Here is a 72,089-nt window from a genome sequence, read left to right on the forward strand (position 1 = left end):
TCTAGATAAGTCAAAGTGTTGACTTATGTTGTAAATGTACTCTCTCTCTTTTCTCTGCTGAACTTTGAAGATAAAAGAAGATTTGATCAAAGGGTTTCCCCACACATTGTGGGGTTTGTCCCTGGCTCGTGCCACATCTTGTGTCCTCTTGTCTTGGCTTGTCTTCTGCGTTTTATATTTATGTTCTATCTGCAGTTTATCTTAATGCTGATGTGATTGCTAACTGTGAAAATTTAAATAAATTGCTCTAGCATAGAACATGCCAAAACTTAATAAAGCCCACTCCCCAAGCGTATCTAAATTTAGTTCTTCCCTCTGCACTTTTGACTACTCCACCTGCTCCGGAAATACCAGGATTGCCTTTTACTGCCCCGTAAAAAAATAGAGCATTTCTTGCCTTCTTGATGCAAAACTCAAATAATTCTACAACCTTAAGGCGAATTTTCCAGTGTTTTAGAGGAGAGGGATGCCTGGCTATATCAATGAAGTGGAGATCAAGAGAAGCGCCCCATTCAGCGTCTTGTTCACTAAGATCTGCCCCGTCTAGCTGATCTCCCAAACAGTCTTTTAGATGGCTTTTAATTTTTACCCAAGTAATCTTGGGATCGCTCTTCTTGTCTCTGAATATCCTTTGATTTCTTTCCAGCCATATATGCCAGCAGATTAATTTGGGAAGGGCGAGCCAGGCTTCTTTGATATGAGCATTCTGAGGAGTGCCACTCGGGTACATTAGCTTCCAGTTTGAGAACAAATCAGAGCAGCGATTAGGGGGGCGAAGTCAATGCTCCATGGGCTTAAGGCCTCTTTCCAAAGTTCAACAGCAAAATTATAGAAGAGCATCAGATGGGAGGCGTTTTCTTCGTCTTCCCCACATAGAGAGCAACGAGAGGGCCCCATATAGCCTCTTTTCTGAAGCCTATCATTAGTCAAAATTCTCTGATGACAAAGAAGCCAGCAAAACGAGTCAATTTTAGGGATCGTTGTCTGAGACCAGATCCCCTACCAGGGCTTCGGATCAGGAGGAACATGAGGATGCAGAGAGATCTGCCTATAACCCTGCGAAACAGAGTAGCGCCCAGGGGTCGAACCCCATCCCCGAGTGTCTGATTTTCTGTTGTTCATTGGAGCTTTGCCTTTTAAGAGGGATAGAAAGATAGCGTAATCTTTGGAAAGGTTCTTAGGCACCTCTAACTTTTCCCAACTCTGCCAATCGCCATTCTCCCAATGTGATATGTCCCACAAAGTTTTAAAACCAGCTATGTCCATCCAATCTTTCAACAGAACCAGGGAGCGATCATCAGCTAGGGGATCACAACCCATGATACGATCATCCCAGATTTTAATGCGCTTGCCATTTCTAGGGATCCAGTGCGCATGGAGATTAATTAAGGAGGAAGCTTTTGCGCACAGTTTGTGGATCATCGTTCCGGAGATTGTATTGGGATTGTCTAGACAACATGTTCTCTGCCCACGGAAATATTTTTTCCACAACGCTAGCTGAGCCCAACCCGGATTTGGGGCAATTATCCTCCATAACAGTTTTGCACCCAATGCGATATTTTGCTTACTAATGTTCTTGAAGTTCAGGCCACCTTCCATTCTAGGCAAGGAGATTATGTCCCAGCTTAATAGAGGAATTTTCTTCTCGTTTGCTTTGCCCCCTTTCCAAAAGAAATTCCTTATATAATCCTCCATTTTCCTCATGATGCCAATAGGAGCCATCATAACTGCAGACTGGTAAATGGGAAGGCTATTCAAGACAGCTTTTATAAGCACTGTCTTGCCAGCCAGATTGAGCCAATTGAAGCCCCAGGAGTGGATTTTGGACTTAAATTTTTCCAACAGAGGCAACCAGTCTCTGCTGAGAGCCCTTTTTTGGAAAACAGGAAGCCCCAAATACTTGAAAGATGACCATGAAGAGGAGGCTGTGAAGCCGAAATAGCTGGAGATAGCTTGGAGCGATCTGGTAGTAGAGTTCCAGCAGTAGATGTGACATTTGCCTTTATTGAGGTTGCTTCCAGAGTCTTCACAATAGGCATCCACCACATCTTTAAAGTTTTTAGCCGTGGGCAAGGAGGCTGCACCCAGCAAGAGAGAGTCATCCGCAAATAGCGCATGGTTTATGTTTTTGACACCTCTTGCGATGTTCAATCCCATTATTTCTTGATCAGTCTGCTTTTTATTCAAAAGGAAGCTGAGAACATAAGCTTGGAGGACAAAGAGCAAGGGGGAGAGAGGACACCCTTGCCTCAGCCCTCTAGAGGCTTTGAAGAAATCAGTAGCCCTCCCATTCACCAAAGGGGCAATCCAGGGCTCACTAATACATGCCTTGATCCAGTTGATAAATTTGAGGCCAAAACCAAATTTGTGCAAGACATCCAACAAAAATCTATGTCTCACCCTGTCAAAAGCGCTTTCAAGATCTAACTTGATAACCATTCCTTTCTCTTTCCGGGTCAAGCTTGAGTGAATCGCCTCTTGGACCAGGATAAAATTGTCCACAATCTGTCTTCCCTGAATAAAACCTCCCTGATTCTCAGGAATAATGTCTGGTAGGATGATTTTCAGTCTGTTTGCGATCACTTTTGTTATCAGCTTGTAGCCTATATTGCAAAGGGAGATAGGACGAAATCTGGTGAAGGAATTGGCGCCTTTTTCCTTAGGAATAAGGGCCAGGAAAGCCAAATTGGTGCTTCCCCCAATTTTCTGACAAGCTTGAGATTTCCGGACCATTCTGCATAAATCTTTTTCCACAATCTTCCAACAATTCTGCAAGAATCTGGCAGTAAATCCATCTGGTCCCGGGGCCTTATCTGGCTCCATTGCAAAGAGGGCGATTTTTATTTCATTATTAGTGACTTCTGCTTCCAAAAACTGATTCTTTCTGGTAGTAATCAAAGAGGGCACCTCATTCACTAAAGTTGATGTGTGCCCCAGCCCCTCTTTTTCACTATACAAATTTTTGAAGTGAAGGAAAGCAACGTTTTTTATACTTTGTATATCTCTATGATTGATGTTCTCTTCCTTGATTTCTGAGATGGAATTGAAACTTTTCCGGGCTTGGGCTTGCTTGTGAAAGAAGGATGAGTTCCTATCTCCTACCTTGAGCCAAAGCCTACGAGATTTAATCCTCCAATACTCTTCCTCGGCCAAGCTTGCCTTGAGAAATTTTTGCTGAAGTTCAGCCTCCTTGTCTAGAGTTTCTTTTGTGATCTCTTCATTTTCCGATTTCAGATGATGAATCTCGAGACATTCTTGGATCTTTTTCCTTTCCACTACTGGGTTAGGAAGGGATTTTACCCAAGTTTTCATTGCAGCTTTCACTCTCCTGAGTTTTTCCTCCCAAACAAAGAAGGCAGAGCCGTTGACTGGTTGCTTCCAAGTATCTTTTACTAATTGCATAAAGGATTGTTCCTTAACCCAAAGGGGACTGAATTTAAAAGGGATAGGACCTTGATCCATATGGGCCAGAAGATCAAGTTTGATGGGTCTGTGATCGGAGACACTACAAGGGAGAATATGCATTCTAGACTCTAAACCAAGAAGAAGAAAAGTACTTTGAACAAGAAATCTATCTAACCTTGCAGCGATGTGTCCCAGATCGAGTCTTTTATTGGACCAAGTGTACTTGCCTGACGAAGGTTTCATGTCGATCATGTCCCAATCCTGAAGCAGGTCCTCAACCCATTCTCACGCTGGATCCCTTACAATGCTTCCTCCACGCTTTTCAGCCAAAGATAAGGTGAGATTTAGGTCCCCTGCAATGATGATGTTCACTAAATCTTCAGAATCTGCCAAACTTCTAATGGAATCCCAACAGATCTTTTTCTCTCCTACGCTGACTAGAGCATACACGTTGAAGAGACAGAGGGTCTCATCTGAATCAATGTGTTGCAGCTTAGAGAACAGCCAATGGGTGTTGGCGACCTCTTTGATCTTTGAGAATTTGTTTGCGTTCCAAAGGGTGCCCCGGCCTCCTGAGGCTCCACGAGTTGAAACAGCTTGCCCTTCACTTATCTTCCACAATTTTTTGCCGATATGGAGGAAGGCCTTGTCCTCCATTTTAGTCTCCTGGATGAGGAGTATATCAGGAGATTCAGATCTTATCAGGCTTTTGATGGCTTCTTCTTTTATTCTGCTCCCCATACCCCTATAATTCCAGGAGACAATATTCATCACTTGCTTTTTGAATGGAGAGCTCCTTTAGAGCTTTGGGATTGATTTATGGTCGTCTTCGGAGTTTTTGCCAAGAGTTTCTCGAGGGTTGGTTGGTTTCCTCGAAGTTTGTCTTTATAAGTCTTTTGTTCTCTTTTTTCACAGGAAGATTTTCGGCCTCTCAATGATCTTCTAGCCGAGGTTTGTGAATCCCCTATTTCACCTTCTTCTTCTGAGTCCTCCGAACCTTGTACTTCCTTAGCCTCTTCTATGGGTATCTCTTTCAGTCTGTCTGCATTACTTTCGACTTGCTTTGGTCCCGAGGGGGGCTCTTTGTGGGGCAATCCTTCTTTCTGCATCTCTATTTCTTGGGTGTCTTCTGTTGCTGAGCTTAACAATGTATATTTGTTTCCTTGTTCTTCCATGAGAGGTGTTTGAATCCCAGAGCCTGCCTGGGGGACTTTGCCATTTATATTACCAGTTCTAGGGGCTTTGTGAGCGGTTTTGGTCCTTTTGACCTGAGTCCATCCTTCCTCCTTGCCTTTCTCCACTTCACTATTCTTTGGACAACCTCTAGCAAAATGGCCATAGACATGGCATTTCCTGCACTTGAACGGAAGCTGCTCATAGTCCAGCTTTTGAACATGCGTCCAACTTCCAACCCTAATCTTTATTGCCTCGGGCAAACCGACCTCAAGATCAACTTCAACACAGATTCTAGCACAGTCGTATTGGTCTTTACTGTTTGCTCGATCAATGAATTTGCCCAAGGTGTTTCCGATGTGCTTAAGAGACTCCCAATTCCAACAATGCACTGGCAGGTTGGGCAACCTAACCCACACAGGGACGGCTGTGGGGATGTCAACTGCTGGGTCAAAATCGGGCGTCCACTTATTGAGATACAGCCCCTGGGGGCCCATGAAATAGGGACCGTTGCAGAATATCAGATCCTTATCATCCTTTTCAGAGAATTCAAATAGAAAGAATCCCTTCCCTAGAAAATACGAAGTGACTCTGCTTTTAATCAGCGGTGCTCAGTTCCTTGCGACCCAGGTCTCTGTGGTTTTAGGGGAGGGCCAGAGTCCAGTGAACTGTCCAACCAAAGCACACCCAGCCAAAGAAAGGGCGACCTGTATCGGACCCTCGGGAGGGAGCTCAATCTCAGGGATGTCATCCAAATGCTTCACAAACTTCGCAGCCTCGGTTGCTTTCTTCTTTGGGAGAGAATCCAACAGTTTAAGAAAAGCCTCAGCATCAGAGAGGGGAGGCGGCGGTGGCTCCATTGAAGCGACGCCTTAGCTCAATCGAAGCGAGTGCACACAAATCCCAGTGTACATAATCCTTCAAGCCAACCCAGAAAAGGTACCCCTGTAAGGCTAGATCAGAGGGCTAAAGCGTCGCGCAGAATGGGAGCGCCACGCAGGATGGGAGCGTCGCGCAGGATGGGGGCACCGCGCAGGATCAAAGTGCTGCGCAGGAAACCCTCCGAAGCGGCCACAGGGCCGAGGCAACGACCATAATCGCAGAGGATCAGTTGCAGAGCAAAAATATTGATTTTAATATTATTTTACATTTTATAATGATTAAAATTTATATAAATTTCATAATTTATTTTTAAATTAATTATTTTTTTTAATAAGATAACAAATTCTCATAATAAATTAAATAAACATCTAAATTTATTTGAAAAAAATATATTATTATTTATTCATTTATTTTAAAATATAAACATAAAAATTACCATTAATATTAAAATTAAAATACTAATACAAATATTAAAATTTAAATTTAAATTACTATAAATATAAATATAAATATTAAAATAAATAAATAAATAATTGTTTAATATAGTTAATTAATTAATAGTATACTTATTTGTTTAATTAAATATAGTTAATTTATTAATTAAATATAATTAATTAATTCTAGTTTTATGTTAATTGATCATTTTAAAATAATAATAATAATTTTGATAAAATTTAGTATGGATCACAAAAGTCTAAAATCAAGAATAATAATAATAATAATAATAATTATTCTCGTTGTAATTATTATTATCATTGATTTATATTAATAAAAATATAATTATTATGATATATATATATATATATATATATATATCATTGTTAATATGAATTATTTTAAAATAATTAATTACTTAATTAAAATAATTTATTAATTTTTTTATATAGTTATGTTGTAGCGGCTACAACCAACCTCTAAAATTTTGCCTTAGCTTCGTTTTGGAGCCTCCCTACCAACATTTCACAACAATATGTCTTGTCCTGTCAAGTACACAAGCTTCAGTGATTTTCTTGTAGAATGACAGCCTGTCCATCAAATTTTGTTGCATCCCCTTCACAGACTGTTTCACCGGACTTGGCCCAACTGCAGGCTGAGCAGCTCCCTCAAGAAATTGCGCAATTTTGGAGGGCAACCAACCTTCCCTCCAGAAATTGCGCAATTCTATCTGGCAGCCTGCTGGGCTCCAGAATTGCACAATTCTACCTGTCACTGTTCATTGAGAAAATTGCGCAATTCCTCCCAGCAGGGCTGCTCAGCCCAAAAATTGCGCAATTATGGGCAGTAGTAAGCTGCTCAGCCCAAAAATTGCGCAATTATGGGTAGCAGTCAGCTTCTCAGCCCAGAAATTACGTAATCCCTCTGGGACAACCAGCCTAGCAACTAGCAGAAATTACGTAAATCCACCCAGGGCAACTGCTCATCCCAGAAATTGCGCAATCCTAGGAGACAATCACCTATTCCTCTAAAAAATTGTGTAATCCCTCTGGGACAACCATCTCTTCTCAGCCCATAAACTGCGCATATTTTCATCCCAGGCCCGCAGACTGATGCATATGCCTTCACGTTGACCGGTTCCCTCTGGGACCGAGTAAAACTGATTTGCATGCATGGATTGTTTCTCCTAAGGCAGCGTGCAAAGACATCCCTTGATTCAAGGGTCTATCTTTAGCAGCTGGGGGTTACATGCAAGGATCATTTCAAAAACCTTCCACCAAGTGTCGCTCTTCCTAGATTTCTGGCATGCGTGTCACATCTTCGATTTTATCAAAACCCATGAATCGGACGGCGCAGAGATATTTCCTCGCATCGATCTCATAGCTCTGACATCCCGCATTGCATCTAGGAGTCGTTGGCACATTCAACTCAATTGTCTTGGGGTAAGCTCGCTATTCATGACTTGCACTATGTTTCTGTCGCTTTTTGTGTTTTGCTTTGTGTGAGTGTTGTCTGCTTGATTTCAGTGAGCGCTTGTTGTCGTTTACATGCATACTAGCTTGTACTAGCACTGTTTCAGTTTTCGTTAACATCTCACTGTTGTCGCATGGATGAAATTGTTTTTGCTCGGACGATCGCCATTGCAGTGACTCGCTTCACACACTTGCATGTTTTCTTGTTTCTTGAATCCTGCATTTGTTTGCATGAATGATCATTCACTATTGTTTGCACTCATCTCATCATGCATTCATACTTCTCATGTTTTCAGTCGCCTGTCGACTGAACTAGGTTGCCTTGGCCCGGACCGTGCCTTACTCGGCTAGCACTGCGCATTTCTGAAAGCGAAGGCTCTGCCTTCCCTCCAGAAATTGCGCAGGTCTAGCCAGGCACTGACCTCTAGGCTTGCATTGCGCAATTCTTGGAGGCAGTGTCTTGTTGGCCCCAGAAACTACGCAATGGAGTTTGTTGGTTGCATGTCACTACTGACTAAAATTGCGCATTGCGCAGTTTCAGTCCTTAGCAGGCTAGGTTGAACTGTACATTGTGTAGTTCCAACAGTCAGTCAGCCTCCTGACAGCCCGGACTGTGCCTTGCGCAGTTTTGGCAGTCAGTCTCTCGACCTCCCGACGGAAATTGCGCGACCTTCATGATTAGTCACATAGGTATGTTGCAAGTAAATTCTCAAGTTCGTTTTGGTTTTCGACTGACAGATTTCTTTCCATGAGTGTTGCCATGTCTCCAGGTATCGTAGGTGTTCATATGCCTCTGAGAAACACAAGTACAATGGTTTCCGGGAGAGCAGAGTCCAAGACACCGTTCAGAGCACACTTGGGGATGCAGTCGATCAAGTGTCTATGAACTTGCCTACCCACGAAGACATCAAGTTGTTCGTAGACAAGGACATCAAGATATGACGGCAACAACATCACAACAAGAAACACCATGAACAACAACTGAAGGCGACATACCAGATGAAACGAACATAAGAGGAAGGTTGTTGACAACACAAAGGTGGAACAAAGTTGCAAGCTCAAGCATATCTCCTTGTGATGAAAGCAACTTCGGAGACTCAGGCTATGAAGTGACGATGCAACATGGAGATTGCGCGAAGGCAGATAATGGAACAAAGAAGGAGTTGCATGTGCTGAAGCAGCAACTCAAGGAAGAACAAGAGCTGCATAGACGAGAGAATGAGTTGTAGCAGGAACAGGTACAACAGGGGGCGCAACATGCACTCACAGATGAAACTGTGCCCGTACAAGTTATAGATCCATCTCAGCAGCTGGCACGAAGCAGACAAGGTGAGCAGTGTTGTTGATCACATGCAAGGGAATGCAGCAGCATGCATGCAATCCCACCCATTCAACACACTCACTAAGGCAAAGACACGAAACAAGTCTGACTAGAGCTGAACATGCAGTTGACAGTTGATGTGCATGACCACCAGCACACACTGGAAGATCAACACGGACACTATGAATCAGTGTGTTGTCGGTTCGGCCTCACCCAAGAAGACCATGCGCATGCTAGCAGACGAGTTGGATGGAGGAACCTAATGCACCCGGATGCAACAGAGGCAAGAGTTCGCTTCAGCAAGATCTCACCATGGAGCGCATACACACTATCACAGACGGCCAAGCTTGGCATCAGCTCACCACCTTCACCATCATAAGCATGTCAACGAGTTGGTCTCACCACAACAGACCGAGTGTCAATGATGTCTTGCATGGCATGCTCAAGCCATTTTTTCTCACATGGGCACATGTGCATTGTAATGTGACGTCTTATCAAGTGGAAGTTCAAGTGTTGATAGTTGAATGTAACAATCATAGAGTAGTTGAAGAGTCATGAGGATAGATGAACGGTCACAAAGGGGAATGTCAAGGGTCACCCAACCTTTGCTATAAATAGAACCTCATAATCATTGTATAGGCTTTTGGTCAACCAAGCTTCTGATAGGACTATCTTAGAGAAAGCTTGGACAATATTGTAATGAGCCTTGGCTTCTGCACTGCGCAGAGCTAGTACATCTCTTTGGAGGAGCAGGTGGTTGTGGATGTAACGTTCCGCTGTTGGAACTAGTGGTTGGACATGGATGTATTGTATGACTGGAACTTACACTTCTTAATATAACAAGAGCCAACATGTTTCATGCATATGTTGTATTGTATTTCAGCTATCTGTTTTCTCTAAATGATATATGTATATGTTTTCTTGCGCATGCATGTATAGCTGTTTATGTGTATGCATTTATGAATCTTTCTGAAGCATGCTCTTGGTTTAACCATCACTTTGGATTGCTAGCTAACTTGCCTTCCATGTTATGACACATCCTTGCTCGTGTGTTCCCTTCTTAACTCCGTGTTATCATAGGTTTCCAAGGGGAGCACCCATCTCAACCCCCGTGTGTTTGAACCTCTCATGCACCTTCCTTGACTTACTGCAACTGTCACACCCTTGCTACCAACAAAGACATCTTACTTTCCTCTGTGCGAAATCGTGGTCAAGGCATTACCGTACGACCCACTGACATGTTGGTGGGTCCAGCACCGTCAACATTTTGGCGCTAGAAGGAGGTCCATATGACAAGCTGAGTACTCACATTTGTTTTGAATCTCTACATATCTATCATGACTAACTACAAAGTTTCTCTTCCGGAGTGTATGTATTATGGAAATGCCTTCATTATCTTGGAAAAGCTCTTGGATAACTTGTCACGTAAAATGTATGATGGTGGAGGTCATGTAGCCTTGTTTTGGCATGCGGTCGGCATTGTAGGCTCATGCGAAAGACATGGAATCTTTGAAGAATACATGACCTGCGCATTGTTCGTCTACATGCTTCGAGGGCACCCAATGCACTGGTGTGCTACGCTACCCGAAAAATATATTCATTCTCTTGCTCATCTAGTCGCAGAGATAGACCGTGATTTCAATCACTTTAACCATAAAGCACTCGATCAAGAAATTTTGAAATTATGAAAAGCACCCGATGGATCCATTGATCAGTTTTACACACGCTTTTGAAATCTTGCATACCGATTTCCCGAAGATGAAATTGATTGGGAATTTATTTATGGAAGATTTGAGTATCTTCTTTGGATATCCAAACCCCGCTTAACACACTTCGGTGATGGAGCTGCGCAATCATAGGCAGGAACAGTTGTTGTCACAAGTGACTATCTGCCTTCACCTCATCAAACAACTCCACCATCGCGGAGTGATGTGGGAGATCATGCACACACATCTGTTGATCTGTCACATCCTCCCACCCCACCTGCTCTTGATATCTGCACAGATTTGGCTTGTAAGCCTGTTAGTTTTCACATGGATTCGTTCCCTCAACCTCCGTCCCCGCATTCTGTTGATCCTCTGGATTGTACTGTCTTGTGTTTTCCCATTCCGGACTCCTCACTTGTTGTGAACGAGGATCAAGTTGTCGACGAAGTTGGTGTTATGCAGCGAACCTGCACCATCATTCATGATGAGTGTGTGCAGGAATCTAAAGAAGAACCCACGGTGAAGGATGACTCCCTTCTAGCTGCGCCTCATCTGATTTATCTTGACATCCCTTGTGATTCTGCCATTGTTGATTTCCCCTGTGAAAACCCATTTCCGGATGTTTCTACTTCCGATCATTCACAGGACACGTCGGATGTCCGTCTATCATCATAGTGCAGAGAGGACACATCTTCCTCTAAAAATACGTCCAATCTGTTATCTTTCATTTTTGAAAACACAGAGGGAACATCTTTGATTCTCATCTACCCCTCTGCCCGATTCATCAAATCACGAGGATGCCGACAAACATCCTGAATTTTCTGATCTTGGTTGTCGTGATCTCTCTACTTCTTCATCTGATAACAATGTTGATTCAATCATTGTTAATCTGTCTAAGACACTGGTCTACGATGATCTATATGTTAACAAAGTCGAAACCCCGCAGATTGTCGAGGCACTTCAGCCCAAGATGATGGTTATGTCAGGCCCTCGCTATCCTGAGGTTGGTTTCACTTCTCATCAGAAAATTGTCGAAACACTTAAGGCTCCTCATCACTCTCTGCTTTGTGTTGAAGATCAACCAAACACCCAAATTTCACTTCCTCCACTCGAACTACACGATCCCTTCGCTCATGCATTGGAGGAATCTTACACAACAAGCACACATGCACAACGTAAGTGGTCTACCTTTCTCATGTTTGCTTGCATGTCACAGTCAAGGGAATGCATACACTCGACATCTGCACACAATGTAGCACAACACCATGGCAGCTCCACAGAGTCCCTGTGATGCGCTTTCACTCATCTTTGTTCTGTGGTCACTTGTAAGCTCGGAGTGTGTCCATCTTCATCATTATATCTTTCATGATTTTTGGTTTGTGCAATGCGATGTTCGCAAACCGTGCCTTCACCAACATGGGTCAACCAATGTGCCGGTGCCTGCATTGAAAGTATCACTTCACATGAGATGACCCACGCAACGTTAGCTTAGAAGTAGGAGTAGTGCTTGCTTTTGGGATGTTTGATTGCATGCATGTTTGCTTTTTTCTTTGTGTGTTTGTTTGTTTGCTTACTCGCTTTGCTTCCGCATTTGCTTCTGCTTCTTGCTTTTCTTTTTGGTTTGTTTTCTTGTTATTATCCATAGGTTAGTTTTACATGGACCATGTGCAACCCTTGAAACAAGCTGGGTAAAGTATGAGAGGAATTTTACAACTATCAACATTTGGTTATATGTTGTCTGCTCTCTTATGTAAGAACTTGATGTCTTCAGTCCATGATACATCAATGAAAAATACATACTGTTCGAAGTGAACCTTGGTGAAAACACAACACTTGTGCGCTAACTACTATCATCTACTCTAGTTGGTTGTTTTTGGGTTAATCCTTGTTAGCTCAGTCAAGTAGAGTAAGGTGCGGGGGAAAAACTTAACAAACATGTCATAGGTATACATAAACTACTTCTCTGAAGGAACAACCTCTTATGCTCTCAATAAGTCGGGATCCCTCTTCCACCTCTGAAATGAATAAGTGTTATGCACAGTTATGAAGATGAAAAATGAAAAAAATGAAAAAGTGAAAAAAGAAAAAAAAATAAAATGAAAATGAATAAGGTGAAGGAAGAGAAAGGCTTCCTGCATAGAGAGGTGATGTATGTAACTCTGTTGGGGTACTGACTAGGCTCGCTGGCAGTAGAGCGATGTTTGTGTTGCTGCGTGACTCCGCCGGGGTACTATTCAGGCCTGCTGGCAGTGGAGCAACACCATATATGAAACTAAGGATATGACGACTATACTTCTTGTGCACCAATATACCCTTTAACCCCAATTGAAACAATTGTGTTGACTTGGCTTGGAATGTGTGTCAATCGACCAAGAGCTTGACAGATGTTACATCTTACAATCAAGCAAGTGTGGAAACCAAGACGAACTGAGAACTGAACAATACTTCCAAAGGTGTTATAATTGATTTTCACGAACAAGGTCCATTCAGGGAGCTGAAGTTCTACAATTGTGTCACTAAGTGTTGTAGAGGATACAACCACCCTCCAAAAATTTGCCTTAGCTTCGTTTTGGAGCCTCCCTACCAACCTTTCACAACAACATGTCTTGTCTTGTCAAGTACACAAGCTTAAGTGATTTTCTTGCAGAATGACAGTCTTTCCGTCAAAACTTGTTGCATCCCCTTCACAGGCTATTTAACCAGACTTGGTCCCAATGCAGGCTGAGCAGCTCTCTCAAGAAATTGCGCAATTTTGGAGGGACACCAGCCTTCCCTCTAGAAATTGCGCAATTCTGTCTAGCAGCCTGCTGGGCTCGAGAATTGTGTAATTCTGCCTGTCACTATTCACTGAGAAAATTGTGCAATTCCTCCTAGCAGGGCTGCTCAACCCATAAATTGCGCAATTATGGGAAATAGTCAGCAGCTCAGCCCATAAATTGCGCAATTCTAGGTAGTAGTCAGTTGCTCACCCCAGAAATTGCACAATCCCTCTGGGACAACCATCCTAGCAGCTAACATAAATTGCGCAAATCCACCTAAAATTTGCATAATCTTGGGAGACAGTCACCTATTCCTCTCATAAATTAGGAAATCTCTCTGGGATAGCCATCTCTGCTCAACCCAGAAACTGCACAAATTTTTATCCCAAGCCCGCAGATCGATGCATGTGCCTTCAGGTTGACCAGTTCCCTCCGGGACTGAGTAAAACTGATTTGCATGCATGGACTATTTCTCCCAAGGCATCATGCAAAGGCATCCCTTGATTTAGGGGCCTATCTTTAGTAGTTGGAGGTTACATGCAAGGATCATTTCAGAAACCTCTCACCAAATGTCGCTCTTCCTAGATTTGTGGCATGCGCGTCACATCTTCGATTTTATCAAAACTCATGAACCAGACGCTGCAGAGCTCTTTCTTCGCATTGACCTCGTAGCTCTGACATCCCACATTCCATCTAGGAGTCATTGGCACATTCAGCTCAGTTTTCTTGGGGTAAGCACGCTGTTCATGACTTGCGCTATGATTTTGTCTCTTTTTGTGTTTCGCTTTGTGTGAGTCCTGTCTGTTTAATTTCAATGAGCACTTGTTGTTGTTTACATGCACACTAGCTTGTACTAGCATCATTTCAATTTTCGTTAACATCTCACTGTTGTTGCATGGATGAAACTGTTTTTGCACGGACCGTCGTCATTGTGGCGACTCGTTTCACACACTTACATGATTTCTCGTTTCCTGAATCCTGCACTTGTTGTTTGCATGAATGATCATTCACTCTTGTTTGCACTCATCTCGTCATGCATTCACACGTCTCACGTTTTCATTTGCCCGTCAGCCGAACTGGGCTGTCTTGGCTCGGATTGTGCCTTGTTCGGCTAGAACTGCGTATTTTCGGAAGCGAAGGCTCTGCCTTCCCTCTAGAAATTGTGCAAGTCTAGCCAGGCACTGACGTCCAGGCTTGTACTACACAATTCTTGGAGGCAGTGTCCCGTTGGCCCCAGAAACTACACAATGAAGTTTGCTGGTTGCATGTCACCACTGACTGAAATTGCGGATTGCACAATTTCAGTCCTCAGTAGGCCAGGCTGGACTGTGCATTGTGCAGTTCCAGCAGTTAGTCAGCCTCCTGACAACCCAGACTATGCCTTGCGCAGTTTTGGCATTCAGTCTCCCGACCTCCCGGTGGAAATTGCGCGACCTTCATGATCAGTCACACAGGTATGTTGCAAGTCAATTCTCAAGTTCGTTTTGGTTTTCCACTGACATATTTCTTTCCATGAGTGTTTCCATGTCTCCAGGTATCATAGGTGTTCATCTGCCTCTCAGTAGCATAGGTACAATGGTTTCCAAGAGAGCAGAGTCGAAGACACCGTTCAGAGCACACTTGGGGATGTAGTCGATCAAGTGTTTATGAACTTTCCTACCCATGAAAACATCAAGTTGTTCGTAGACAAGGACATCAAGATATGACGAGAACAATATCATAGGAAGAAACACCATGAACAACAGCTGAAGACAACATACTGATCCAACGAACGCAAGAGGAAGGTTGTTGACAACACAGAGGTGAAACAAAGTTGCAAGCTCAAGCATATCCACTTGTGATGAAAGCAACTTCAGAGACTCAGGTTATGAGTTGACGACGCGAGATGGAGATCATACGAAGGAAGAGAACATAACATAGAAGGAGTTGCATGTGCTGAAGCAACAACTCAAGGAAGAAAATGAGTTGCATAGACAAGAGAATGAGTTGCAACAGGAATAGGTACAACAGGGTGTTTTGGAGAATTTGGTATCTACGGATAAATACTAATTCCCTAGATAAGTAGCTGTATCTAGAACAATAGTTTAAAGTGTTTTAGACTTTTCCTATAAGCAATAGATAAGATTAGAAGATAAGAAAACCTACTTGTAGTTCCATTTTCCTCTCGTCTCCCTTGTATCAATCCTGTCACTCCTTCCCATACTTAATACGCTTGAGAAGTACCGTGTAAACAAAACAAAAAACAAAGAACTGATCAAAGCATACAATCTATTGAATATAAGTGAAAGGAATCAAATACAATTCACACATATAAGCATTATGAAACAATACAAACATATGGGAAAAAGGTTCAAACACTAGATAGAAGAAGGAATTACAACCATTGGTGTTTGATTCAAAGCCATTCCTCCAGCATGGATCCCATCCACATCACATCAAAAGCATGACAAACTTGTAGCATTACAATACTTGCTTCAAAGCCAAATCTCATAGCAGCATTATCTCCTTACAATTCAACATAATCCAACTTCTGATCACTTAGATGAGTGGTAAATTTATAGGAAGATGAAGGAGGTTTTGTCATAAATGGTGGCATTGAATGGCCTTCCATACTTAGAGTTAGTTCCATGGAGGAAGGGATGAGAGAATAAGATGCACCTTAACTCATTCCTCATCCATTTTCGAGCTCATAGGAGTTGAAAAGTGAGGGAACTTTCTAGATGACTCCAAAAGATAAGAATATTCCCCAAACCCTATGTGAATTTCACTCATTCTCGCCCAATGCAGGTGAAAGGAAGCCTAAGTGCTCTGCAGAGCACCCTGGAAGTGGACTCAACTGCTCTGCAGCGCACCTTTACAAGGGCTTACATGCACTGGTCCCTTTAGAGGCTATTTCTAGATGTCTTCAAGTCATGAAACTATCTAGGAAGGAGGCATTCAAATGGGTGTCTTGTTTAGGGCATGAAGCAACTGAAATTAGGGTTTGATGAGCCCTAAAACACTGATCTGGATGTTGGGATTTGATGTGCCCAAATGGATATGTAACACAGGGGGCACAACATGCACTCACGGATGAAATTGCACCCATACAAGTTATAGATCCATCCCAACAGCTGACATAGAGCAGACAAGGTGAGCAGTGTTGTTGATCGCATGCAAGGGAATGCAGCAACATGCATGTCATTGTGCACACACATGCGATCCCACCCATTTAACACGCTCACCGAGGCAAAGACAACAAGCAAGTCCGACTGGAGTTGAACATGCAGTTGACAGTTGATGCACCTGACCACCAGCACACACTAGAATATTAGTAGGGACAGTATGCATCAATGTGTTGCTAGTTTGGGTGCACCCAAGAAGACCATGTGCATGCTAGCAGATGAGTTGGATGGAGGAACCATTCCAATGCGCCCGGATGCAACAGAGGCAAGAGTTCGCTTCAACAAGATGTCACTATGGAGTGCATACACACCATCATGGATGACTAAGCTTGGCAACAACTCACCACCTTCACCATCACAAGCATGTCAAAGAGTTGGTCTCACCACAATGGACCAAGTGTCAGTGATGTCTTGCATGGCTTGCTCAAGCCATTTTGTCTCACATGGGCACATGTGCATTGTAATGTAACGTCTTGTCAAGTGGAAGTTCAAGTATCGATAGTTGAATGTAACAATCATAGAGTAGTTGAAGAGTCATGAGGATAGATGAACGGTCACAAAGGGGAATGCCAAGGGTCACCCCACCCTTTGCTATAAATAGAACGTCATAACTCATTGTATAGACTTTTGGTCAGCCAAGCTTCCGATAGGACTATCTTAGAGAAAGCTTGGACAATATTGTAACGAGCCTTGACTTATCCACTGCGCAAAGCTAGTACATCTCTTTGGAGGAGCAGGCGGTTGTGGCTGTAACGTTCCACTGTCTCCTCCATTTGGGACATAGGGCCTTCTTCTGCCTGAATATCTCCTGAAGATGGTGGAGATATTCAGGCAGAAGAAGGTCATATGTCCCAGATGTAAATCTTGGGAATATTGCAGGTTTAGGTATATGAATAACAAGGGCTGGGCTAAGAAGATGCAGCCCAATATATGTGTCACAGGTGTCAAAAACACTTCACTCTCGGTAGAAAGCTCTATAACACTTCTTTACACTCGCCTTCATCAGTTCCTGTGCCATTGCTTAAAAAGCCAGCATGTCCACACAACTGCATCATCTCTTCTCCTCCTAATTGGATGAGTTCATGTGATCCAAAGGTAAATGGTTGCAGTACAATATTGCAAGCACACGCCTCTTCAGATATTTGTTGTTGCATAGTTATGGGAGGAGCCTGCCAGAGAGCGCATAGACAAGTTTGTTGCGAAATGGAGGCTGGTTTAACTAGGTTGCAATCCTATGGAACACATGCAACAATATTATGAAAGAAAGTACATGTTCTGAAACGCAGGGGAAGTGGGCACAACTTGATGAAAGATTGTCAGGACAGTGGGCACAACGGCATCCTAATCATGACAGTCGTCCAGCTGCTGAGGTCGTTCCAGGTTTCACAATATATGATCTGCAAAATTCTCAACAACCTGATGCCATGGCACCCGGAAACAAAGGGATTACAGTTACACGCTTGGCCGGCAGAGCAAGAAAGAGTGGAGGGCGAAAGATTGTAGAGTATCTGATAGATGGTAGCTGGTAGGCATTTGCTAGCCTGGCCGGCAGGAGCCAGAGTGGAGAATTTTGGCCTTTCATTTGCTACCTTGGCCGACAGAGCAAGAGTGGAGAGCAGAAGATCTGAGAGATGGTGGGCTTCTTATTTTTAGCTGGAGCTTGGCGGAGAAGGAGAGAGCAGAAGATTGGAGAGATGGTGGGCTTATTTTTCGCTGGAGCTTGGCGGAGAAGGAGATTGGTAGAACAAATTAGATAATAGAGCCTGACAGATTTTGGAATTTGTTGGGTTTAGACAGAAGAGCAGGACAGATTTTGTTGTTTGTTGCATTTTGATACTCTGTGTTTTCTTTTTTTCCTGGAGCATGGCCATGCTTAATTTCTGTCTGCATTTTCTTTTACTTTTTATCTATTTTGTTTCTGTTTATTTTCTTTTCCTGGTTGGTCTAGATTTGGGTTTGTTTGCTGTTTTTTTGGTTCTGGTGGTTGGTGTAGATTTGGGTTTGTTTGCTGTTCTTTTGCTTCTGGTTTGAGAGGTTGGTACTTGTTTGCTGGGTCAAAGAGCTAGGGCGATGTTGCAATGAGCAAAAGAGGGAGGGCGATGTTGCAATGAGCATAAGACGGGATGATTGATTTAATTGTGAAGACTGAGAAGGTAGGTACTGTTTTATTTATTTGGTATTTAAATTTTTGATGGTAGTATTACATTATCAGATGACATAATTGTATTTCAATATCTCATGGATAGATTAGTGTTTTTACTAGAAGTTTTATCATATTTTTTTTCTTTTCTTTGGATTAACTTGTGCCGGTGTAGTTGAAGAACTATATGACCAATAAATAGTCCTGGAAGACACGGCTGCGGTGTATTTTTTAGATTACAGGTGAGATTAACGTTAACTTTTTGGTTTCTCTCCTATCTCATAAGATTAGGGATTAGATACATATGCACTATGGTTTTAGTTAAAAACTTCCTATTCCCAATTGCATTTGCATTTGATGAGTTTGGTTCTTTTATGTTTCTGGTTTTTGGTTGGGAAAGACTTTATAATCTTTGATGAGTTTAGTTGTTCTGTCTTTAGTTTTTTTGGTACTGTTTATGTCCTAATAGGTTTTAATTTTTGAGTATTGTTATCAAAGTTCAATAAATTGAGAGTGATTTAGTGTTAGCATAAAACCCTTGAATGTTCAAATCTAAATAAGGTTTCAAATCTAAATAAGGTTTCAAGTTTCCAGAAATTTCTTCTTAGAAATTGTTTTTAGAAGTTTATAATCTGTGATGTGTTTGGTTCTTCAATTTCTTTGGGTTTTATTTCATAATCTGTGATGTGTTTAGTTCTTTAAATTCTTTGGGTTTTATTTTTTTGGTATTGTTTATTAGGTTTTATTTTTTGAATATTGTTTATGAAATTTCAACATATTTGTGCTGATTTAGCATTAGCATAAAACCCTCTAATAACCAAGTCTAAAAAAGATTTTGGGGTTTCCAGAGTCTTCTTCTTAGAAACCTTTTCTAGAAGTTCAATATGTAGAGGCTAGTAGTACAAATAATTCTGCATTCCCTTGATCAGAACCATAGCAGCCTCTTTACATATTCTTGAATTAACTAGACATATAACTAAGGGTATGTTAAGATTTGAATTACGCTGCTATCATGTACACTTAAGAAAATTAAGCTACCAGCATATTACTCCTAAATGCGTCATTATTACCCTGTATGAGTTCATCATTATATAGATAAATAAGCAACTTGTAAACTAGCAAATATTCTTCTAGATAGATGCTACATGAGATAATAGAACTACTACGTGGTGAGTGATCAGAGTGTAATACCGGTTTTCATGGAACATAAGTGAGTTCTTAGCCCTATACGCAGCTTGCTCTTAGTATGCTTAAGCTTGTTCTGAATTGAGCTCTAGTGTTCACACTATTATATGGTTTAGTAATTGAGATTAGCCTAGAATTACACCTTACCCTGATACCAATCTCTAGACTGAATAGAATGACCTGTACTCGGATTAAAGAGTTAGCCAAGGTGTGATTCAGGTCAACAAGACTGAATAGAATGACCTGTAAATAACCCCCGGTAATCAATAGTACTATGTATAATAGCTGACATGAAAACTACGCTTTAATTACATGCATATCATAGCCAATTAATGCAATACCAAGGGCATAGACTAGATTACAATATATTGGTATCTACTGAATACAGTGTAAACCATGGCGCTAGTGGCAGGGTAATATGGAGTACAGTCAATTGCTCTAGTCATTCTGGTTGGTTGGATGCCAATGGTGAGAAGATTTTAATTGACACGATCACCTATTGTGCATCCAATAATTAGGGATGGAGGGCTGACATATTGCTATTAACCAGAACAGACCCAATTCAGCATGTCTTGCAGCGTAGAATACACAGTTTATTGATGCGTGTGTCTATAATTTTCTGGAAGAAAGGTTTGATGACTTTATTAGCAGGCTTTTTATTTGATGACTCACACGATTAATCATAATCAAGTGTCTAGACTTTTTGGGCTGCTGTATGGCACACAATTCTCGTGACATGTCTAGATTTTTCACAAAGAAAGGGTGTCAGGATTGCTCTATGAATAGCTTGTTGTGAGGACGAACAGTAAACTTTATCTATAACTTATATCTGGGGTACTTGGGGTTTCTATGTATACGTATATGGTATTGTTTGTTTTCTTAATCAGTGTAATCGGTTGTGTATCTTCCCTCTGATTTAAAATTGGTCACTTAGTGATCAGTCTGCGCTACTCAATGTTTTGATTTGATAATTGGTTGGTCACTTTATTATCAGTCTCTAGCACTCAGTATTCTGATTTGATAATCGGTCATTTGCATGGTTTGTTACCATGTCCAAATAAGGTGTCTGTGCCGCGGTAGATATACCAATGCGTAGTTCTGATTCACAGTCTAGCTCCCATGAACAACCATTTGGATCCACTCGAGTTTAATTAGGGTAAAGTTTTTTCCCATTTGAAAACCATTGCAATTTACGGAGACTGAATTGCCATCTTCTTTCCAATCGAGAAGTCTTTCAAGTTTAGGGCAAGATTTAAGATGGTCAATCTCTGCTGCTGGTGGATCAAGAGGTTGCTACTTGTGCAATGCCTAAATCCCCTTATTTATCAGGACTTTGATTGAATAGCTTGCATGAGAAGTTCCAGATCCTTGGAATGTCCTAGTACCACTGGAATGTCAACTTTTGACCAACAGCAGATGAGGATTGGCATTCTTCTATCTCCGCCTTGTTAAAATATGGATTTCGGTACTAGATATGTGCAATTCTTATAAAAAAATCAGATTGCCTGGAAATGCATACCCATTGTCCTCCTCCTAGGTTTTTTTGGAGTTTTGTAGCCTATCAGCTGCCCTCTCATCTTTTGCACATACAGCTAATAATTCTTTTTTCCATCCCAGTTCTACGATAGATAGCATAGATAAGAAATGAATACTTCAAAGTTTCATGCTCTTCCAATTTTGAGGTGTTGTCCGGATAAATATGGCTTGAATTTTTCGACAACATGCATAAGGGTCAATATTTCCTTATCATAGATGCATAAAAGCTTCTCTTTGTGAATCAATTTCTACTTTGAAAAGCAATAGGCTACTGATTTTGCCTGACCAGTGTTCATGTCAGTGCTCAAGGCATCATATTTCACTTCAAAAGTCTGTGAGAGCCAGCCTTCTGTTACAAGTATTTGGCAGATGCCTGCTTGAGTTGGTACAGTTTGCCATGTACAGTGATTTTTTTGTTTTTTTTAATAGTCACAGTAATTCTTTGGATTTGCTTCATTTATCTATTTAGTCTGACCCTCTCTAAACCTAGCTGTTACACTACTGGATAGAAAAACTTAAGTTACTAATGAAGTCATTTAGTTTCACCTTCTGTAACAAGTATTTGACAGATGCCTGTTTCAGGGTTACAATTTGCCATGTAGAGTGAACTTTTAGTTTGTCATAGTAATTCCTTGGATTGCCTTCATTTATCTACTTAGTTCAACAAACCTTTTGAAGAACGAATTACAGAAAATGCAATGTGGTGAGTGTGGACTGAACATGCAACCTTCAGTGTGATGCTCGTATTTGACAGATGCCTGCTTGGGTGTTACAGTTTGCCATGTAGAGTGAACTTTCGTTTGTCATAGTAATTCCTTGGATTGCCTTCATTTATCTATTTAGTTCAACAAACCTTTTGAAGAACGAATTACAGAAAATGCAATGTGGTGAGTGTGGACCGAACATGCAACCTTCAGTCTGATGCTCTCCAAGCCTAGGTGTCACACTACGGATAGACATACAAGTTCTTAATGAAGTCATTTAGTTTCACCTTCTGTTACAAGTACTTGACAGATGCCTGCTTGAGTGTTGCAGTTTGCCATGTAGAGTGAACTTTTCTTTTGTCATAGTAGTTCCTTGGACTGCCTTCATTTATCTAATTAGTTCAACAAACCTTTTGAAGAATTGATTACAGAAAAATGCAATGTGGTGAGTGTGGACGGAACATGCAACCTTAGATATTCAGTCTGATGCTCTCCAAATGTAGGTGTCACACTACTGGATAGACAAACTTAAGTTATTAATGAAGTCATTTAGTTTCACCTTCTGTTACAAGTATTTGACAGATGCCTGCTTGAGTGTTACAGGAATGAACTTTTCTTTTGTCATAGTAATTCCCTGTATTGCCTTCATTTATCGATTTAGTGTTCAACAAACCTTTTAAAGAATGAATTACAAAAATACAATGGTGGTGAGTGTGGACCGAACATGCAACCTTCAGATCTTCAGTCTGATGCTCCCCAAACCGATCTGTCACACTACTGGATAGACAGGGGCTTTTACTAGACACAATCTGATACATGTCCAATAATTATTTTACTATTATTTCTCTCTCATCCTTAAGATACCTGTATGGGGAATATTCTACTCTTCCAGGAACCTGAAATATATCTTCAGTCTGATGCTCTCCAAACTGATATATCATAAGATGCCTGTAGGGGGAATATTCTATTGTTCAAGGCAACCCAAAAATATATTTCTATTGCTCTTGAAGGTAAATTGCAAATTCACTATATTCATCCTGTATAATCAACAATGAATATATCTTTATCTTTTTTGAATGTTGTGTAGCTTTTCAAAGTAACAAATTAATCATGCATAAATAAGCTCTTCTGGACTTTGATAGATAGTTTGATCAAATATGGTACAGGTCAATTGATGTACCATATGTAAAACATACTGAATTGTACAATGGGTATGGTTCCCAACTGTACCGGTTCAGCAAAATTTATAATGGGTGTACATCGCTATTAATGCAAAAAAGACTCAATTGAGTAGTTTGTCTTACGCTGTAGGACAAAACAGATTCAATTCAGTAGTTTGTATTACGCTGTAGGGGCAAACAGACTCAATTCAGTAGTTTGTCTCGTGCTGTAGGGCAAACAGACTCAATTCAGTTTTTTGTCTTGTGCTGTAGGCCCTCGACTGCTCTCCCATCAACAGACTGAGTTACTGAGGCCAGGCCAGGCAACTGTAGTGACTTGTGTGAGCCCAATGACCTCCCCTCAGAGTGTGGCACATGAATGTAATACATGTTTTAAATATATTTTGATATTCTGTGAGCGCAATGACCAATCAGAGAGTCCGGCCCATGTTTTTTTAACGTAATTAATTTATTTTAATGTATTTTGTTATTTATTTTAAGGTAAGCTACCAAGTTGGTTAGCTTGATTGAATCAGTCAATCTTGAAGTGCGTAAATGGCTCCTTAAGTATCTTATTTTATCGAACAGGCATAAAACAAGTGGACGGAGAGAGGGCTTTTGACAAGAAGTTATAGATGAGAAGATGGAATTGCATGTGAAATGGTGAGTGAAATTTTTATTAGTTACAACTATTATTTTAAAATAAAATTATTATTACAACTTTGAAGCTTCTTATTATATGAAATAGGTATAAAAAAAATTAGATTGGAAGCGTTTCCACTCAAACCCAGATGCAGAGGGCTTTTGACAAGAAGTTATAAATGAGAAGATGGAATTGCATGTGAAATGGTGAGTGAAATTTTTATTAGTTACAACTATTATTTTAAAATAAAATTAATAAAATTATTATTACAACTTTGAAGCTTCTTATTATATGAAACAGTATAAAAAAAATAGATGGGAAGCGTTTCCACTCAAACCCAGATGCAGAGTGTCGTAACAAAAAAATTATATATGAGAAGGTAAATGGAATTGTTTTGCAATTTCTTACTCCATGTTTAATGGACTAATTCTGATCTGGTCTTAAAAAAATATTTAGTTGTTTGTTATTGATTATCTTAAAATATTATCAAAATTATAATTTTTTTAATGGTATGCAGGGATCAAGAAGGTAGATGGAAAGAATAGGACCAAGAAGGTAGATGGAAAGAACAGGACCAAGAAGGGGAAGGTAGATGGAAAGAACAGGACCAAGAAGGGGAGTGCATTGGCAAAGGAAGAAGAATCTTTGTAGTTGTAAATTGTATTATTATTTTTGATGTACCACTCAAAAACAATACTTCAATAATAATCAGTTTTTTTTGGAGAGGGGGTTGACCCCTTCTCCCAACCTTCCAAGATAGCATGGCCAAAGCTATCTTGGAGGAGTCTCATTGTCTTGGATAGTTGTCTTTTTTTTTTTTTTACAAGTTTTTTAATTTTAACATTTTATTTTAAGTTGTTTGGCAAACAATAATTTTATGATACAAGTCACTTAAAATATGATTTCTGATATAATGATTTTTTATTTTTAATGCTTTTATAAAAAATTATTCAACTTTGTGTTTAAAAAAAATTGATTGAACATATTTACTTCTTTTTCACAGCATAGCCTTTATACCAACCAAAATGACTATAAAAATTAACTCACAAAATTACATTTTAAAATTATGTTATTTAATAAAAATTAATATTTAAAATGAATTGATGTTTTTGAAAAAAAATCTGCTTCACATTACTCTCACATGATACTTTATATACCAAGCACACATGAAAAATAACTCATAAAATTACATTTAAAATTTTGTTATTTAATAAAAATTTATATTTGTGTTGTTGTATTGTGTTGTGTTGTGTTGTGTTGTGATATGTGGTGTTGTGTTGTGATATGTGATGTTGTGTTGTGTGTATATAAATATATAATTATACACATTAACATTGTGTATTTTTCATTTTAAAATTATTGACATTTAATGTTTCAGAATATTTGTACAATAATGTTATGTTATTTGGTTATGAGTATTTGAATACGAGTATTATGTTATTTGTATGAGTATCTTTACATTTTAAAACTGCATTTATACATTTATTTCACATGTTATTATTTCCTTAGCAACAAGTGGAGTATTAAAAATAACTTATAAATTTTAAAAGATAATAATGATTTTTATTTTAAAAAGGGTCTTTCTCACAATTTTCAAAAATAGGATGCTTGAAGTTGGGAAGGAGTTGTATTTTAATTTTTAATAATTATTTTATGTAATTGTCTATTTTAGTTTTAAAATTTTAATTTTATTTATTTTAATTTTCTAGTTTCACAAATAAGTTATATATTAATGATTTTTGACATGTATTTCATTTAATTAATTAATATAAGATTAGTTTTGTTTTAAGTTGGTGAACAAACTTTACATATTGCATGTCAAACTTTGATTTCAAATCTTTTGCATTATTCATATGGTTTTCATATAATACTTTATATAACTATCACAAATGATGTTTAAAATGTGATTTAACCAAAATTATATAACTATCACAAATGATGTTTACACTGTGATTTAACCAAAAATATTAATTGGAAAATTAAAAAGTTATACAAATAAGATTATAATTTAAATATTTATTATGTGATATTGTGATGTATTGAAATGTGTTGTGTTGTGTATTTTGATTCTACATATTGTGCATAATTTGGTGTATTTTAAATTAATTGAATTTTTTTATACCAATTATAAATCATTGTAAAAATCTAAAATTGTGTTATTTAATAAAACATAATACTTAAATTAATTGATGTGTTTGAAAAAAAAATCAACTTCACATTTTAAATGTGTGAAGTATTGAATTGTGTTGCCTCTTGGTAATATTTAATTGTATACCTATAATATTGTGTATATTTGATGTATTTTAAATTAATTGAAACTTTTAAAATTTGAAATTTAATAAATGTTAGCTTTTATAATATTTGTACAATATGTAAATCATAAATTTCAATAAGTTTATTTTATTTTACTACCACAAACGATATTCAAAATGCCCATAAAAAAATATTAATTGAAAAATAAAAAATTTATACAATAAGATTATAATATTATTTAAGTTTCCTTTGTATTTATTATGTGATATTGTGTTGTGTGATGTGATATTTGATTGTATACCTAATATTGTAAAAATATAAACAAAATAAATAAACTCACAAAAATAAATAAATAAATAAACATACAAAAGTGTAAAAGTATATTATAATTAAGGGAGATGTTTCTTATTAATTTTATTTTTTAAGAATTTTAATACCCAACCATAGGTGAGTTAATAAAAATAAATTTATAAAATTGTAAAAATACAGTCATCATAGCATGGCCAAAGAGCCATAGAAGTCTCTTATTGTTTTTTCTTTTTAAGAATTCTAGCTTAATTTTGTAATTTTGCTCTTTGATTTAATGATTTATTTTGATGTTATATTAATTATTTAACTTGTTTAATTAATTTGATTTAAACTTGTGATTTAAAAAATAAAAAAATTTAACTGCATCTTTGACATTTTAAATTTATATGGATCACATTCATATGGTTTTTCACATAATAGGATATGTAATGGTTTTTAAATTTCAAAATTTATACAAATAAGATTTTAAATTTTGTATATTTTGACAAAAAGTTACAAATGATTTCATGAAATTGCTTTCACAATTTAATGTGAGATGGTTAGTATTTATAATCATTGTTTTAAAAAATATTTGATTAAAGTATTTACAACTTTTGTTATTTGTTATTACAAATTAAAGCTTCTCCGGGCTGCTCTGTTTTTGTCCTCTCATCTCCTCTCATGTATTCAGCATATTATATTTCCTTAATATAATTACATCGAGATTTTTCTTCTGAATTTTTTTTTTATTAATTATTTAAATAGGGAAGTGAAATAAGATTAATTTTATTTTAAATTTCAAATTTTTATGGGTTACAATTATGGCTTTCACATACCAACCACAAAAAAATTTCAAAACACTGTCACCATTGTCCTATTGAAGTGGTATTATCTACATTCTATGCATAATACTTTCACATTCAATTTATTAGGCCATATTGGGGATCATCTTTTGGTTCTGGCTAATCTGCAAATTATGTTTCTGTATATATTGACTGGACCTATTTTCTTAGCAAATGATGTAATACTTGCCATTATATTTCTTATATAATGCTATCTAGCTTTTTTTGGCCTGAAAATAACAATTGAAAATTACGATTTTAGATTTATATATTTTGGTACAAAATAAAATCATTATTTAAAACTTTAAAGCTAAGTGATAGGTATCAAGAAATGAAAATAGATCGAAAAAGGTAAATGGAATTGTTTTGCAATTTCATACATAATTAGTGAAATCTATAATGGATCATTGTTTATTGGATTTTCAAAAAAATATAAAATATTTAATTGTATGCCCCATCAACAAGGCAAATGGAAAGAACAGTAGAGGGGGAGGGGATGCTGGAAATGCTTTAGTAAAAAGTTTTTTTTGACAAAGATTCATCATATATTAGTAGAATTTTTGTACATCCTCAAACTCTTTTTAATACATTATTAATTTTTTTTAAGGAAATTTTCACTTTGTTAAGTATTTTTAATTGACTATTTTACTTTTATTTTGCAAACAATAATTTCTGATTTAGACTTCGCATTTTAAAAAATTTGATTGATCATATTATAGTTGTATTACATTATTTTTCATATAATAGCTTTTTATACCAACCAAAAAATCAAGTGCAAATTGTATTATTATTTTTAATGTACACACTCAAACTATATTTTAATACATAGCATGGCCGAAGCTATATTAGAGGAATTTCAAATTTTCAAGAATATATTTTTAATTACTTTTAACATTTTTCTCACATTTACATTACATACATTATTTTTTCACAAAATTAAGTTAAAATTCTTAAAAAGAAAAACAAGAGAATTTGCAATGGGGCTTTGGCCATGCTATGATGACTATGTTACAATACTTATTTTCTTACCTTTCACAATGTCAAAATGGCTTTGGCCATGCTATGATGACCATGTTACAATACTTATTTTCCTAGCCTTTTACAATGTCAAAAGGATAGTGAGCTCTGGAGGCTTTTCTCCAATAAAATCTTAAATCAAAATAAATAATTTGTTTCTTTAGGTCCAATAGACCAATGTTTGGTATGTTGACAATCACCATCATCATCATAATATATTTTTACAATTTTATAAATTTATTTTTATTAACTCTCTCATAGTCAGGTTAATATGAACATGCTAAACTTGAAAACCACATACAATTTACCTTTCTCTCTCTCTCTCTCTATATATATATATTAAAAAATCAAATTTATGATTTTTGTCCAAATATTACAAAAGGCCTCTATTAATTTAAAATATAGCAAGTAATGCACAATATTATATTAGGCATACAAACAAATATCACAATCAAGTAGTACATTTTAATTACATTACAAGTCAACTTAAATAATTTTATTTATTTTTTTAATTTTCCAATTAATATTTTTTTCCAACATTTTAAATATCATTTGTATTTTAAAATGTAAATTTAAAATCTATATACATATTTTTATAATAAAAATACAAATTTACATTTTAATAACCATATAACATAATCTTGTTTTACAAATATTTTTAAAACATTAAATCCCACCAACATTAAATTAATTTAAAATACACCATATTACACAAGAAGTTATGTGTATAATCATTATTATCACAACACTAACATAAATAAGTAATAAGATATTAATTATATAATTTTATGAGTTAATTTTCATAGTCATTTATGTTTGGTTTATCCATATCAAGTGAAAGTATTGTCATTGTAAAAAGAGATAAGTATACTCAATCATTTTTACTTTTATTTTCCAATTAATATTTTTTAATAATATTTTAAACATCATGGTGGAAGTCGAATTTTAAAATGTAAATTTAAAATCTATATACATCTTTTTATAATAAAAATACAAATTTACATATTCACAACCATATAACATTACATTGTTTTACAAATATTTTTAAAACATTATATACCAATAACAATAATTTAATTTAAAATACACCATATTACACACTAAGTTAGTGTATAATCATTATTACTATCACAACACAACATTAATTTTCATGGTCATTTGTGCTTGGCTTATAAGATAGCAAGTAAAAAGTATTGTGAATGTGAAAAGAGATGAGTATACTCAAATCAAATTTAAAATGTGAGGTTGGATTTCTTTTTCAAACACATCAATTAATTTTGAATATGTTTTGTTAAATAAAACAAATTTAGATTTTTACAATGATTTGTGGTTGGTATAAAAGAATTCACTTAATTTAAAATACACCAAATTATACACAATATTATATCTGTACAAACAAAATACACAACACAAAGCATTTCAATACATCACATTATTACATCAATTAATATCTTTGGTTAAATCACATTTTAAACATCCTCTTTGGTATATAGGATATTATATGAAAAGCATATGAATGATGAAAAAGATTTGAAATCAAAATAAGAAATCATTAATATATCAATTGTTTGTGAAACTGCAAAATTAAAATAAATAAAGATAAAATTTTAAAACCACAATAAACAATTACATAAAATAATTACTAAAAATTAAAATACAACTCCTTTTTTTTCTATGTTAAGACTAAACTAAGTACCCACGGGGAATTGAACCGGTGACCTATCGCAAGGAGTGCCTTAACAGTGCACCCATTCACCGTCAATCCAAAGCCCCGTGGGCAATACAACTCCTTCTTTAGGGGTGCTATCTTTGAAAATTGTGAGGAAGACAACCATTTTTAAAATAAAAATTATTATTATCTTTGAAAGTTTACAAGTTCATTTTTAATACTCACTTGTTGCCAGGGAAATAATATCATGTGAAAGAGATGTATAAACTTAGTTCTAAAATGTCAAAATAAAATCTATATACATCTATTTGTAATAAAAATACAAATTCAGATACTAGTAACAAAATAACATAACATTGTTGTACAAATATTTTGAAACATTACTAAAAATATATAATGTTAATGTGTATAATTATATATACACACAAACAACACATAATACAACATATCACATCACAACACAACATCACATATCACAACACTAGACAACACAACAGAAACATAATAAATAAGTAAAAATTAAGGGTTTAATTGTATAATTTTTAAATATTACATTTTATTAAATAACAAAATGTAATTTTACCATTTTTCAACCATTTGTGCTTGGTATATAAGGTATCATGTAAAAGTAATGTGAATGTGAATGTGAAAGTGCTTGGTATATAAAATATTATGTGAGAGTAATGTGAAGCTGACTTTTTCTCAAAAGCATCAATTATTTTAAATATTTATTTTTATTAAACAACATAATTTTAAAACTTAATTTTATGAGTTAGGTTTTACACAGTCATTTTGGTTGGTATAAAAAGGCAATTAAATGTAATACAAGTAATGTAAATGCGAATATAAAGTTGAATATTTTTTTTATAAAAGCATAGTTAATTAGATTAATTATAAATCATTAAATCAGAAAATTATTGTTTGCAAAACTATCTGAAATAAAATGTTATAAGTAAAATACTCTAAAAAAACTGAAGCAAAAAAGAATTTAAGGCTATCCAAGACAACGAGACTCCTCCAAAATAGCTTTGGCCATGCTATCTTTGAAGGTTGTGAGAAGGGTCAACCCCCTCTCCAAAAAAAATCTGATTATGTATTAAAATATAGTTTTTGAGTGAGTACATAAAAATTAATAATACAATTTACAATTACAAATATACTAAGAAATATTCTTCTTAATATATGATAATTTTGTGCCCAAAAGCCTTTGCCAAAGCTTTTTGATCCTGACCTTTCCATCTACCTTTTTGATCCTGACCTTCTTGATCCCTGCATACAATAAAAAGATTATAATTTTGATAATAAATTTATTTTAAAATAATAAATAACAAAAAAATAAATATTTTTTCAAGAGGCCATCAAAATTATAGTCCATTAAACATGCAGTATGAAATTGCAAAACAATTCCATTTACCTTCTCATATATAATTTTTGTTGTTATAACACTCTATCGGGGTTTGAGTGAAAAAGCTTCCCATCTATTTTTTTTTTCTACCTGTTTCATATGATCAGAAGCTTTAATGTTTTAATAATAATTTTATTTTAAAATAATAAATAACAAAAACAATTAATTAAATACTTTAGAAAATAATGATTATAACTAATAAACATTTCACGAAACTGTAAAAGTAATTCCATCTCCTCATTTATAACTTCTTGTCAAAAGCTCTAAAGCTTTCCATCTATTTTTTTTCTACCTGTTTCATATGATAAGAAGCTTTACTATTTTAATAATAATTTTATTTTAAAATAATAAATAACAAAAACAATTAATTAAATACTTTTTAAAATAATGATTATAACTAATAAAAAATTTACAGTTTGTTCACAAAACTGTAAAGTAATTCCATCTCTTCATTTATAACTTCTTGTCAAAAACCCTAAAGCTTTCCATCTATTTTTTTATACCTGTTTCATATGATAAGAAACTTTACTGTTTTAATAATAATTTTATTTTAAAATAATAAATAACAAAAACAATTAATTAAATACTTTTTAAAATAATAATTATAACTAATAAAAATTTCACTCACCATTTCACATGAAACTGTAAAAGTAATTCCATCTCCTCATTTATAACTTCTGGTCAAAAGCCCTCTCTCCATCCACTTGTTTTATACCCGTTTGATAAAATAAGAAAATTAAACTTTTAGTTACAAATATGCTATTAGATCATAAAAAAAAAAAAAAAATATATCCTTTCATTGTAAATTTCACCAGTTATCGCATATCCAGTAAACAGAGATAAAATTAGTTATTATAATTCCTGCCGGGAAGATACTTTAGGAGCCATAGAATGGCCATTTACGCACCTCAAGATTGACTGTCAATCAAGGTAAGCAACTTTGTAGCTATATGGATTTGTGTTAAATGAAAAATAAATAAATAACAAAAAAACATTAAAATAAATTAATTATGTTAAAGAAACATGTTACCACCCATTGATAACGAATTAGTGATAGAAAAACATCAACGACCAAAAACTCTTGCCAGACTATCTGATTGGCCATTGCCCTCACAGAATATCAAAATATATTTAAAACATGTGTTACATTCATGTGCCACACACTCTGAGGGGAGGTCATTGAGCTCACACAAGTCACTACAGCTGCCTGGCCTGGCCTCTTTGAATCATGAGGGAAGTAACTCAGTAAGTTGATGGGAGAGCGATCAAGGCCCTACAGAACAAGACAAACCACTGAATTGAGTCTGTTTTGCCCTACAGCGTAGGTCAGGCTACTCAATTGAGTCTTTTTGCATTAATAGCGATGTACACCCATTATAAATTCGCTGAACCGGTACAGTTGGGAACCAAACCCATTGTACAATTCAGTATGTTTTACATATGGTACATCAATTGACCTGTACCATATTTGATCAAACTATCTATCAAGTCCAGAGGAGCTTATTATGCATGATTAATTTGATACTTTGAAAAGCTACACAACATTCAAAAAAGATAAAGATATTTCATTGTTGATTATACAGGATGAATATAGTGAATTTCCATCAGAGGACATGTGCAATTTACCTTCAAGAACAATAAAAATATATTTTTGGGTTGCCTGGAACAATAGAATATTCCCCCTACAGGTATCTTATGATATATATCAGTTTGGAGAGCATCAGACTGAAGATATATTTCAGGTTCCTGGAAGAGTAGAATATTCCCCATACAGCAGGTATCTTAAAGATGAGAGAGAAATAATAGTAAAAGAACTATTGGACATGTATCAGATAGTGTCTAGTAAAAGCCGCTGTCTATCCAGTAGTGTGACAGATCGGTTTGGGGAGCATCAGACTGAAGATCTGAAGGTTGCATGTTCGGTCCACACTGGCCACATTGTATTTTTGTAATTCATTCTTTAAAAGGTTTGTTGAACACTAAAGCGATAAATGAAGGCAATACAGGGAATTACTATGACAAAAGAAAAGTTCATTCCTGTAACACTCAAGCAGGCATCTGTCAAATACTGTAACAGAAGGTGAAACTAAATGACTTCATTAGTAACTTAAGTTTGTCTATCCAGTAGTGTGACGCCTACATTTGGAGAGCATCAGACTGAAGATCTAAGGTTGCATGTTCCGTCCACACTCACCACATTGCATTTTTCTGTAATCAATTCTTCAAAAGGTTTGTTGAACTAACTAGATAAATGAAGGCAGTCCAAGGAACTACTATGACAAAAGAAAAGTTCACTCTACATGGCAAACTGTAACACTAGTACTTGTAACAGAAGGTGAAACTAAATGACTTCATTAAGAACTTGTATGTCTATCCGTAGTGTGACACCTAGCCTTGGAGAGCATCAGACTGAAGGTTGCATGTTCGGTCCACACTCACCACATTGCATTTTCTGTAATTCGTTCTTCAAAAGGTTTGTTGAACTAAATAGATAAATGAAGGCAATCCAAGGAATTACTATGACAAACGAAAGTTCACTCTACATGGCAAACTGTAACACTCAAGCAGGCATCTGTCAAATACGAGCATCACACTGAAGGTTGCATGTTCGGTCCACACTCACCACATTGCATTTTCTGTAATTCGTTCTTCAAAAGGTTTGTTGAACTAAATAGATAAATGAAGGCAATCCAAGGAATTAATATGACAAACGAAAAATTCACTCTACATGGCAAACTGTAACACTCAAGCAGGCATCTGTCAAATACTTGTTACAGAAGGTGAAAGTAAATGACTTCATTAGAAACTTAAGTTTGTCTATCCAGTAGTGTAACAGCTAGGTTTAGAGAGAGTCAGACTGAAGATCTTAAGGTCCACACTCACCACATTGCATTTTTTGTAACTCATTCTTCAAAAGGTTTGTTGAAATAAATAAATAAATGAAGCAAATCCAAAGAATTCCTGCGACAAAAAAAAAAAAAAAAAAGTTCACTGTACATGTCAAACTGTACCAACTCAAGCAGGCATCTGTCAAATCTTGTAACAGAAGACTGGCTCTCACAGACTTTTGAAGTGAAATATGATGCCTTGAGCACTGACATGAACACTGTGGTCAGGCAAAACCAGTAGCCTATTGCTTTTCAAAGTAGAAATTGATTCACAAAGAGAAGCTTTTATGCATCTATGAGAAGGAAATATTGACCCTTATGCATGTTGTCGAAAAATTCAAACCATATTTATCCGGACAACACCTCAAAATTGGAAGAGAGCATGAAACTTTGAAGTATTCATTATCCCAATGAAGTTTTAGTGAACAAGCAGGAAAGTAAACTACAAGGCTTTTTCTTTGAGATTCAATACAAGAAGGGCATAAATAATGCTTCAGCCGATTTTTTATCTATGCTATCTATCACAGAACTGGGATGGAAAAAAGAATTATTAGCTGTATGTGCAAAAGATGAGAGGGCAGCTGATAGGCTACAAAACTCCAAAAAAAAACCTAGGAGGGCAATGGATATGCATTTTTAGGCAATCTGTTTTTTTTAATAAGAATTGCACATATCTAGTACCGAAATCTATATTTTCACAAGGCAGAGATAGAAGAATGCCAATCCTCAACTACTGTTGGTCAAAAGTTGACATTCCAGTGGTACAAGGACATTCCAAGGATCTGGAACTTCTCATGCAAGCTATTCAATCAAAGTCCTGATAAATGAGGGTATTTAGGCATTGAATAAGTAGCAACCTCTTGATCCACCAGCAAAGATTGACCATCTTAAACCTTGCCCTAAACTTGAAAGACTTCTCGATTGGAAAGAAGATGACAATTCAGTCTCCGTAAATTGCAATGGTTTTCGAATGGGAAAAAAATTTACCCTAATTAAACTCGAGTGGATCCAAATGATTGTTCATGGGAGATAGACTGTGAATCAGAACTACGCATTGGTATATCTACCGCGGCACAGACACCTTGTTTGGACATTGTAACAAAGTTACAAACTATGCAAATGACCAATTATCAAATCAAAATACTGAGTGCTAGAGACTGATAACAAAGTGACCAACCATTTATCAAATCAAAACATTGAGTAGCGCAGACTGATCACTAAGTGACCAATTTTAAATCAGAGGGAAGATACACAACCGATTACACTGATTAAGAAAACAAACAATACCATATACGTATACATAGAAACCCCAAGTACCCCAGATATAAGTTATAGATAAAGTTTACTGTTCGTCCCCACAGCAAATCCTGACACCCTTTCTTTGTGAAAAATCTAGACATTTCACGAGAATTGTGTGCCATAGAGCAGCCCAAAAAGTCTAGACACTTGATCATGATTAATCGTGTGAGTCATCAAATAAAAAGCCTGCTAATAAAGTCATCAAGCCTTTCTTCCAGAAAATTATAGACACACGCATCAATAAACCGTGTATTCTACGCTGCAAGACATGCTGAATTGGGTCTGTTCTGGTTAATAGCAATGTGTCACCCCTCCATTCCTAATTATTGGGAAAATTATAGACACACGCATCAATAAACCGTGTATTCTACGCTGCAAGACATGCTGAATTGGGTCTGTTCTGGTTAATAGCAATGTGTCACCCCTCCATTCCTAATTATTGGGTGCAAAATAGGTGATCGTGTCAATAAAAATCTTCTCACCATTGGCATCCAACGAACCAGAATGACCAGGTTCATCTGAATGTTTACTGGCCAGATGCTCTTGCACCCTTTTCCTCCCCATCCAGAATACCCCTCTTGCTCATAGCTTCATGGGCAGATCTTTTTATTTGACATCCACTTTCTGCATTTATTTCTCTTAGTTGAAGGGGAAACCCCAGAAGAAGGGATAGAAAGTAGATAACCAACACCAACAGTTCGGTTTGACTGCTCATAATACTGGCTCAGGATACCTCATAAGATAGGTTAAGAAAAAAAAGTTTAAATAGGTGTGTTACAGCACATTACTGGTAACGTTATCCTCTTACATCCATGCTCATTTCTGGCTCCATATTTTATCTACCTCACTGGTGGATTTCTGACACCTTTAAAATCCCTTACAGGCTCATTCCTAAAGTAGATTTAAGGATAAATTTTAAATTAATTGAATTTCTATCTTACTGATTTGATTTCTGACACCTTTAAAGTCCCTTACTGGCTCATTCCTAAAGCAGTTTTAAGGATACATTTTAAATCAATTATAATAAAGTCAAAAGACTAAAGGAATCTGACTCATTCCTAAAGCAGTTTTAAGAATGCACTTTAAATCAATTATAATAAAGTCAAAAGACTAAAAGAATCTAACTAGTGAATGTACCCTAGGGCCTACCTACATTACGCTCCTATGTTATAATTGTACAGACACTAAACACAGTGAAGGGACCCTGTTTAAATGCTCCTAAGTTATGACGGTATATAGACACTATATAGTGGCATTATAAATATTCAGAAAGTGCGAACATTTTTACATTTTCTTTGTCCACTTTAGCAGGAGATGGACTATGAGTTGGGATAAGAGTTATCCACCATGGTTGGTTGTTATAGGATGGGGAAAAGAATATTTGGGTGGTTTCCTTTTGGTGAAGTTTTTCTGCACTAACTTTGTACCTTTTAGGAGGGTTAAATCCTTTCCTCAACAAACTCATCAATGGATAACCGGGCACTTCCTTGTAAGTTATGAGGGAACGGGCACCACATTGCTTTGGGGAAAAATTAATAAATGGAACTTGTTAAAGGCATAACATATATGGATGGAATTAGATAGATAAAAATGTACTTGTAATTCTTATAATGTTGTTGAACAGAGAAAAATGGATTGTTGTTTGGGAGTTGTTTGATGTAAGAGAATATTTTCTTTGGTTTGGAGATAGGTTAATTGCTCTGGCTTTGACTACTTCTACCCCTAAAGGGAGATTATCAACAAACACAGGATACTCCAGTGTTACCAGTCTTACTCTCTAAGACTAGTTGTTATTGGCATAAATAAACACAATAGAAACATAAGGAATGAGCTGGGTTTCTGTCCATCTAAGATCAATATGCAAGGGAATGCAAAGCATAAATGCTAGTGTATTACTCTCTTAAATTGAAAAAACCTAAATGGCATTTTTATGGGCCTGGGTTACAGAAATGTTTGCAGTAGTAGTAGACTGAATAGGAAGGAAAATGTAGGAAGTACATTTCTTTTCAACCTTTTCCAAACCATTTATGTAGGGATTGATTTTGGACAAAAGTATACTAATTTGCTTCAGTTTAATATTGTGTAGAATGAAAAGAAAGAGCTTAGGGTGAACTACTTATTAGAACAAATCACATACCTAGGATTTGTCCCACCTTAGAGTAAACAAAGGTGCAAACCCTTGTCAAGTATTTGAACCTTCTTTCCTTAGCTATCCTAGGTAGGCCCCAAGCACACTTTGTGCCAGTTCACTGTTATAGGTAATAAAATGGTTAATAATCTGACTCGTGTAAGCTCAACATGGCATGGATTGTCTGTCACTCAACTAAACAAGAAACATCCAATAACCAAATTCTCTGTTTACAAAAGTGAAGCGACTAAAAGAATTGTAATAAATTTAACTCACTTATTGAACTTCTACAAACAATGTCTAAAAAGAAAATTCTGGAACCCAAAATTTTTCTACAAGTTTAAACATTAGAAGGTTTTATGCTAACAACACCAATTAATTGTTGCAAGTCACTGAATGGTTAATAATCTCTCTCCAAATAAGCTCAACCTATTAGTTTATAAACTCAACATGGCTTGGACTTCTGGTCAGTCTTTACATTTTAAATGTCCAATAACCAAAATCTATTTGCAAAATGCACAGAGGAAAAAGAAAAAAGAAAAAAGAAAAAAAAAACTCTAATAAAATTGCAATAAAATTCTACTTGCATATTGAACTTCTACAAAATAATAATAAACTAAAAATAAAACAAAAACACGCCAAAAACAAACAAACAACATTGAAAAAAATCTAAGAATATTCTGGAAATCCCAAAATTTTCTTTAGACTGGAGCATTAGAGGGTTTTATGCTGATGCTAAATCAGCACCATGCACGAGCCCCACTTGGATATGGTAGTCAGACTGAATATTAATGCCACTAAGCATTATACTACTTAATTCAGTAAGGTTAGCACTTACATTATTAATCTTACTAAGTTTATACTACCATTAAGGTGAAATTACAGTATTCAAGTGGAGAAGTTCAACCATAACACCAATTATACTCGCTCTTTATCAATGAGTACGCTCTAAAGTCATTATTCTTGATTTCCTCGTATGTCCATAGTATATAGTTAAGGTAACTAATGGGCAAATTTGAATCTTAACCAGTACAATAACGCTATGACATAAACAGTAGAAATACAAGAGTTATGTGCTATATAAAGCATCACTATTCCGAGCCTTACAGGTACCCTTAATTAGATTGCGTTAGTGTTGTAAAGGTTTTAGCTTGAGTGACTGGAGCAATTGACTGTACTCCATATTACCCTGCCACTAGCCCCATGGTTTATATTGTACTCAGTCGATACTAATATATTGTAATCTAGTCTATGCCCTTGGTATTGTATTAATTGGCTATGATATGCATGTAATTAAAGCATAGTTTGCATGTGAGCTATTATACATAGTACTATTGATTACTGGGGTTATTTACAGGTCATTTTATTCAGTCTTGTTGACCTGAATCACGACTAACTCTTTAATCCGAGTGCAGGTCATTCTATTCATTCTAGAGATTGGTATCAGGGTAAGGTGTAATTCCAGGCTAATCTCAATTACTAAACCATATAATAGTGTGAACACTAGAGCTCAATTAACATAGTAGCAAGTGTTATACGTCACAAAACAGCTTAAGCATACTAAGAACAAGCTGCATATAGGGCTAAGAACTCACTTATATCCATGAAAACCGGTATTACACTCTGATCACTCACCACGTAGTAGTTCTATTATCTCATGTAGCATTATCTAGAAGAATATTTGCTAGTTTACAAGTTGCTTATTTATCTATATAATGATGGACTCATACAGGGTAATAATGACGCATTTACGAGTAATATGCTGGTAGCTTAATTTTCTTAAGTGTACATGATAGCAGCGTAATTCAACTCTTAACATACCCTTAGTTATATGTCTAGTTAATCCAAGAATTATTTGTACTACTCGCCTCTACAGGTTGAACTTCTACAAAAAGTTTCTAAGAAGAAGACTCTGGAAACCCCAAAATCTTTTTTAGACTTGGTCATCAGAGGGTTTTATGCTGATGCTAAATCAGCACAAATATGTTGAAATTTCATAAATAAATATTCAAAAATAATAAACAAGTATCAAAAAAATAAAACCCCAAAAAATTGAAGAACCAAACACATCACAGATTATGAACATGTTAAATCAGCACAAATATGTTGAAATTTCATAAACAAATATTCAAAAAATAAAACCCAATAAATAGTACCAAAAAAATAAAACCCAAAGAAATTGAAGAACCAAACACATCACAGATTATGATCTTCTAGAAACAATTTCTAAGAAGAAATTTCTGGAAACCTGAAACCTTATTTAGATTTGAACACCCTAACACTAAATCAGTCTCAATTTATTGAACTTTGATAACAATACTCAAAAATTAAAACCTATTAAGACATAAACAGTACCAAAAAAACTAAAGACAGAAAAACTAAACCCATCAAAGATTATAGAGTCTTTCCCAACCAAAAACCAGAGACATAGAAGAACCAAACTCATAAAAAATTATAAAATCTTTCCCAACCCTTACATGCAAATGAAATTGGGAATAAGAAGCTTTTAACTAAAACCATATAAACCATAGTGCACATGTATCTAATCCCTAATCTTATGAGATAGGAGAGAAACCAAAAAGTTAACGTTAATCTCACCTGTAATCTCAAAAATACACCTCAGCCGTGTTTTCCCACGACTATTTATTGGTCATCTAGTTCTTCACCTGCACCTCAAGAGAAAACAGCACAAGTTAATCTAAAAGAAAAAAATATGATAAAACTTTCCGTAAAAAGCATTAATCTATATATTGAAATACAATTATGTCATCCTAAAATTCAAATAATATAATATTACTATCAAAAATTTAAATAACAAATAATTCAAATAACATAATATTACTATCAAAAATTTAAATAACAAATAAATAAAACAGTACCTACTTTCTCAGTCTTCAGAATTAAATCAATCATCCCGTCTTATGCTCATTGCAACATCGCCCTCCCTCTTAACCAAACAAACAAGTACCAACCTCTCAAACCAGAACCAAAAGAACAGCAAACAAACCCAAATCTAAACCAACCAGGAAAAGAAGGAAAATAAAATAAACAGAAACAAAATAGATTTAAAAAAAAAATGCAGACAGAAATTAAGCATGGCCATGCTCCAGAAAGAAAAGAAAACACAAAGTATCAAAATGCAACAAATAGCAAAATCTGTCCGGCCCTTCGGTCTAAACCCATCAAATTCCAAAATCTGTCAGGCTCTATTATCTAATTTGTTCTATCAATCTCCTTCTCCGCCAAGCTCCACAAAAAGATAAGCCCACCATTTCTCCAATCTTTTGTTCTCTCCTTCTCCGCCAAGCTCCAGATAAAAATAAGAAGGAAGCAATAGCATGTCAGAGGATCGAATCCCGGCGAGTGGAGGATCGAGACGGAGCAGCCACAGGCCGCCGAGGCTGACGCTCCCCATTCCCCCGCGCGAAGAGCCGTTCGCCTACAATGCCGTCCCGGTGCCCTTGCCATTGCCGTTGCCACCACCGCCTCCGAGACCGGCGGTGGCAGCGGAGCTGAATCCGTCGGAGCTGGAGAAACTGGGAATTCTGGGCTACGGCAGTCAGGGCAAGGTGTACAAGGTTCGGCACAGGGCAACCGAGACGCTGTACGCCCTCAAGGTCGTCCATGGCAACCACGATCTTTCCACCCGTCGCCAGATCGTTCGCGAGATGGACATCCTGCGGAAAACCGATTCCCCGTACGTGGTCAAGTGCCACGGCGTCTATGACAGGGGCGGTGAGATCCAGTTCGTGCTGGAATACATGGACGGGGGCTCGCTCGAAAAATGCGGCCGGATGCCCGAGCCCTTTCTTGCCGCCGTCGCGAGATAGGTTCTCCACGGCCTCAAGTATCTCCACGCCCACAAGATCGTGGACAGAGAACCCCACCATCTCTCCGATCTTCTGCTCTCCACTCTTGCTCTGTCGGCCAAGGTAGCAAATGAAAGGCCAGAATTCTCCACTCTGGCTCCTGCCGGCCAGCTGAGCAAATGCCTACCATCTACCATCTATCAGATACTCTCCAATCCGCCGCTAGCATGCGCACAGAGCCCAATGCGGCCTTTGACATTAAAATGTGTATTTAAAATATGATCTGCATTTTTTCTCTCTTTCACATCCGCACAGAAACCAATGTGACCGTTGAAATTAAAATATGGCCTCAAAATATGTACATTGAATTGTGCGCCATGTACTTGCAACTTGTATTTATTATTCTTTATAGTTTGGACTTGTCTATTTGTTACTTATTTTGAAAAATGTTTATAAAAAGAAAATAATAGGTTTATTAACTATTAAATGCTCGTATGGAGGCCGGCTCTACCATGGATGTCGAGGGGGTCATGGGCGCATCCATCTTCCATGCATCGTTAATCCGGCAGCCAGTTTTCTGTTTCTGGGAACGCAGGACCCACCAGCCTCCAGCGTGCATCGGGACCCATTTTCAAACCTCCCCTCGCGCCAAAAGACCATTTTCGCTATTCGCGCTCCCGTTCGAACCTGCTCTACCTCTGCAACCCATCTGGACGAAACACAGCCTCTGCAACCGCTCCCGTTCGAACCTGCTCTGCCTCTGCAACCCGTTTGGACGAAACACGGCCTCTGCAACCGCTCACAGTGGCTTCCCCCTCGCAGGGAATCCCGGGCTCCTGGTAAATTAAAAATACCTGTTAGTAAATTAAAAATCCCTGCTATTAAAAATGCCTGTTAATAACAATCAGAGGCATTTCATGAAATGTAGTTGTCTGACCACCGCAAATTAATCCTTGAAGATTTTATTGTGAATCAAGCCATGCACAATGAATTATACAACTTGCATCTAACTTGTATTGAAGAAAACAACTCTGCCATGCATACTAGCTTTAACCACTGCCATGCAGAGGAAGCTTCTTTTGTAAATCCTTCATTCTATTAATCATATGCAAAGGATGATTCCCGACATTTTCAAGTTTCTTTGTAAAATATTCTTTCACATTTAGAGACATGGGAAATTCATAAATCCATCAACCCTGATGATTACATTATGATCAAAACTCAAAAAATACAGAACCAATTACAAAGAAATTGAGGAAAAGAGAAAGGTCTTGGTTCCAAGACATAACAAAGTTCTGAGGTCAATTCATATACCTGCATAAAACCTTGCACTTTATTACATTGTTGTGAACATAAAATCCAGGCATCACCATGATTCTGACTCGGACAAGAACCTGTTTCGTTTGCCTCATGCCAGCATGTAGGATGTCCTCCATGTAGATTGAATCGAAATCAGTGAGTTTATCAACTCTGAATACAGGTAGGGGAGGGTGAAATCAAATAACCCTCTCCAAGCCTAGAGGATTCATATTATTTAATATGGAAAATGGGCACTAGAAAACTTCACACACTCCGTATATTCGATAATGTCTCTAGTCTCTCAGCGAACTCTTATTTCTATCACTCAAAACCTGCATCTCTTTTACTAGTATAAAATAGAAGATAGTCAAACACCAACTATACACTGGTAGGTATTCACAACGATAACCTTAGTGAATTAAGTAACCAAATAACAGAATTTTATATCAGAGAGAAACTTAGTTAAAAGTTTAGTAATGTAGTCCAATGGATCATTGTTGATTAAGTGGGCGATAAATAAACTACATATTTTTGTGATTTTAAAACAGAAAGTCCTGATCTGTTTCTCCAACCGACAAGGCCTAAGATGTTGTGAGATTATACTGAAGAAATAGAAACCTCGGAGGTATAGGGCACTTTGTACCTGCCCATGAGGAACACAGGATCACCAAACCCAGGTACAGGAAATTCAGGGCATTCTGCAAGCACAAAGCAAACACATACCTATTAATGATTAATAGGTATATGCTCCCAAACCAATAAAAACTGTTATACTCTCCCAAACCAATCCAGGAGGCTATTCGCAGAGTTGGGTTATGTTAGATTAATTTTGCAAAGCAAGAAAGAACGAAAATCAGAGGAATGCAACTGTAGCCCTGAATGAAACCAACTATCAATGTTGAAAATGCTTTCTAAAGATTAAATTATGGGCAAAGAAAAAAATATTATATGAAAAAGAAAACTTACACTTCCCACCGAAATAAAACATAAGAACATAATCTTCTCATCGCATTTTCTTCTTCAACATATGGTCTCTCTCTCTTGATTGAAATGCCAATGGTCTTTTTCTTGATTGAAATTTCAATAGTGTGTTAAAACCCTAGAATTACCTGAAATAAAAATAATAACAACTATTCTACTCTCCCAAACCAATCCAATCCAATCCAGGTCAGAGCATTGTCTAGTAGAGTTGGGGTATGTGGAGCAGCACCAATACCAATCGTGGCTGGAGGAGGTGGAGCAGCACTAATACCAACTGTGGCTGGAGGAGGTGGCGCAATAATAATTGTTGCAGGAGGAGGAGTGCTGATAGTGCTGCAAATCACTCACACCCAAGGTATCAGTAAACATCAATACTTCAAACTGAGGGTTGTGCAACCCAATACATGAGAAAAAGAAAAAGAAGAAATAAAGGGTTGTGAACAGGTTTTCAAGTTTATCCAATACATACCTCGACCCTGAAGTGTATCTGCATCTCCCATAGCTTGTAATCACATAGACCCAACATACAACTTCTTATCTGATAGAAAGTGTACAAGTAATAACCAGAACAATTATCCAATGCAATTAAACAAAACATATATACTTGTTTTTCTAAGGCTTGGAAAACTCTAGTTTAGAATTTTACACAACAAGATCTTCAATTTCTTGTTGCAAAAGATGGATGGCAAATTGAAACAACTGGCCAGTGCCAGAAAAATACTTGGCACCAAGAAGTAAAAATGACCAAAAAGTTACATAAACATTAGAGGGCAAATGCCATTAGATATCTACAGGTCAAATCATTACCATGCTAAGACTGCAATTTAGTAAGAGGCTAGACAATAAGCATCCTTCCTTTATCACCTTTAGAACTCACAGAACCAACTACAGAGCATTTGCACCAGCTTTGCTAATCAGATTAGGAAAGGCTAAAAATTGCCTTAAAAGGAAGCCAGTATCAAACTTCAAATAAATTAGCATTTTCACTGCAGATTAAGAAGAAGATAAACTTTTCACTTTGAGCTTATAATAAGCTGTAAATAATATTTCTGCTGCAATACTAAGTCAATCTTCTAATACCTATAATATATGAGGGCTAATCACAACATCAAACCTCTAAACCCTTTTTCTTTTATCCACAACGAAGGTACTAGAGTTTAACAGGAGGGATATTAAGTTCAAACTCATGGTAAACTTTGATCGAGGTGAGAAACTAGATAAAAGTCTCAGACCTCTGGTATGCCGCCTGTTAGCGCTCGAATTTGCCTCAGGCTGAGGAAGGCGAAACTCAAGGCAACATCAAACCAAGCTCAGCCTCGTAGCTAGCCCTACGAGGACAGGAGAGGACTCTCTCCGGGTCTATCTCGGCAAGAGGTCTTCAAAGGGGCTGAGATGACCGATATGAATACTGATTTTAGGCTAGTAAATTGATAAGATAGTTTGATTTAAGATTTTTAGGATTTTGTTGGAAAACAGGGAAAGGCAATTTTGGGTGCGGGGATGTGACACAGTTTTTGCAGAGGTCTTTTTGGGGAAAGGTAGGCAATCGTCCTGATGTCTTTAAAGGAATTGAATGGATAGAAATGACTGGTGAGGAGCTAAGGAGAGCGAGAAAATTTCAGGAGTTCTCCTTAAACAGATGAAAGCATAGATATTAAACAAACTTAAAGGCAGAGCATACAAGATTATGAATTCTACCTTAACACTTCATTTGTTTAATTTGCATAAGAGAATAGTAGGAAAATGATACACATAACAAACTTACAAGTACATGAGAGAAACACACCATCAACACAAATAACCACAGGAATCCCAAATAGTGCTGCAAAACCCTGGTCTTTCCTTTGCGAAAATTGCTGAGATACAATGTGTAATACAGTCTAAGCTTATCCCCCAAGAGTCCAACCATGAAAATGGCGAAGAAGATACATAATATAGGCAAGCTAACACATTTCCTTGCCTTTAGGGGTCGAGCTCATCATCCTAGGAGCTGTTTCAACCAATTCTAAACAAAGCACTACAATCTAGGCAATCAAAACAACTTGCCTCTATAAGCTAGGAAACCAATTCATTCATTAATTTTTTGCTATTTTATGATTGAATCTTCTATAATAGGTAAATAAGTGTCATGTCAACATGAAAATACATTAATTACATCAAAGAGGGTGAAAAATCCCATCAAAAGTCAAAACTGGTCAAATAGCTGCGTTTTCCTGTGCTGAAGATGAAAAACTTAGAAAATACCCTGATTCGTAGCGTGCCCCTGAAACTACCCAATTTGCTCAATGACTCTTGAAATCGCCTTTGCAAGGATTCACTTGGCTTGTGAGAGGCAAATGAGTTGCTAATGAAGAGTGATGTGCTTTTATAGGCTCATTTTTTATTTTTATCTGCCCAAAACCCACTTTATAATGTTTGAGTGTTGACACTTTTTGAATTAATTGGCTCTGACTTCTGGTTTCCTTTTTTTGAAAAAAATTGGTTGAAATGATGATTTCTTTTGAAAATTTTTGCAGGGATGGCTTCTGAGATGCTTTGGCAAAGGAGACCAAGGCTGCGCTTCAACATTTGGTGAATTTGAAAATTTGACAATTTTTTACAAAAACGAGATAATGACCTTTGTTTTTCAAAAATAGAGTTTTGAAAACAAGGTGAAAATTTAGCTGTACAATAATGAGAATTATTGAAATGATGTTTTATGAAGGACATCCCTCTGGCCTGCTGGTCCCTTATGACCTCTCAAGACAAAAATTGACTCAACCCTAGACCTAAGACCTCGAAATTTAAAACAAGATGAATGACCCTTTGAAGATTTTATTTACTTAAACAAACCTGAACCAGCAGTGCCAAACAGGAGGGGAATAAAAGACACAAACTCCTCCACTAGAGTTATGGCATGCCTAACGGAATGCAACATGATCACACTGATGGGACACCTAATCATGAAATGCAAAGAGCTTTGATCTCTGGTGGAGGGCTACTAGACCGACTCTAACACCGCCCTTGAATGGAATGCCATTGAAAGAGTTACTGTCTCTGAAAAGGTCCCTGTAGCCTATTAGGGCCGGTTATAGCATCAAACCCATAAACCCTTTTTGATTTTATCCACAACAAGGCACTAGAGTTTAACAAGAAGGGAACTCATGTTGAAACTCCTGGTCAAGTTGGATTGATATCTGAAACTAGTTGCAAGTCCAATACCTCTGGTATTAAGCCCCTGTATGCAACCCTTGAATGCAATGCCAGTTAAAGAGTAATCTCCCCTAGGATATTCAATCATAAGCTTCTAAAAAAATAACATGCATATCATATGGACACTTTGTTATGTAATTGTTTTGGACTTCATCTGAGCATAACAAAGTGGAACAAACTGATTAAAGTTGTATAACAGTTTTTTCTTTGCAACAGATTTTGCATGTTATTATGTTTCTTTCAGCAATGTATTGATTATACCAAGATGAAGCATTTGAAAGTCTATAATACTGTTTTGTGCATGGGTAGGAAATATTGAAGGGGAGATAGGGAATTATGCTCTAAATGTGTTTATATCTGGTGGGGTCTTGAGTGTAAATTGTACACACTACAAAAAATTGCATTTCAAGTGGTGTTCAATATTTATAGTATGAACTGTTGCTCATATGTTTAGTCAATATTCGTGTTCCCTCATTTGTATAGGGATTTGAAGAATGAAGAAGTGGGACTTGATCAATGAGTTGGAGGTTGAGGACCCAGAAGGAATGATAGAGTTTTCAGCGGAAGATTTGACATGGACAGAAGTAGCAGGAGACCAAGTCGCGATTATTCCATATTGTCGACTTGAGGATTTTATAAGTGGAGAGCAAATGAGGGAAAGTGCACCTACTCAATTTGTTGCTAAAACTCGACGAATTAAAGATGTGAAGGATATCAAGAGGACAAATTCTTCAACATATCTAGAATATGTTGTGTGAGTCTCTCTCTTTCTCTCTCTCTCTCTCTCTCTATATATATATATATAATTTTGATTTTAAGTTCACTATGTCAAACATGCATAAATATTTTATTTAATTTTTGGTAAATTCTTGATCACAGATATTGGTGTGCCTATGGTCCAAATCATGTACAATCCAACAATGTAGCTGAACCTGGATCCACAACTAAGAAACGTCTTCCACGTCATAGCATCAAAGTTGGTTGTCAGTGTCACTTTATTATGCGACGACTTGCTCTTAGTCCAAATGATGCCGTTCTAATATATATAGCATGCAGACATATTGATGACAAAAATGTGGTTTGTCATGGAAATGAGGCAAATGACATGCCCAAGAAATTCAATTTTGCGCCACATTTAACAGAGCATATACGAACTATTGTTGAAGATTTGGTTCATGATGGTTTTAATGCTACGATGATCTGGGAAAAATTTATCTTTGATTTAAGGTATGGATCTGGTGAGTTGTTCACAGGGGCACCTCGAGATTCTTTCATGACAAGAAAGGATGTGTCAAACATGTACAATAATATCAAGAGGCTAGAGTATGTGAAGCATGAAAGTGATCCAATGAGTGTGGATTGTTGGGTTAGTGAGTGCCCAGAGAGCTTTTTCTTCTACCATCAACAAGATGTTGTTAAAAACATCCCTTTCATTATAGGCATACAAACTAAGTGGATGCTTTCAATGATGGTGAAATACTCACACAACAACATGTTATCAATGGACTCCACTTTTAGCACTAACAAATATGGGGTAAACATATTTACCAAAACTTCATTTTTCCTGTTTTATTTCAATGTCGTCCTCTTATATGCTTATAATCTTGTTTTCTTATTGTAATGCAGTATCAACTGTATATCATAATGGCTTTTGATGATCATCACAATGGGATTCCAGTGGCATGGGTAATATCATCACGGAATGGTACTCCTGATATTTGTAAATGGATGTCACAATTATTTGCAAATGGGAAAAAGCAAAACCCAGATTGGCATGTCCGAGCTGTCATCACAGATGATGCAGCAGCAGAAATCGAGGCATTAAGGTGAACTAGTTTTTTCTTTTTAGAAGAGATAAAAAGCAATAATGTTCAAGGATATTCTCTTATAATGTTATATTATTTCAGGACTTGCACAAACTGTACACTATTATTGTGTGTATGGCATGTCCGTAGAGCGTGGTTGAAAAATGTTGGAACCAAAGTCAGGGGAAAGGAAAATAAAGTTCGTATCTTCCATGCTCTAGGATTAATCATGCATTCGTGTGAAGATGATGCATCTGTGCAACATGAAATTCAAATTTTCTTTGATGAATTCAAGGAAGAAACTGTGTTTTTGGATTGTTTTGCAACCAACTGGTTAAACAACAACAAATTATGTAAGTTTCTTAAAGTTGCATTTTATCAGTTTATTTTGTAATTGACCATTTTCTATTGTTTCTTCGCATCTAATATATGTTTTTTTTCCAGATATGTGGGCAAAAGCATATAGGGACTTCCCACATTCCAACCAAGATATTAATAATGCTATCGAATCTTATCACCGGTATCTAAAGCAAAGGTACCTCTGTGAGAAGAATAATGCGTCCCATAGAAGGGTGGATTGGCTGTTGCACCTATTATTAAAAAATGTTGAGTTGTATTACATTCACATGCAACGTCTAAAAAATGCTGGTTTTGTCCGAGCTTCAAAAATTGAGCAACAAATAAATTTAAGTAAGTGCAAAGCAAAGAATATCCCAGATGAAGATTGTATGGCTGATGGGAACAAGGAAAGTGAGTATTTGGTTCGTAGCCAAACTATGGCAACTCGTGATACATGGTATCATGTCATCTACAAAGGGATGAACCTAAACTTTTATAATTGAAAATGAGCCCTAAATGGCAATATTTGTAAGCATATTCTAAAAGTTGAGATGGTAGTGACTAGTAATGTTTCAAGGGGCAATGAATTGCCTAATGTCTCTAGGTCTATTACAGAAAGGCCTGGATATTTACTTGATTTAAATGAATCATTTGTAATGAGCCTAGAAATTGAAATGAACCTTCCAGCTTCTCCTTCCACTGATTCAACCATTGTAAGGCCAGATAGCGCCCTAACAATCGATGAGGAAATTAAACTTGTGATGTCATCAACTCATAAGAGATTGAGGGGTTTATTACAAATAACACCCATAACTTTGGAGCAGGCATATGCACTAAATCAATTGGTAAAAAATGTAAGCCAAGAGTACAATAATAAGAAATTTGATGTTGTAACTCCATCCAAGGTCACTACCAAGAGACGACATAGTTTCTTGAGCCCAACAAAAAAAGGTGGGCAAAGTGTTCCTGCGTTGAAATCAAGAAAATATGGACCACAGTTTCTAAAGGTTGGACGGTGTCGTGGAAGGAAAAGAAGCATGAATGAACAATTGGAGATTTCTTCTACAAAAGAAATCAATCTGGACCACACATCTAGAAGGGTACAAGGTTCTTTTTTGCAAAATACTGGTATGGAAATATCAATTGATGTATCATTTTATGTGAAATTCAAAATATCATTATCTTCATTGCCTTCAATGCAATTGCATAACAATGTGTGTGTGTTCTTTTTTTTTTGTTACAGCTGAAGATTCCACATCTCATAATACTTCAAGTTGCCAAGTTCGTTTATTTCATGAGAATAATGTGGATCCAAATATGGGGGGTTCATTGATTCATTTTCCATTTGATTCACCACGTCCACCTCTCCCGTTTGATCATCGAACCCCTTGGTTGTTTCCACCAATTGCACCAAATTCATTCATTGGGTAACCTACTTCAACCCATAACATTTTGGTTCCACACCCTAGGGTGATGCCCCCTATTGTACAACTAGTCAGATTGTATCTCCGCTTGCACTCTATACAGGAAATAGCGGGTGAAGAGAACAATCAAAGTGCCAGCAATCAATGGCGAGATGACAAATATTCGAGTTGATGAGTATTCATGGATATAATATGGGCATAACCCTATAAAGGGATCTCCTAATCCAAGAACATGTTGTGTGCATGATGGGTTGAAAATGTTTTTTAGATATGTACAACATTATCTAATTTCAATTTTGTATGGTTATCGTATTGAGCTATTGAAATCTTTTTGTTGAACTCAAAGCATATAAAATCTCAGTGTAAATGTTGGCTGAACTCTAACAAACTCCAGGAAAAGGTTATTTTGCTTTTTGCTACTATAAGCTTGATACATCCTTTTTGGATAATAGTATAGTGTATTGTACATAAAGGCAGAATTGTAACTCTTATATATCGCGCTGGCTCATTATTGTAGATGTTATTTTGGCATGTTGCTTCAATACAAAATGAATTTCAATGAAAATTGGTGAAAATTATTGACATGTTCAAAGTCAGTCCTTTGGTGTCTGGAAATGATTGAAAATTGTGGAGTTGGAACCCATCTATGCATACTCAATGCTATGTCTTTCAAGTCCAATGTGTCATGACTCATGAAGGAAGGATGGACCTAGCAGGATAAAAACAATTATTGTAGAGCTATGTTGCAGGAAATGTACCCCCTGCATACCAACCACATTTCAATACTAAAACTCCAAAACACGGCTGAAACATGCCTAAAATACATTTCAGTGGGGCTGAAAAAAGTATCTTATTGCTTCTTACTTTTGGTGTAAAAACTGCGTGACCAGAATTTTGGATCTGAAATAAAAAGGTATCTTTTAAATCATGAATCTATATTATAAACCATAATGTTAAAACTGAAAATTTCACTGTAAATGCCTTTCTTGAAAAACCTTAAAGTTAAGACCTAGGGAGAGTCGAACAATAGCTTGCCCTCAAACTTCACAAGAGGGGACCACCACAGCTGGTGATCATGAAATGACATGCCATATCTGAGAAACTAATCCTTCTAGGAAAGAAAAATCTTAACAGACTCACAAGCCTTCCAAATGCTCTTCAAACCACAATTCATCTCGTTATCAGTTACCACAAGGTGAGTTTCCCCATATTTCTTTTCAATTATTTTTCAGTTTGACCATTTTTCATCACTTCCCAGGCCTCCATAATGATATTGCTTGCTTAAACATTGGGAGTTACAGATAACAGTCCCAAGGATCCATGCTTGTTGACTTACTGTTTACATTTCCATTTCTACCCATTTGCAGTTGCCCTTTTTGCTCGGTTTCCCTGCATTTTTGATGGCCTTGGAACTGTAAACTGTTAGTGTATGTGGAGATTTTGGATTGGATCAAATAGGGAATGGTGGTTCTAACTTCTAAGTTAGCTTAGAACACCGTGTTCTCTGATTGCAATTTAATTCTGTTGAAGAGCATTGCCATCATCATGGGGAGGGGTTGGTGGTTCAATTATGCCAAGTAAGTTTTCTTATCAGTTGGGTTGCTGTGCCAAAATATTTATTGGAATGAAAAGAACCTAGATGATCCTAATGGTGTTATGGCCAATAACCCAACTGCCCAAAATTCAGTGACAGTTTAAACTGATCTCGCCTTGCAAATTGTTTGAGCCATGCTAGGATTGGATAGTGCTGCTTTGAAAGATGATTTATGATTTCATGTTTGTTATTGCAACTAAAATACTTCGTATCCTTCCTTTCAAGGGAGGAATCAAACAATTGCCATTACCTGTTTCTTGCTATGGTTTTGTCATTTCTTTTGGTCAGTGTATTCAAAGTGTTTCATTTTGGGGTTTTATTGCTTTGCTTCCTCATGATATGACTTTTGGGCTATTCTTCAGTAGGTCTGGTTGGTTTTATAGTTGCAACAAAACACCTCTGAGGATTGCTTTCATAGTGATGTTGGCATGAAATGATCAGTTGCTCTATTAAACAGACATGGTCTCATTGTATAGTATTAGAGACAGTAGGGATTTAATTTCTAGAGCTATACTAGAAAGATATTGAATTTTGTGAGAGCAGAAGAGACTGGCTTACTGTGGGAAACCATTGTGAAGTCAACCTGTACACAACCTGGACACCTGCGTTTTTTAGAGGTATGCTAATCAAGCTCGTTCCAAATTGTGACATTTGAACTTGATATTTTTCTGCTTTGGGCTTTTTCTGTTCTTGAATTTTTGAGTTAAAAAATGCACTCAAAATTTTGACAGTTTGCAGCTGCCCCCTAGAATTCTCAAACAACACTTAGACTCAAGCAACGAGTACATGCTACAATATCAGTTCTCTAAATTTTTTTGTGCTTCATGTTTCCAGGAACTTAATCACCAGGCATCACCCAGCAGTTTGCTTGGCAATCGACTGCAATCTTGAGCTGATTATTAATTTTTTAATTTTTTACATGAGATGACATGTACACTATGACCATTGAATCACCCTTATTCAACCATAGCTTAACTGGCACTCATTTTCTAACAAAGAGTCACCTAATTTTAATTTGTGTTTGGATTCCAATTCGTACCCTTCTTTTCACTTGCAAATACTCTCTTGTATATGCTTCACAAGCTCTACCAATAATAGAGAAGTGAGTGTCCAAGTATGATATTTTATACAACGTAGGTGCTCTCTCATTCACTTATTTGTGTGTGTCATTTTTTAATAGAGGCGATTTCTCTTCATATGTAGCAATGTCTGTGCCCACTTTGAATATGTTTGCTTTTATTACAAAACCTAGCCTAGCCTACCTGGCATGAGATCCAATGTATTGTTGATTGAAATGATATGATGCACCAATCTAATAGGTATTTGTTTGATACATATATAAATAAACTAAAAAACAATTAATCTTCTTCATATTTACATCTTTATAAGTCACCAAGACTTTTGTTAGAGGACCACAATGTCCATATATTTTGACTACCACAATGTGAATATTATCATCATTTTCATGTGATCATGTGTAAACTTATATTACTTATATTTGGTTTTCATTTAGAAATCATTATCAGTTGGAGTTAGGATGATCGCGTGAAAGACATATGATATTTGTGATGAAAGGGCTGCTAAGTTTGAAGTGTATTGAATGGATCCTCTAGTCTTGGTTACTACTATTACCCTTGTTGTGTGTTTGACACCAAGGGTGACCTCTTTCATGTCCACAACTACGACAATGTTAACTTTGTTCATGTTTTTGTGATCACTATTTACTTGACATTAACTTTGGAGTGTTAGTGCCCTTACTTGACAATTGATAATAAGTATTTTGATATTGGTGTTTATTAAGCTATTTGTTGATCACTATTTACTGGACATTAATTTTGGAGTGCTTAGAAAGCTTTTTGTTAATTGCTATTTACATTATCTACATTGCCTGACACTACTATTTACATTATATTGCTATTTACATTGCATAACATGAACTTTGGAAACTTTAGAGTGCTTAGAAATATTAAAGTTTTTTGTTAATTACTATTTACATTGCATGGTTTTTAGCCGTTTTCTGTTTATTTTGGCAAGATATAGGTGTTCAACTTAATTTTTCAATGTGATATTAAAATAAAATTTTACCACAAAAAATTACCTTGGAAAGAATGTTCATACAATCACCTCCCTTAGTTTTACAATCTGTTTATAATTGCCAAAGTAAGAATCTGTTTATAATTGCCAGTGGCAATTTATCAGGAATGCAACTACCCAGATATTTTATGCCATGGGATTGGGATTGAGTTTTATATGTCAAAATTTGAGTTATAATTGCCTGTGGCAATTTATCAGAAGAGTGCAATTACCCAGACATTTTATGCCATGGGATTGAGTTTTATATGCCAAAATTTCAGTCAATGTGTTTGCTAAGAGGGGTAAGAGGCCCGTTTCTGTAGAATAACAAATCAATCTCCTGTAGAATAACAAATCAATCTTCTGTCTCTTCCAGTGTTTAAACTATTACAGAATAGTCTGTCTTTTGTTTGATGGTTTGTTTGGGGTTAACTATTGATTTAAAGTAATTTAATTTCACTTAGAGGTTGCAATTCCATAGATTATGTTTGCATATTTGGTTTTTCTTTTCTGAAAATTAATTAGATTGGTACTTAGATAATCAACTCCATACTATTGTAAAAGCTTTGTATATGATTTCAGAAGTCATCAATTTAGATTTGAATCAAGGATCCTTCCAACGTAGCCCAAGATTCATGTGTTATTGAATGTCAAGTGAAGCCTCTTGAATGCAATGTCGACTATTATTGCCAAATCATTCTATTTGGAGATGTCATCGCTTATTTAAATTGATAAGGAAATGCTTTCTTGGAAGTTGGCACAATTTATTTCCCCCAACATCCAAGATGTATGTAGGCATAATTGACATTGAAACCAAAAACAATGCATACCATTTATATGTAAATACAACCTACAAGGAATATAAAAGCAACTAATATAATAGTCTCTATATAATCATTTTTTTAAAATATATTAGGCATCACTTTGAACAATGCATTCAAGGCCAATTGAAGTGAGAACCTTAAAAGGTCAACTACATCCTAACAAACTATTCCAAATATAGAGGGTGATCTTTTCAATCACAGACATGGCTTACTACTAAGCAAGTGTCTGCCATCAAGCCTAAAGAAACAAAAGTTTCTTGAAGCATTTGTTGAAGGACTATCTTCTCTTCTCTCAGAACCAAGAGATAAATATCCATAAGTCCTATAAAATAGAAATTTATTCATGCTTGGCCATAACACCTCTGAGGATTGCTTGCATAGTGATGTTGGCATGAAATGGTCAGCTGCTCTATTAAACAGACAGGGTCTCATTGTATAGTATTAGAGACAGCAGGGATTTAATTTCAAGATCTATGCTGGAAAGATATTGAATTTTGTGAGAGCAGAAGAGACTGGCTTACTGTGGGAAACCATTGTGAAGTCAACCTGTACACAACCTGGACACAGAAGACCCAGACACTTTCTTATTTGAGTTTGTTGTCATATTCCAAACCTATGACTATACAAATGATGAGTAGAAGTTGAAACTACTTCCATCCACTCTCAAGGATGCAGCTTTGCATTGGTTCATGTGTTTACCGGGAGATAGCATCACAACTTGGGCTCATATGCAGAAAGCCTTAAAAAGCAAGTATCGAGACTACTATAGGTCTAAAGACACTAAAGAGGAAATTTTTAGGATGACCTTAGGCAAAGATGAATCCCTAGAGGATTATGAAGAAAGATTCCAACTTAGCTACAAAAGGGCCAGGTGCACACATGACCCTGAGTCATTGAAGTTGGTCCTACTTAGAGGAGTAAGGGAAGATCTTCTGGATACTCTACACTTTTTAGTAGGAGGAAATATCTACCAGTTACCCTATGAGGATATCAAGATTGTCTTTAGAAACCAATCTAGGGCAGCTAGGAAAAAGGGTAGGGGTAGTCAACCTATGGTCAGTCCATGCTCTTCCAATTCATCCATCAAGGTGAAATTGGAAATATGCTGGAGGATTTCAAAAGTGAGATGTTGCAAACCCTTGCCCTACAAATGGACACTATGCACATTAAGAGAAAGTAGGAGGAAGCAGAGAGAGCCTTGGCCATTTTATGTCCTAGATGCACCAAGAGGCACTCTAGGAATGAATGTCCATTGAATTCTATTAAAATTTTCTTAGTCTATGAAGAAAACCACTCCACAGACAAGTGCCCCTCTTTACTTGGACTCAAAGATGTATATCAAGGAGCTGGAGGGGTCACTGAGTAGCTCTGCTACATAAACCAAAGGAGACCTCATGGACCTAGGCCATACCAACAAGGCATGCAAGGGTCATCCCATGCATATTACAACCCCAACCAGACCACATCCATACCTTCTTGGGGTCCCCCTGCTCATCCTTCCTGATCTACACCTACTCCTTGGTCCTTTACAATTCAATATCATTCCCAACCAGCTAGCCAGTCATTTCAACCATATGCTCTGCCACAACCTCAGTGGAATACACCGCGCGAGGGGTGGAGGCCCCCATACAACAATGTTCCAGCTTTATTGCCTTCACCACTTTCCCCCAACCATATCTTTTATACTCTGATCAACCTAAACAACCCCAGATGCATGCCTAGCCAAATATAAACCTGAACAATATACATACACAACAAATATATAGTGGAGAGACATCCTATCTAGCTTATGCTGTGGAAATTCAGGGAATCAACTTGATATCTGGGAGAGTACTTTTGGAAAACCAACCTCTACCCCCACCTAAGGAGGTTGAGGAAGAAAGAGAGGAAAGCATGCTTAAAGTAAATCCTCCACCCTTTCCTGAGAGATTAACCCAACCACTCCAGCCTACCCCAGAAGAGACTGAACTTCTGGGAGAATTGAAAAACCTGTGTCAAAATTCCAATTCTTCAAGATATTAAAGATGTACCTATTTACAACAAGTTGATTAAGTAGAAGTGCTTCAAGCATCCAGGGAGGTGAAGAAGATATGCCCCTACCATTAATGTCATTGGACAGCTGTCCAACTTAATGTTGGGGCAGGTAATCTGTCTAAAGTATTTGGACCTTGGAAGCCTTGTAGTAGATGTGCACATCAATGGCACCATTGTCCCACACACTTTGATCAATCTTGGGGCTGCCATTAATGTGATGACCAAGGACACCGTGCTCAAGCTCAACCTCCAAGGTTCATTGAGAAAGACCACAATAGTTCTGCAACTTGCAAACTGCTCCACAGTGACCCCTGAGGGGATTGTGGAGGATGTGATGGTCTCCATCGACTCTTGGGAATACCCTACAGATTTCCTAGTTCTCTAGCCTAAGGCTAATCTTATTGGTTACCCTCTCATCCTTGGGAGGCCCTGGTTAGCCACCGTCGATGCTTACATTAGCTGCAGAGCTAGAAATATGACCATCAAGAATGGGAATATGTCCAAGAAGTTAGTGTTATACCCTCTTGCTTAGCCATCTCTAGAACATGACTTACTTTTGTGGCTAGAAGAGGAGGAGGAAGATGAAGTTTATTCTGCCCAACTCTATACTTTAGAAACAACCATGCGAGGGGGGCAACATGATGAAGATGATTTGATCGAACACATACTCCAAAGTCCAACTCCCAGTACATTTTCCATAGAAGAGGTAGTAAAGGAAACCCAAAACAACCATTAAATTGATCTATGCTTATCCGATTCCAACCCTATCCGTGTCAAAACCATAGAATTTGGCCCCGAGAGAACTTTGAAAATCAATCCATCTCTTTCTATTCTCCAAGAAGAAAAGTTGTGCAACATGCTAAAGGAACATTTGGATGCCTTTGCTTGGAGTTACAAAGAAATGAAGGGAGTGCACCCCTCAGTGTGTACTCACCATATTTATATCAAGGAAGGTTGCAAGCCAGTCCGACAACCCCAAAGGATGATTAATCCAGCTCTTAAAGATATAGTCAAAGAAAAACTGCAAAAGTTGCTAGATGCAGGATTCATTTACCTTATCACAGATAGTGAGTCGGTCTCTCCTTTGGTATTGGTTCCAAAGACAAATGGTAAGTGGAGGATTTGTGTCGATTATAGGGAATTAAACAAAGCCACAAATAACGACCATTTCCCTCTACCTTTCATCGACCAAGTGTTAGATGGCCTGATAGGGAAAAAGTTTTTCTCTTTTCTAGATGGATTCAATAGGTACAATCAAATCCAAATCAGCCCGGAAGACCAGGATAAAACCACCTTCTCTTGTCCTTGGGGTACTTTTGCCTATAGGGTCCTTCCTTTTGGCATATGCAATGCTCCTGCCACTTTTTAGAGAGCAGCCTTGAGTATCTTTGCCGGGTTAGTCCATGATGCAGTAGAAATTTATATGGATGATTTTACACCTTATAGAGGTGATTTCGAGGAGGTTCTGTCCAACTTAGGTAAGGTGTTGCACAAATGCATTGAAATGAACCTGTCTCTCAGTCCTGAAAAATGTGAATTCTTGATGACTGCAGGGACTGTTACACAGTAATTTGTCACTGCCTTCCTGTCAGTCACCCTGCTGTGTCAATCACTAAGCTTCATGCCTTCTGAACTAGCCCAGAAACCCATTTTTCTAAAGTTTTATGCATCAGCGCGTCTGTTTGAAAAATATCCGCGATTACTGGCGCTCCATAGTGTATTCAATGCGCTGACAGCTCGGAAGGACATCACTTTTCCGCGCTGGTCGCCAGCGCGCCTTTCCCATGTGCTTCCGCGCTGACATGACTGTCCCAGTTATGTAGACACGGCGACATCGCGTCAGTTTCCTCATTATCCGCGCTGATCCAGTTTGGGCGAATTTGTTCAAACAACCAGCCTTCCAGATAACTCCAGGCTTGGTTGTTAGCTTTGTGAATGTCGACTCGCTTCTATGGCATGTCTGTTCGACCCTTTGCAACAACTTCCCTTGAAGATAAGCTCATCCTTCCACCCTTATAGGAGACTCCTTCTCCTATATAAACTCTCACCATTACCATGGGTAGTTTTTTGGATAGTTAGACTTAGCTTGGAATAGCTTGGATTGTACAGAGCTTGTAGTGCTCAGATTGCTGCTATAGGTGTGGTGTGCTAGGTGTGGAAGTGACTGATTGCTTAGGGAAGGTTGTTTTGTGTTATTTGTGTGAGAGAGAGAGTTGTTTGTCTTGGGAGAATCATCCTCAAAGGTGAATGCTTGAGATACATGCTGACTGGCCCCTCCTGAGAAGGTTACCGACGTCAGAACATTTGGTTGTACTCTTCTCTATTCTGATTAATAATAGATGACTGCTATTATTGTTCCATTCTCATTTGTCTATGCAATGGTTAAATGTGAATTACATCTTTTCTGACTGATGTATAGTTGCTTTTACTAGATTTTACGCTTGTGTTTGTTTCCCCTTCGTGTGTGCAGGTATCTATTCGCGGAGATCGCGGAGGATTGTGACCAGCCAAAGCGGAGGAGCGAAGGCAACATCTCTTCGTCAAACGACAGCGCAGGAATCCAAGTAGGTGCTCTTTACCTCTTGTTCAATTGTAACTAGGAACATGCGTAGCAGCATTGTGTGATTGTTGCTAGACCCTTGCTGGGCTAGTAGGGATCGCCTCTATCCGTAGAGGGGATTTACCTCTCCAACAATTTGGCGACTCCGCTGGGGATCAGCCTTTTTGTCTCTTGAGTCCATCTTTGTGTTTGAATTTGATTGCTTTCTTTTTGAAATTGGGGATTAATTATCAGTCTTTTGCGTTTCCTGGGTTGATCTGGGAGATGCCCCTGTTTGATTGAAAGATTGGCTGTTTTGATTTGGGAGTTTTGATTTGCCTGTCACTATTTTTGAGCTCCATCGCGGATTTAATTTTAACAGTCGCGCTGACATCGCGCTCACCCTTTTGCAACATCCTGTTCATCGCGTAAATACGCCTAACAGTCGCGACGATCCTGGAAAATCGGATCAGCGCGGAAAAGACGTGTATAGTCGCGATGTCAGCGCCGCTTGCTAGCTTTCTACCCGCGCCGACCTTGGGTTTCTAGCTTAATTCCGCGACGACTGTGTTTTTCTGAGATCAACTCGGTTTTTTGGGCAAAAGTCGCGCTGACAGCTCGGGTGGTCTGTGTAAAAGTTGCGCTGACATGGGTTTTTAGTGCAAAACTTGCGCTGATTCCTAAAAAGTTGTTTTTATAACTTTATCTCCTGAATTCATCAATCTTTCTTATCCCCTGTTGTTTCTTGTCCCTCATTAGCTTGTTTTGATTGCTTTTTGGTTAAGGGATGCTCTCTCTTTGATTTCATTCGAGTGACTCTTGTGTTTTTAGACCATGTGACCTAGCCCTTTAGAAGTTTCATCGAGAAACCGTTTGCTTGGGTTACTTGTCTATTCAACATTCATCCACAACCCTCTTATTGATTTGCTTGAGGATTTTTCACTGCTTGTTGCTGGTTGATTTTTGGTGTCGATTATTGAACCACCTTTTTTATGTTGATTCGATTTCTTCACTACCAAGCATAGATTACGATTGTTTGGATCGATCAGTTCACATTCGCTTCCTCCTTGCTTGCAATCCTTGCTTGTCTTGCCGAGCTTAGATCACATAGCTCGTGCGGAACTTAGTTTTCCTTTTGATTTGGAAGCCTTCGTTGGATGTTTTGGGAACTTTGTGTGCTTTCATTAAGTAGTTTACTTGGTGTTCCGGTTCCTCCAAATTCATTTAGGTGCTTTGTGTCATTGAAAAGAAATCAAACTAGTAGCTTTGCTTTAAAAAATTGAAAAGGAAAAGAACATTTTGTTGGTTTGCATCTTCAAAAGAAAAATTTCCTTTCCTCGCTTTAGTTGCATTAAGTTGCTTGTTTGCTTGTACTTGTTTTGTTTGGTTAAAAATTCCTTGCCCTCTCGTAGCTAGAATTCATCGAACAAAACGGAATTCTTTGGCATGTAGATTGCATCTAGGTAATTGTGAGCGAACATACGATAGAGCTTGAAATCGAAACTTAATCTCAAGATCAACTATAAAATGAACCAAATGAATCTAAGAACGCATTGGAACTAAACGCAAATATCTAGAGGTCTAGGTTAGAGACGTGTTCCGGCGTCTTTAAACATAGTCACGGTTGTTTCACATTACGGTTGGGTGATTCCTCCTTCTGTGACTCGATAGTGGTCTAACACGGACTGTGCTCCCACGTACCGTCGTGTATATAGGGAGACCCCACTAGGCTTTTATCCTTGATCCATAGGAAGCCGAGTCTGCCGCCTTACAATTCGCAATGCAGTGAACACAGCATTCACGAAGATTGACCACCCGTACCCTAAAAAGTATTCTGTGGTTTTGCGAAAAGTCTGGCACACCTTTTACCTAGAATCTCCAGAGCAGTCACTTTTGATCCTTTTCGGACTCCCTAAATGAAAAGGTGCCTGTGAGCGTCTTGTCACTTCGTGCTCATTAAACATTCGAAGGAGACTGGAGTCATCTTTTCGTCCTTTTCTCGACTCTTGAAACATGAAAAGGTCAAGTTTGGTTCCTGTGTCTTAAAAGTTTATTCGGCCACGATAACATCACCTGGTTAGATCTTGTGTGCGTTAGCTTGAGTAGGTTTCGTTTTTGTTTGCTATGGCAACTTTTCCAGGATTCACTAACCCAGGTTCCCCCTCTGATGGGAACCCAGGACAATTCCCTCCTCTTGGGAATGTTGGTGCTCTGTATATGGCGACGTTGTCCCTACCAGGGTTAACTGTCGGGTTGCCTGTGTGGTTGTTTTCAACCTCTTTGGTCCCTACCGTATCGGCTGTTAGTCCATCAGTCCCTCCACCTGAACAACGTCATGTTGATCCTAAGGTGGATCTCTCCCCTTCGACGCCTACTTCTATGTCTTCCTCTTGTACTTCGCCTGGTGAAACTCTCGATGTGGGTAACCAGGTGGCTAAGAAGAAGAAGAAGAAGACCAAGAGGAAGAAGTCTCATCAGGGAGAGCCTACACACACAGTCCCCCTCTCAAGTCCAGCTATCCACTCCAGTACACCTGAAGTCGGGTCACCTTCTACTCTTCCGCGGAAGGTTAAGTTTCCTTGTCGATTATGCAGGGAGGACCATCTGCTTCGTGATTGTCCTGGCATTCCCAGGGTATTAGAAGTTTGGTCTCACGATCCGGCCCGCCCTTCATCGTCCACTGATGATCATGGCGATGCTACCTCATCAGTTGGGAATGGTAAGGAGAAAGGGAAGTTTCGAATCCCCTGTCGACTTTGTGAAGGCAAACATCCCCTTCACCTTTGTCCACTCATGGATAAAGCCTCTGCTGTGTTGGAAAGTCTTGCTGCTCCCCCGAATCCATTTCCTGCCGGTTATCAACGTCTTTCTACAATTGTAGATCGTACCCTTGTTGACAAAGAGATTGCTTCAGATTCCTCTCTTGTCCAGGCTCCTCTTCCCGAACCTGGCTGTCCCCAGCCTGTTCCAGACCCGCCGTTGGTCGGAAAGAGTGTTGATTCGAGTTCCCCCCCTCTCGAGCACTCTATTTCGGAAGAGCAAAATTCTCATGTTCTTCTCGTCTCGGCAAATCCTTCGGAGCCTGATAATGGTGTTTCCACCCCAACCTCTCCCGAGGATTCAGAGTCGGTTCTTTCCGAGCAGGGGGGCAACCATATGGTTCCCCCACCAAGTAGCTCGGTCATTTCCTTTGATTGGAGTCGTTTGACTACCCCTCCCCTTCCATCCCACGTGCCTTTCTGGGTCACCGCCTATGCTTGCAATAAGGCGCTGCCCGGCATTGTGTTAGACGAAGGAGCATCGGTTAGTCTCATGCCCGTTACTACTTGGCGAGCTTTGGGTTCCCCATCGCTTGTACCTGTCGCACCGCATCTCACCGCGTTTGATGGAGGAACGAGTCAGCCATTAGGGATCCTCCCGAAGTTTCCTATTACTTTGGGAGGAAAGACCGTCTATATAGACGTCTCGGTTACCCAAGGTTCTTTAGACTTCAGTCTTCTCCTTGGTCGTGATTATGTGTATGCCATGGGAGCCCTTGTTTCTTCACTTTTCCGTGTGGTTTGTTTTCCACACGATGGAAGAATCGTGACGTTCGATCAATTATCGTTCGTTCGTCCACAAGCCCCTTCGGCGCACTCGTCATTCCCTCCTGGCTTTCATCCACAAGTTGCATCTGCCTCGCCGCAAATCAACTATGTGGCCACCTACCCCGTGCCCGTACCCAGTGATGACACCATCGTGCATAGTGTCCTGGGGGCATTAGGTCCTGATTTCCAAGATGCCGACCTTCCCTCCGGAGCCACTTTCTTGGGGGCCTCCACTTCCCGTTCATTATGATGAAGTCTGGATGGAGCATAGTTCTTTTCTGGTGTCAAGCTCCTTAAAAAATGAAACTGGGTCTGGATGGAGCATAGTTCTTTTCCGGTGTCAAGCTCCTTAAAAAATGAAACTGGGTCGGGTCGGAGCATAGTTCGCTTTCTTGTGTCAAGCTCCTTAAAAAATGCAACTAGGTGTTCGAGCATAGTTCCTGATCTTGTGTCAAGCTCGTTAAAAAATGAAACACGGGTTATGAGGATAGTTCTTTTACTGTGTCAACCTCATTAAAAAATGAAACACCTCCCTTTCCAGATCGAGTCTTTTGATTAAGATCTCGTAAAATACAAGTCGAGTCTTTCATCGATCTCGAGAGTGAACCTTCATTCCATCCACTTTGTCAAATGCAATGAAGCTTGGGGGCATGTACCTCGATTTGCATTATTATGCTGGGGGCATGCGAACTCATAACAAGCATAGTTTTTCGTTTCAAGCTTGTGTAAACATGAAACCGAATCCAAGCAAAGTTCTCCATGGTTCAAGCTTGAGTAAAAATGACCCCATACCTGATTTACATCTCGTGATTGTCATTTTTATCCGCTGAATTTTGCTAGATGAGCCTTGGTTGTTTTCAGTCCATCGCCACCATCTCTTTGGCCGATCATATGCTTTCACTTGGTTGTTTTACCTTTCCTGAGGGACCGCAGTTATGAGTGGTTTTGTTAGCCAGCCTCTTGACCATTACATGTTTTGAGCAGTTCCACCTTTGCCGGAACCAGTTGCTACCCTTTATACCACTCGTTCCTCTAGGACGAGTCTCCTTTAAGCTCTTTTCTGACTCGTAAAATATGAAAAGATTTCCGAGTATTTTCCCCTTTTTTGACTCGTTAAAGAGAATAAAAATGGAGGTCTGCTTTCAGCTCTTTTCTGACTGTTTAAAGATGAAAAGATTGCCGAGTCCCCCTCTCGACTCGTTAACGGAACGAGAGGCGGTCACTTTTAAAGCTCTTTTTTCGACCGTTTAAACTAAAAAGATTGCCGGGTGTTTGTCGTTTCGCACTCGTTATTGGCTCCAAAACGACGTACTTCTGACCGCTTTTCTACTTTTTCGGGTCGAAGTCACTACTTACGAAAAGTACTCCTTGATCGTAATGGTCGGGCGGTTCTTTCGAGCATTGTTTTATACTTTTTCGGGCTCGAGAGACACAAATTTACGAAAAAGGACCCCGTGGAGTTTTCTTTTCTTCTGTCTTTTCAGACTCTATAAACAGGAAAAGACGCCGAGTTCTTCCTTTGTCAAACTCGTTAAAACTTAAATGACATCGGGTATCGTTGAAATGACACTTTTTCAAGCATATGCTACCCCCGTCAAGCTTGTCATCCAAAAATAATCGGGGTACCTGCCAGAAATGGTGGGGAAAATGGAACTGTAATCACAGTCGTGTCGGCAGTATGTCGCTCTTGAACATGGCACTCCTCTGCTTCGTGTCTAGGTGGGACCATCTCATCTTGTTTTTCACTGGCCTCTGTGGGTTTGGGATATCCTATTTGACCTCTCATCTGCTCAGTTGCTTTGTCACCATGACCTCTCTTCATTTGATGTCAAATACTGCCAAGTCCGTCAATGTGCCGCTGATATGTTCAAGAGAAGTTGACCTCTGCAGAGTTACAACCTACCCTTGACGCCTCACATACTTCTGATTCGTCACACTAATCTTCCTTTGTCTCGCGTCGATGATGTGGGAAACATTATGGCCCACCTTCGATCAAGGTTGCCTCCTGTCGACTTCAGCTCATTATCCAGGACGGTGACTTAGAGACTCCCTTCGGGTGCCTTGGAGCCTGCATGCCTCAATGGCAGGTTCTTCGTGTTCGACGTGAGGTTTGCATCATTGGCCTCCGATCGAATGATTCCGTGGGTGTTCGACACCAGCTCATTGATTCACACGCCACGGATTGTACCTCTAGTACCTTGAGGGCCATTGTCATTATTGGTGGTACCTCTCGCGTCTGTTAACAGTTTTCATCATTGACTGGTAATCAGACGATGTCCACACATGTTCGACTTCAACTCATGTATTCGCATGTCTGGACTTGTACTTTGTTCGGGTCGAGGTGGAGCGCAAGACCCTGGATCCTTGTCTGTTATGGTCCAGGTTGCGATTTGTGGATGATCATTACATGACTCGTTGATGGATGGCTGCGACCATACTTGAGTCTTTTAGGATGGCTGCGACCATACCTTGTTATCATCATGGTCTCTTCAGCTGGGTGGCTACGTCCATACCACAGACCTTTCTTCATATGTCTTTTGGATGGCTGCGCCCATGCCTAGACTACATGTAATCAAGCTATCAGTTGTATATACGTGCAGGTCCTTCCTGGTGGTGTTCCAGTTCGGCAGTTTTGTAAAGCATTTCACCCCTCCCACTCTCTCGGGCTTCATGCTTTAGGGGGCATCTGTTACACAGCAATTTGTCACTGTCATCCAGTCAGTATCCCTACTGTGTCATGAAATCAAATTTATCATGCTCATGCTCTCTAAACTGGCCAAATAACCCACTTTGCCAAAGTTTTTGCTATCAGCGCGACTTTTGTCCAAATAACCGCGCTGATGGGCGCTCCATAACAGACCAAATGCGCTGCCAGCGCGGAAGTACACCTATTTTCCGCGCTGATCGAATTTCATGAGCCAGCGCGTCTTGCCTTTGTATTGGGTCGCGCTGACATGACTTTCCTAGTCATTGAGGCGCGACGCCAGCGCGCCAGTTCCTTTATAATCCGCGCTGATCCTGTTTGGGCGAATTTGTTCTAACAGCCAACCTTCCAGATGACTCCAGACCTGGTTGTTGGCCTTGTGAGTGTCACCCTCCCTTCTATGGCATGTCTGTTCGTCTTATGGGCCACCTTTCTTGGAGATGAGCTTATCCTTCCACCCTCCATGGAGACTCCTTCTCCTATATATTCTTCCACCATTACTATCAGCAGCTAGTTCTCACTTTGGGGGGATAGACTTTGACACTAAGGAATTCATAGTTTTGTGTGCTGCTAGTAGATAGTATGGTGTGCTAGAGTGTGGATTGCTAGAGAGCTAGAGAAAGGTTATGAAGTCTTAGAGCTTTGTGTGAGAGAGAGTTACTTGATTTGGGAGATCCACTTCTTGGGTGAATGCTTATGAGACTTGCTGGCTGGACCCTCTCGAGAAGGACTCAGCTTCAGAACAATGGTTGTATCTTTCTCTGATTATTGATTAATAATAGACGACTACTGTTATAGTTCCATTCTCATTTGTCTATGCAATGGTTAAATGTGAATTACATCCTTTCTGACTGATGTATGGTTGCTTTTATTAGATTTCACACTTGTGTTTGTCTTCTCTTTGTATGTGCAGGTGTCCAACCACGAGGATAGTGGAGGATCGTGACCGGCCAGAGCAAAGGAGCGAGTGTGGCATCTCTTCGTCAAACAAGAGCGTTGGAATCCAAGTAGGTGTCTTTTACCTACTTTGTGTAATTGCAATTAGGAGCTTGCAGAGTAGCATTGATTGATTGTTGCTAGACCCCTGCTGGGCTAGTAGGGATCGCCTCTATCCGTAGAGGGGATTTACCTCTCCAACAGGGACCGTGCTAGGTCATTCAATATCCCAGCAAGGACTGTAGGTGGACCCAAACAAAATAGCCATCATCCAAAAGGTCCCACCTCCAAAAAAGCAGAGATATGTCAAAAGTTTTCTAGGGTTAGTTGGATACTACGAAAGGTTTATAAAAGACTTCAACAAGTCGGATTCTCCTTTATTTGGGTTGTTGGCCAAAGACTATGAGTTTGTATGGTAAAAATGTTGTCAAGAGGCCCTAGACACCCTGAAGGACAAGTTAACCACTGCACTGATTCTCCGAGGCCCAAATTGGGCCCTTCCTTTTCGTATTCATGTTGATGCCTCACACAGATCCATAGGAGCAACCCTAGGCCAAATAGATGAAAATTGCCTTATGCCATTTACTTTATCAGTAAGAATCTGTCAAAGGCTGAACTGAACTACACAGTGACCGAAAAGGAGCTCCTGGCTATTGTGAATTCATTAAACAGATATAGGCATTATATTACAGGCTATCAAACATTTGTACATACTGACCATGCTACAATCAAATATTTAATGAATAAACCTGATGTGAATGCCCGGATAATTAGATGGTTACTTTTACTAAAACAGTTTGATCTAACTATTGTTGATAAACCTGGTAAGGAAAATGTTGTTGCAGACTTTTTGTCCAGATTAAATTTGTCTGCAGGTGAGGAGAGAATGGTTAATGATTAGTTATCAGATGAACACTTATTCGCCATTTCAGTTCTCTCTCCATGGTTTGCTGACATAGCAAACTATTTGGTATCTGCATAGTTCCACCGAATTTTTCCTCCAAGGAGAAAAGCAAGATTGTGAGGAAGAGCGCCCCTTCATTTGGATTGGGGGAAACCTCTTCAAAATAGGCTCGGATAAAATTCTGAGGAGGTGTGTCAAGGAGGAGGAAGTCTTTGACATCCTTCTGACCTGTCATGATGGGCCTTGTGGAGTTCACTTTGCAGCAAGGAGGACAACATTTAAAGTGTTACAAATTGGGTATTATTGGTTCACTCTTCATCAGGATGTGAAAAGATATACCAGTCAATGTGATCGGTGCCAAAGGATGGGAAAGCCTACTCTAAGGGATGAAATGCCACTGTAACCTCAAGTGACTTTTGAGTCATTTAACAAGTGGGGCATGGACTTCATTGGACCTATTGACCCTCCTTCCAAGCAAAAGAAGTATATCATTGTGTGCACTGACTATCTGACTAAGTGGGCTGAAACCAAGGAAATTAAGGCAGCAACAGAGGAGAAGGTGGTTGAGTTCTTAAGGGAGAATTTATTTTACAAATTTGGGTACCCTAGAGAACTGATCACTGATCAAGGCAACCATTTTACCTCCAACGTGATTGAAGACTTGTTAAGCCAGCATAAGATCAAGAATAGAACCTCCACTCCCTATCAATCACAAGCTAATGGGAAAGTGGAGGTGACCAACAGAGCACTGGAGGACATCCTGACCAAAGTGGTTAGCAGGAGCAAGAAATATTGGGCAAATAAACTAGTTGAAGCCACCTGGGCCTATAATACCACCTGGAAGACCACCACTGGATTCACACCCTATGAGCTGGTCTATGGGAAAAAGGCCATGTTGTCCATTGAATTTGAGTATAATACATTGAGGATGGCAGCTCAACTAGATCTAGATCTCAGTAGTGCACAAAAAGAGAGATTTCTCTAGTTGAATGGTCTAGGCGAGTTCAAAATGCAAGCCCTCCTACACACAGAGGTAACTCAAATTCAGAGGAATATCTGGCATGATAAGAACATCAAGGATAAACAATTTCAAGAAGGTGATTGGGCCTTGTTATATGATTCCAGATATAAAGACTTTAAGGGCAAGTTAAGGACAAGGTGGTTAGGGCCTTATGTTATAGAGAGATGTCATGATAATGGTTTAGTGCATATCAGAACCATAGATGCAGATGCCATTCCTTTACTTGTTAATGGGCACATATTGAAAGTTTATAAAAGGCCATTGTCAAAGCAACAGTTCATTGATGGTATCAATAAAATAGTGATGGTGGTGGAGTAAGTTTCATCTCCTACCTCATCAAGTCACTGAGAAAAAAAGAAAAGAAAAATAAGGACTCAAGTGAAAACCTCCATGAGGTGCCTGAGTCCCACTATTGGGTTGAAAACCTCTTGGGGCGGCCCAATGGTGTCAAAGAAAAAAAGAAAAAGAAAAAAGAGAAATAAAAAGATCTCTAGGTGAAAACCTCTCTTGAGGTGCCCAGGGTAAGCAACTAGAATGAAAACCTCTTGGAGGCAGGCTAGTTGTTTTCAAGAAAAAAATAAAAATAAAAAATAAAAAAGACGAAAGAAAAAACATGAAAAATTGTGTGCAGGTCAGCAGGAAGACGATTAGAGAGCAAAGGAGAATCAAAAGGGACTTCTTCCACTCATATTTTTATTCCTCCATTCATTATCCTTCATCATTCCACCATTCCTCTCATTTTTTCACTCATTTGCCTCAGTTTGAAAGGTTATTGTGTTTTCTACAGGATTCCCTATAAACCTACAAGATCCCCTGAAAACCTACGGGATGATCCTGTAGGAATTACAGTGGCTCGGGAATCCTAAACGGAGTAACCCTAGGGCGAGAAAATGACCTGGCCATGTCAAAAAAATAAAATCCCTACATCACAACTTCATTACGATACCTCTCTCCACCTTGATCACCCCTACATTCATCATTAAAAAAATCAGTTTAAAAAAAAAATCACAGTCTTCAAGACAAAACACAGAGGAAAATGAAATAGGGAGCAGAAGGGAACAAAATTTGAGTGTACTTCTCATTATTCACACTCCTAGACCTCCTCCCTATCCATTTCATCATCCTCAAAGTCGCAGCAGTGGAAATGATTAAAAATTATGAGGGAGAAGCAGTTACAGGACATCCTGTAGGAAATCCTGTAGCAGCCTATCCCACAGAATAAAAATCATGAGTAGCAGCAAGCTTCCAGCATGAAGATCCAAGGGCAGAAGAAGCTCCAGAGCAGTAGCAACACCATCATCTTCAACACTAGGTGCCTGCACATTAAGGGAATCATCAGAGGGCAATAAAAATGGAAGGAAAAATAACATGCATCCAACACACAGCAAGCACCTCATGTCTTCAAAAAAATGCAGCAAGGTATTATCACCACAGGTAAGTATCTCGCTTCACTCTCTCATTTGCATAATATAGTCAAAATATGTAAAGGTTGTGAGCGATTTGGTTTATAAGCAAAAGGTGGCTAGTTAACTTGGCCACCTTCGTTCAATTAGCGAGGGAAAATAGTTAGTCCCCACACACGTGGAAGCAGTCAAGTCAAAGAAAACGAGAATGCAATCAGAAGCAGTTGAGACTACGGATGCCTGAACTGGGAGTTGATTATGAGGAGAGGGGAATGATGAGGTGGTAGTGGGGACCAACAGTCCAAAAATAGAAAAATCATACCTCAGCTGCTAGTGCACTACCTCACTCAACTCGACCATAAGAAGAAATAAACGTTGATCCCCATGCACTCATGCATTCATCTCCTCGAGGCTCACTCTAGAAAAATCACTCTCATACCCAAGAAACCTACATAAGAGAGAAATTCCATCTTTCTCCTACGCAGGACTTCCTACAAGAGCAAAAGAGCGCACAGGGAATCCTATAGGATATAATCAGGCACTCTACAGGATTGGTAGAGAGTAGTTTCAGAGAAGGAAACATAGGGGTTGGATACAACAAACACCATGAGGAGGTAGGCCCTACATTTCCTTCCATTTTTCCAAGTGAATAGAATAGAAAAATCTCCTAGTTTGAGTGAATTTGATAGATGTGTAAGGGAATTGTCTCCTCAAGTATTTTAGTCCCATTTCCTCCTGCATTAAAATTTGTATCAACCATCTCTAATCCTAAAAACTCACCAGACAAAATGACAGGGGGGTTTAATAGAAGGGAGCCCATTAACACTTTGAGGATTCACCAACACCCTCCTGTGTTAGAAATCTTCACGAGGGATAATTGAATGGGGTATTTTGAGAAATTGAAGGGGGATGATGAAGTGGCCCAAGATTTTTCTCTCTCCCTCATTCCACTAACTAGAACCCATGTCATTGTTATGATGAGAGGACTCTCCATAGATCTCACCCCTAAATTCATAAGCAGAATTACCACACTTGCCCTAGGAGTGCCTTGGAGAAAGGAAGACAAGGGAGATAGCCAGACTTCCAAGAAGAAATTCTTTTTAGAGGGAGAGGATCCCATTGAAGACAAGAATGGAGTAAGGAGAAAAAGCCTACCATGCCCCTGGAATGAGGTAAGCTACCACCTTATAAAATAAATATCATGTGAAGGTAGGTATAGTGTGGTTTACAGTTATCACTTTAGGCTCGAAGAATTGAGGTTTGGAGCAGAAACACCTCCTCACCACAGGCTCAGCATACCATACTTCCTTTTGCAATCACTGATAGATACAAGCATAAAGGTGCAGGAAGGAAACTACCAACAGTTAGCCCACCATGTGTTAATTAGAATAATCATAGAAGATGCTCTCCAAAACCTCAAAATTCCTATCCAATGGGAAATTTTCAGAGACATGTAGACAGATGAGGATATCAAAGCCCTCACATGTGATATTAGTCCTACTGTTAGTGAAAAGGATGAAGAAGAGAATAAAACAGATGGAGAAGAAGCAGAGAAGGATGAAGAGGAGATAGATGAAGATGAAGAGGAAGAGAAAGAGAAAGAAGGTGATGAAGAAACAGAGGAATATTTCAAGGAGGAAATTGATAAACAAAATGAGTATATAGAGGGAGAAGAAGAGGGGAAAGGCATAGGTAAAAAGGGCAATGGAAAAGAGGAGGAAAAAGACAAGGAGGAGTCACCTAGGGTGTCTCCAGAACCCACTGAGAGAGAGGCAGCAACTGCCCTCACTGCCCTTAGCACCCCTATCAAAAAAAAGGAAAAAGACAGAGGCAAACCCCCTTATACTTCAGAACAAGGAAAATTACAAGGATAAGGCAGGGAAAAATCCAAACTCCAACCAAGGTTCCCATTGTTATTGAGGACTCACCTAAACAGAAGGAGAAGATGGCTCCTCTTATAAAAACTCAAGAAGAAGGATCTTCATCACAAACCTCCCCTAAGTATTCTATCACCTATGTGAGAAGGCATGTAACCAGATCCACCTCATCCAAAGGAAAAGACATCCTATAGGATACATAGATGAACCTACAGGAAGCAGAGGCAGTCCTACAGGAGACTTTGCTAAACCTACAAGAAACTCAAAAAT

At 38.2% G+C, this 72,089-nt stretch overlaps 2 protein-coding genes and 1 long non-coding RNA gene across 8 annotated transcripts; 2 read left to right on the plus strand and 1 right to left on the minus strand.

Moving 5' to 3' along the window:
• Positions 1 to 17,781: 17,781 nt before the first annotated feature.
• LOC149226421 (uncharacterized) lies at positions 17,782 to 24,483 on the plus strand. Its single transcript, XR_016247033.1, has 4 exons — positions 17,782 to 18,470; positions 18,633 to 18,699; positions 23,631 to 23,705; positions 24,203 to 24,483. It is a non-coding gene; the product is annotated as an uncharacterized LOC149226421 (long non-coding RNA).
• A 6,502-nt stretch (positions 24,484 to 30,985) lies between these two features.
• Positions 30,986 to 41,574, minus strand: LOC149226422 (uncharacterized). 6 transcript variants are annotated; one of them, XM_089377489.1, is made up of 3 exons: positions 40,744 to 41,574; positions 40,073 to 40,140; positions 30,986 to 31,023 (listed from the first exon to the last, which is right to left on the minus strand). In XM_089377489.1, the coding sequence occupies exon 1, from the start codon at positions 41,362 to 41,364 to the stop codon at positions 40,816 to 40,818; it is 549 nt and encodes a 182-aa protein (XP_089233615.1). In that variant the 5' UTR covers positions 41,365 to 41,574; the 3' UTR covers positions 30,986 to 31,023; positions 40,073 to 40,140; positions 40,744 to 40,815. The 6 variants fall into 6 exon arrangements, with proteins under 6 accessions (XP_089233615.1, XP_089233610.1, XP_089233614.1 ...); XM_089377484.1 differs by having other exon boundaries at positions 40,358 to 41,571; XM_089377488.1 differs by having other exon boundaries at positions 40,354 to 41,571.
• A 5,675-nt stretch (positions 41,575 to 47,249) lies between these two features.
• On the plus strand, positions 47,250 to 48,585 carry LOC149226423 (uncharacterized). The gene is made up of 3 exons (XM_089380196.1): positions 47,250 to 47,509; positions 47,635 to 48,121; positions 48,382 to 48,585. Exons 1-3 carry the CDS (start codon positions 47,250 to 47,252, stop codon positions 48,583 to 48,585), a joined length of 951 nt encoding a protein of 316 aa, XP_089236322.1.
• Positions 48,586 to 72,089: the final 23,504 nt, after the last annotated feature.

This window comes from Pinus tabuliformis, chromosome J (genome assembly GCF_031772625.1).
Source record: "Pinus tabuliformis cultivar Carrire ecotype Pingquan chromosome J, CPIR1, whole genome shotgun sequence".
In the NCBI taxonomy this organism is placed as follows: domain Eukaryota; kingdom Viridiplantae; phylum Streptophyta; class Pinopsida; order Pinales; family Pinaceae; genus Pinus; species Pinus tabuliformis.

What these genes read in the sequence shown, in the direction of transcription:
- LOC149226422 (XM_089377489.1), bottom strand. Translation starts at nt 41,364, where the DNA reads ATGGTGGGGTTCTCTGTCCACGATCTTGTGGGCGTGGAGATACTTGAG.
- LOC149226423 (XM_089380196.1), top strand. Translation starts at nt 47,250, where the DNA reads ATGAAGAAGTGGGACTTGATCAATGAGTTGGAGGTTGAGGACCCAGAA. An exon ending in ACATATCTAGAATATGTTGT is followed by an intron (nt 47,510 to 47,634) that starts GTGAGTCTCTCT and finishes TCTTGATCACAG; the next exon opens with ATATTGGTGTGCCTATGGTC. An exon ending in CAATGAGTGTGGATTGTTGG is followed by an intron (nt 48,122 to 48,381) that starts GTTAGTGAGTGC and finishes ATTGTAATGCAG; the next exon opens with TATCAACTGTATATCATAAT.